The sequence below is a fragment of the Dendrobates tinctorius genome, unplaced genomic scaffold (genome assembly GCF_039654945.1).
Source record: "Dendrobates tinctorius isolate UK_male_01 unplaced genomic scaffold, ASM3965494v1 ptg000304l, whole genome shotgun sequence".
Classification (NCBI taxonomy): domain Eukaryota; kingdom Metazoa; phylum Chordata; class Amphibia; order Anura; family Dendrobatidae; genus Dendrobates; species Dendrobates tinctorius.
This window is the reverse complement of record NW_027361971.1, coordinates 8,093,089-8,165,177: the sequence shown is the minus strand read 5'-3', so window position 1 is coordinate 8,165,177 and position 72,089 is coordinate 8,093,089.

Sequence of the window (72,089 nt, the reverse complement as noted above, 5' to 3'; positions counted from 1 at the left end):
TCATATATATTTCTGTCTCAGTAAGACAGTCCAGACTCTCCGCAAGAGGAAACGAGATGGATGAAAGTACAGACATAAAGTCGAGTAATTGCAGAAATTTAGGAATTACTAATCAGGGGAAAAACTCCTGGTAGAATTCTTAGAGGCGATGCTGACCTTCAATTACTTTGTGTGTGGAGACAGCGAAAACAGTTCTTTGTGAAGAAAGGGTTGCTGTATCGCAGTACCGTTGATCCCATCACCGTTACTCATCTCCATCAAATTTTGATCACAGGGAGAGATGTAGACATGGTCCTCACTGCCTATCATGATCTGTCAGGTAACTTTGGAGTGCAAAAGACTGAAGCTACAGGCTGTAGGCGATTCTATTGGATTGGCATGAGAGGGTACATTTAAAAATGTGGGCAGGAATGTCACACGTCTGTGAGTAGGAAAACTGTGAAAGCTGATGATAAACCACCACTGCATCTCATTGTAAGTCGACGTCCATAAGAAATGGAAGCCGTTGATCATCTGAAGCTAGAGCCCGGCCAGCAGGACTTAACCATCATCTATCAGTTCACCAAATTTGTAGTGGCAGTCCCAGGGAAGGATTTGACAGCCCAGACTACACAGCGGAGGAGCAGGGAGAGGTAAATATTGCAAATGCTGGGGCCCTGCCCAAGCAAGGGGGGCCCACTCGTGGGCGTCGGTACTGGCACTGGGCCCCTCATAGTGCGGCCGTGTGACTGACGGCGGGTGTGCACCCCCACCGTCAGAGACACTTGATTGCACTATGAGGGACCCTGTGCCAGTTCCGGTGCCCAAGAGTCAGCCCACCCACCTGTCCAGGGCAATGGCACTCGCACGGTTGCATGCGCTAGGTGGTGACCCCGGCCATGGGGGGGGAGGCAGTCCAGTTAGGGAGGTTGAAAAAATGGCATATGTTGATGTTGGAGATTCAGCAACTGCAAATGGAGGATTTGTAGAAGTTTGAGGAAGAGGAGGACAAAAGCGAGCCATTTTTCTGGCAACCTATGTGTCATCAGGGGAAGGTGGGACAAAATCCTTTGAAACCCATGCATGGTTCATTTTAATGAAGGTTAGATCATCAACATTTTGGGTCGACAGACGGGTCCTTTTTTCTATCAGGATTGAGCCAGCAGCACTGAAGACTCTTTCCGATAGCACACTAGCAGCATGGCAAGCGAGCTCCTGTAAGCCATAATGCGCCAATTCAAGCCAGGCGTCCAGTTTAGAGGCCCGATAGTCAAAGGGGAATGACCTATGAGGGAGAACATCGATATGGGACGAGAAGTAGTTTGTAGCCATAGTTGACAACTGCTGTCTCCTGTCACTTTCAATCGATGCAGTATTACCAGTCGTGTAAGCAGGACTTGAAAAATCAGTCCACAATATGGTCATGAAACCCCTCTCTCCAACGCCACTTCTGATGTGTGCACCACGAACACCTCTTCCATGTTGCCCCCTGTGGCTCGTTGGAGAACCATCATCGCTGCTGTATGCTGGGAATGCCTCAAACAAACGGTTTACCAGAGTTGCTTGTTTGTTAGCCAATATTAGGTCAAGGTTCTCCTGTGGCATGATGTTTTGGAATTTGCCTTTATAGCGTGGATCCAGGATGCTGGCCAACCAGAAGTCGTCATCGTTCATCATTTTGGCAATGCGGGGGTCACTTTTTAGGATCTGCAAGGCATAATCTGACATGTGGGCCAATGTTCCAGGTGTCAATGATGCACTGCGAGTGCTGGGTGGAGCTTTCTGGCAAATCCACATCCTTCCAGGCATGCACCCCTGTACCAGACCTTGCCACGCCAACATTTTCTCTTGCCCCATGAGAAGCATCCGCTTCCTGTAAATAATTATCCCCATCATCATCCTCCTCCTCCTCTTCCTCTTCTTCCTCCACCTCGTCCAGGAGAGGTCCTGAAACAGACAATGGCTGACTGTCATCAAGGCTTCCCTCCTCCTCTTCCTCATCCTCCTCGGCTGCAGTTGCCTGCTCCTTAATGTGCGTCAAAGTTTCAATGAGAAGACGCATAAGTGGGATGCTCATGCTTAAGATGGCGTCGTCTGCGCTTACCAGTCATGTGCATTCCTCAAAACACTGAAGGACTTTACAGAGGTCTTTCAGCTTCGACAACTGCACACCCGACAACTCCATGTCTGCCCTCAAAGTGCCTGGCCGTGTATCCTCCCACAAATGCTTTACAGCCTGCCTCTGTTCGCACAGCCTCTCAACCATGTGCAGGGTGGAGTTCCACCTTGTTGCAACATCGATAATTAGGCGGTGCTTGGGAAGTTGGAGCAATCGCTGCAGCTTCTGCATATGACTGGAGTGTACGGGCGACTGGCGGATATGTGAACACAGTCTTCGGACCTTCTGGAGCAGGCCTGTTAACTCCAGATAATTATTGAGGAAGCACTGCACCACCAGATTCAAGGTGTGAGCCAGGCAAGGTATGTGTCGGAGTTTTGAAAGGGCTATGGCTGCCACAAAATTCCAGCCGTTATCACTACCTACCTTGCCTGCCTCAAGGTGTAGACTGCCCAGCCATGACTCAGTTTGTCGCTGCAATTAGTCGGCCAGTACCTCCGCGGTGTGTCTTTCGCCCAAACACATCATCTTCAACACAGCCTGCTGACGCTTACCACTAGCTGTTCGATAGTGGGACACCAAGTGTGCAACACTGGCAGCTGCGGATGGAGTGCTTGTGCGACTGCGCTCTGTGGACGACCTTTCGCTTCTGGAGGAGGAGGAGGAGGAGGGTCGAACGCCTACACCCAACTGTTTCTTATACCGTGGGCTAGGCAGCACTGTCCGACCGCCGCTGTCCCCTGTGGACCCTGCATCCACCACATTAACCCAGTGCGCAGTGATGGACACGTAATGGCCCTGGCCATGCCTACTGGACCATGCATCTGTTGTGAGGTGCACCTTTCCACTCACTGATTGCTTGAGTGCATGGACAATGCGGTCTTTCACAAGAAGGTGGAGGGCTGGGATGGCTTTGCGAGTAAAAAAGTGCCAACTGGGTAGGTCATAGCGTGGTACTGCGTAGGCCATGAGTTCGCGGAAAGCTTCGCTTTCAACCAACCGGTAGGGCATCATCTCTAATGAGATTAGTTTGGCAATGTGGGCGTTCAAACCCAGTGTACGCGGATGAGAGGATGAGTACTTTCTTGTCATACTCATAGTCTCTGGTAAGGTGAGCTGGACTTGAGAGGTGCATATGGTGGAACTAGCGGTGGACATGGCGGACTGAGAGGGGGTTGATGATGGTGATGGAGTTGGTGTTCTTTCTGATGGCCTAGATTCATTCTTTCGTAGCAATAACATTGTGATTCCCTGACTGCTTTGGCCTTGTGACAACACCTCAACATTTGCTGCTGCTGGTGTGCTAACCGGTGGGCTTACAGTGGGGGAAATGATGTAGCATTGCTGACTACCTTCATTGGGTGCAGTTGCACATGTGGTACGTGAGGTTTAGTAATCCGTCCACGCTTGCAAGTGCATGGTAGTTAAATGTCTAAGCATGCAACTGGTATTCAAATTTCGAAGATTTTTCCCTCGGCTAAAGGTCTTTGCGTACTTCATACAGATAACCTTTGCCAGATCATTAGGATTTTGTTCAAAAAAGTGCCACACTGCACTCTTCCTACTATGGAAGACATTTTGAGGCCTTGCACGCTGTGCTAATTTGACCGTCTGGCCTAGCTGTCCTGCAACTCTTTTAATTTTTGTAACCCGTTTTTGGACTGCTCCGGGCCTGCCAGATAACAGCTGTTGCGATGTCGATGCCTGCTGCAGATGCTCCTCCTCCTCTTCTGAGCTATTGGCAGCGGCACTCTCTTCCCCCAATGGATGCCAATCTGGGTCAACCACTGGGTCATCCATCACCTCCTCTTCAATGTCATGTGCACCTTCCTCTGTGTCACCATGTAAGGTGGTATAGTATGCGGGAAAGGGCATCTGAGTTTCATCAGGGTCAGATTCTGGCTCAGTACACTGCGAGGACAATGTAGTGCTCTGAGTGAATGTACCAGCAGATAAATCTAGCAGTGGCTGTGCATCAGTGCACTCCATGTCAGATTCTTCTTGGACTGGGTAAGTCACGATTTGACTTGATAACCCAGGCATGGTATGTGAAAAGAGCTCCATGGAGTAATCTGTAGTGTGGCCTGCCGCATCCTTTACTTTTGGTAGGGATGAAGGACACAAAGAAAGGTGTGGTTCCTGACCATGAGCCTCCAGTGACGACTCAGTGCTTTTATTTTTTGAAATTTCAGAAGAGGAGGCGATAGAGCTGGAGGCTGTGTCAGCAATGTAAGCCAAAACTTGTTCCTGAAGCTCCAGCTTTAAAAGCGGTTTACCTACTCCCAGAAAAGGGAGCCTTTGAGGCCTTGTGGAGCCAGACGATGACGCAGGCTCAACACCTCCTGCATTAGGTGCTATTGTGCTTTTGCCACTACCAGCAGATCCACCACCACCACCAACACCATCATTACCAGATGGCAACCCCCGCCCACTTCCATGGCCTCTTCCAACACACTTCCTCATTTTTGGGAAAATGTACCCAAAATACCACCAGCAATATGGTACTGTAAAACAAGGTACAAGGTGTATATAGTGTTGGGGAGAATTTGAATCTCCCTTTAGACTTGAGGACACTGAACTAATATCTCCGGCCCAGTGAAGATTACACCTCAATATAACAGGCTGAAATTGGATGGTGTATAAAATGTCTATATAGGACTGGGGAGAATTTGAATCTCCCTACAGACTTGAGGACACTGAACTATTATCTCAGGCCCAGTGTAGATTAAACCTCAATATAACAGGCTGAAATTGGATGGTGTATAAGATGTCTATGTAGGACTGGGGAAAATTTGAATCTCCCTAGAGATTTTAGCAAGCTGACAATGATGCTCTCAGTCTCATGTATGGCAGCAGGGAGCCTAATAAGCAGGACTGCTGCACACAAAACTGTGGAAAAATGAACGCTTGGTAACTGGGCAAAAAAGAGGATGAAAAGTATTTTTGCTTTTAAAAAAGCAGTTTGCACAGCAGTGTGAAAACAGCAATGCAGCTATCAGGGAGCCTTATAAGGCAGCCTAATAACCAACAGAGCTGATGCACCAAAATATAGCTTCCCCTTGCACTGCACACTAACTGGTGTGTTGCACAGGCAAAATCGCTAGCAGCAGAAGCAGTTTTTTTTGGTTCTTCTTCCCTACAGAATCAGCAGCTCTCCCTATTCTGAGATCAGCAGAAGTAAGAAGGCAGTCGGCGTGCACGCCCTTTTATAGCCCCAGTGACGCCACACAAAGCAAGCCAATCACTTGCATGCCCTTCTCAAAGATGGTGGTGACCGCTGCCTATGTCATCGTGTTGCCCACAGTGTGCGTCCTCCATCATTGGCTCAAAAAGGGCGCTGGAAGCATCTTTTGAAACGCGACTTTGGCGCTCTGGTCGCCTACCTCGTGGCCGACCTCACGCTATGGTCGGGTTTTGTTTCATGAAACTCGCTTTTGCGAAAGTCGGTGACTTTTGAAATTGACCATCAGTACCAGGTGGCCCTCCATGCCCACATCCGTGTCCTCTTCCACCATACTTCCTCATGTTTTTGAAAATGGACCCAAAATACCAGCAGATATATGGTACTGTATCATAAGCATACAGCTCTCTACAGTCTATGGATAACAGTAAATCTCTGTAGATTACACAAGAATATGAAAAGCTGTAAATGGGTTATGTAACATAAGCGTACAGCTGTATACCGTGTTGGGGGAATCTTAAAGTTAATCCACATAGCAAAAAATAGTAGAAAAGAGCGGCACTCACCGGGTAGTTGTCATGATCCAGGTTGGATCTGACAGATTAAATGCACAAAGTAACCTTTTTTTTTTCCTTTGTCTGTGTCAAAGGTGGTTTTGCCCCCAATGGCAATTAGGGTCATTGCACTGTGGTGGTTTCACTTGTAGTTTCCCCCCCGGTGGCCATTAGGGTCATTGCATTCTCGTTACCTTAGTTTGTGCACGTGATTATGTAACAGGTGTGATTGCTCTATAAAAGAGTATCAGGTATGTCAATCACTGTTGGTGATAGTTCCTCATTTGCAAGCAAGCCTGGGTAAAGAATGGAGCTGAAGGAGAGTCACTTGCAGCCCAGTCAGAGTGCTGGAGTAGCAGCTATGGTTTCTGCAAGGAGGACTGGCATGGATTGGTGGAGTGTCAGCTATGGTGTCTGCAAGGAGGGCTGGCATTGCTTGGTGGAGTGACAGCTGTGGTGTACAGCTGCCCTCAGGATGCTGGACTCGGTTGCTGAAAGCTGGACTCAAAATGTTGGACTCTTTGGCAGAAAAGCTGGACTCATTTGCTGGACTCTGTTTCTGGATAGCTGCATGCAGGTGGAGGACTCTGTTTGCTCCAAGGCTGCACTATGGTGCTGAGAAGAGTCCAGGACAACTCAGTCAGAGTCCTGGAGTTGCAGCTATGGTGTCAGCGAGGAGTTCGTGTAAAGCATGGTGGAGTGGCAGCTATTGGTGCCAGTGAAGATTTATTGCAAAGCTTGGTGGAGTGGCAGCTATGGTGTAGAGCTGCACTCAGTTGCTGGACTCTTTTTCTGGAAGCTGCACTCAGATGCTGGACTCCGTGGCTGGACAACTGCACTCAGGTGCTGGACTCCGTTGCTGGACATTGCACCCAGATGTTGGAGACAGTGGAGGAAAAGATGCACGCAGGTGGTGGGCTCTGTTGCTGGGAGCGTAAGCAACAGAGCAAAGCTAAGTGGTGTTCCCCTGTTTTGTCACTTTTCCTTATGTGTGCTTAGTGCAGTGGTGGGATTAGTTTTCACACCGACCAATTCCCTAGTGAGGGTTTAGGTGCAGGGCAAATCAGGGTTTTTAGGTTCCTGATCGGCGCCCGGTGCGGAACCGGCCTAGGGAACGTTAGGAGTGTTGAGACACTGACTCAGGGGAGTGCAGGAGGTCTCCACGTCCCCGGTCCCTATCGCAGGGCCACCATTGTTATTGTTACCCAGGTTTTCCCTATTCCCTTGTCTTATTGTATTAGATACTGGCCTGTGGGCCGCGTCACATAGGACAATTACACGTGCCACGTCCTGTTGTATTAGTTACCAGCCTGCTGGCCGTGTCACTCAGGACAGGGCACGTGACAGTAGTGTAGTCAAGGCTTTATTATAAAAGCATATCAGCGGAAGAATGGGTGCAAAAAGGAGATAGCAACGATGATCGTTTCGCGCTGCAAAGGAGCTTCCACAGGTTACAGGTTATTGCCGGCTGCGTCTCTTTTATACACGTATGATGGATCAGATGTGTGGATTATTTTGATGGTGCTCGCCTTCTATTTCTGGACTTTGTGTTGCTAATCTTAAAGTTCCAAATATATTGCCGGAGTAACAGACAGACGTTTACAGGCGCATTATGAATTACACCAGAATCTAAATAGCTAAAAAGGTTACTGTATCAGAAGCGTTCTGCTGTATACAGTGTTGGCCAAATTGAAAATATCGGTATATATTTCCGTAGTCACCCTCAGACGCTCACTCAGTTTGGTTTTGACCATAATAAAAAATGTTGTAAAAAAGTTCATGGATAACAAGATAGCAAGTATATATTTTTTAGGGGACAATTGAAATCTCCATGTAAATAGTCCCGTAGTCACTCTCAGACTCTTACACAGTATGGATTGGACCGTAATGCTAAATGTCGAACAAAGGTACTGTATAACAAGATACAAGCTGTTTCGAGTATAGTGTAAAAATTTGTTTCTCAGATTCACCTTATATATAGAAGGCGTAACCCACACATGCTCACTCACTATGGATGATGTAGGGAAGGTGGACTGACAGACAAACCAGCCTGTAGTGAGAAGCAGATGTGTAGCGCAGTGTAGGTGTGAAACCTCTAAGATAAAGACAAAGGGTGCAGTGTTTTAGCTTGCCCATTGGAGGGCAGTGGAGAGTGAAGGAGTGGGACTGAATAACTGCCATTGGTCAGAGAAACTGTTAGGTGATGGTGGGCGGAGTTACCAGAACTGGAAGTATAAAAGGCTGAGGGAAGGTTCTGGAAGAGTTAGTCAGTGAAGGGAGCACAGTAAAGAGGAAGTTCTGCTGAGGAAATAGAGACAGTGGAATGGCTCCAGAGAGGACTAACAGTTGAGGCGGTCACGGGGGGGTGGGCCAGAGGACGGTAGCCGCAGACGAAGACGGCCTGGGGCTATCATACGTACGGTGTGCTCAAACTGGTACAGCGCTGTGGTGGTTGGGCCTAGACCAGCCACAGTGGAAGAGCCACAGAGGACGCCACAATTATAGTTACAAAGGAAGCGAAGGTACCGGGGCCTGTGTACAGAGAAATGTGAAACAACTGTGGTGAATTGCTGCTGTTGACAGAAGGATGGGCACTAAAAATGGACCTGTTCAATACAAACTCTGTCTCAGTCTCGTGTTTGTCTGCGGCAAGAAGAGGGTCCCCCCCACAGTTGGTTATCCTACAGATGATAACTTAATACAAATTTTTGAAACAAGGTACTGTATCAGCACATACCAGGTGTGTCCACTCTAGGGTTAAATTTCCGTCTATACTTCCGGAGTCAGACACAGACACTCACAGGCTCACTATGCATTACACCAGATTTAAAAATGTAGAAAAAGGGAAAGGTATTCATAGCGTACATCAGTATACAGTGTTGTGGTACTTTTAAATCTTCATATACATTTCAATCTCAGTAAGCCAGTCAAGAATCTCCGCTACTGGAAAATACATGGATACAAGTATAGACGCAAAGTCGAGTGTTAGCAGAAATTTTGGAATTACTCATCGCGGGGAAACCTCCCGGTATATGTTGTAGAGGCGATGCAGACCCTCAATTACTGTGTCTGTGGAGAAAGCGAAAAAGGTTCTTTGTGAAGAAAGGATTGCTTTATCGCAGTAGCGTGGATCACATCACCGTTACTCATCTCCATCAAATTGTGATCACAGGGAGAGATGTACCCATGGTCCTCACTGCCTATCATGATGTGTCTGGTCATTTTGGAGTGCAAAAGACAGAAGCCACAGGCGGTACGCGATTCTATTGGATTGGCATGAGAGGAAACATTGAAAAATGGTGGCAGGAATGTCTCGTCTGTGACTATCACAACTGTGAAAGGTGATCATAAACCACCACTGAATCCGCTTGTAGGTTGACGTCCATTTCAAATGGTAGCCATTGATCATCTGAAGGTAGAGGCCAGCAGGACAGGCCATAGCTACATCTTAACCATCATTGATCAATACACCAAATTTATAGTGGCCGTCCCTGTGAAGGATTTCACTGCCCAGACTACACAGCGGTGGAGCAGGGAGAGGTAAGTATTGCAACTTGCAAGTGCTGTGGCCATGACCAAGCAGGGCAGGCACAATCGTGGTCGACGGTACTGGCACAGGGACCCTCATAGTACCCTGGTGTGTCTGACGGCGAGTGGGCCCTCCCACCGTCTGAGACACTGTATTGTACTATGAGGGGCCCTGTGCCATTGCCGGTGGCCATCAGTGGGCCCATCCACCTGTTCAGAGCAACGGCACTTGCCGGGGTGCGCCAGGTCTTGACCCCAGCCGTTGGGGGAGGGGTGGGCAGCCCAGTTAGGGAGGTTTAAAAATTGGCATATGTAGATGTGTTGGCTGGACATTCAGCTGCTGCAAAGGGCGTAATTGGGCAAGTCCGAGGAAAAGGAGGAAGAGGAAGAGGAGGTGTGCTTAATGGTGGTGGTGGTCTTACAGTGGGGGTAGCGATGGAGCGTTGTTGGCTACCTTCAGTCGGAGCAGGTGCACATGTGCTGTCTGAGGTTTTGTAGTGCGTCCATGCTTGCAAGTGCATGCTGATTAAATGTCTAAGTATGCAACTGGTATTCAAATTTCTGAGTTGTTTACCTCGGCTAAAGGTCCTTCAGCACTTCTTACAGGTAACCTTTGCCTCATCAGTAGGATTTTGGACAAAGAAGTGCCACACTGCACTCCTCCTACTATAGTAAACATTTTCTGGCCTTGCACGCTGTGTTAAGTTGACCATCTGGTCAAGCTGTACTGCAACTCTTTTAGTTTTGGTTCCACGTTTTAGGAAAGCTACGGGCCTGCTAGATAACCGCTGCTGCAATGTCAGTGCCTGCTGCGGATCCTTCTCCTTATCTGAACTATTGCCAGCGCCACCCTCCTCCCCCAATGGATGCCAATCCGGGTCCAGAAATGGGTCATCCATCACCTCCTCTTCAAAGTCATCTGGACCTTCCTCTGTGTCACCATGTAAGGTTGTGTGGTATGCGGGAAGGGGCACCTGCGTTTCATCAGGATCAGATTTCTGGCTCAATAGACTGCGAGGGCAGTGTAGTGCTGTGGGTCAATGTACCAGCAGAATCATCTAGCAGTGGCTGTGCATCAGTGCAGTCCATGTAAGATTCATCTTGGACTGGGGAATTCAGGATTTGACTGGATAACCCAGGCATGGTATGTGAAAAGAGCTCCATAGAGTAATCTGCAGTGTGGGCTGCCGCATCCTTAACTTTTGGTGGGGGTGAAGGATACAAGGAAAGGGGTTTTTTATGACCAGAACCCTGCACTGATGACTCCGTGCTTGCAGGTTTTGACCGTTCAGAAGAGGAGGCAATAGAGCTGGTGGCTGTTTCAGCAATGTACGCCAAAATCTGTTCCTGATGCTCCGGCTTTAAAAGCGGTTTTCCTACTCCAAGAAAAGGCAACCTTACAGGCCTTCTTGGGCCAGAGGATGACGCAGGCTCAACACCTCCTGCCTTAGCTGCATTGTGCTTTTGCCAGAACCAGCCGATGCACCACCACCATCAGTACCAGCCTCGCCCCACTGCCCTCGTCTGCGGCCTGTTCCTCCATACTTACTCATGTTTGGGAAAATGTAACCAAAATACCAGCAGAGAGATGGTAGTGTATGAGGAGCATCCAGCTGTGTAAGGTGTATTGAACAAATTAAATCAACGTACATATTATGTTAGTCACAGACGCTCTCACAGTATGTATTGGACCATAATCCAACAAGCAGATATACGGAACTGTTTGAAAAACGGACATGACTCTAAGGTGTAGGTGTGGAAAAGCGGACAAACTCCTCGGTTTTTTTTCCAGAGTCACACACAGGTAGCTTCTATTTGTCCATGCTAGAAAGCGGTACATGGTAGTGTGTGAGGAGCTTCCACCGCTGTACGGTGTGTGTATGTAAAATTGTCAAGCTCCGTGTATTTGTATACGGACTGACACATGCTGTCTCTGCCTAGTTTTGACTGTAATCCAACAGCAGATATACGAAACTGTTTGAAAAACGGACACGACTCTAAGGCGTAGGTCTGGAACAAAGGACAAACTCCTTTTTTTTTCTCCAGAGTCACACACAGGTAGCTTCTATTTGTCCATGCTAGAAGGCGGTACATGGTAATGTGTGAGGCGCTTCCACCGCTGTACAGTGTGTGTATGTAAAATTGTCAAGCTCCGTGTATTTGTATACGGACTGACACACGCTGTCTCTGTCTAGTTTTGACTGTAATCAAACAGCAGATATATGAAACTGTTTGATAAACAGACATGACTCTAAGGTGTAGGTCTGGAAAAACGGACAAACTCCTCGGCTTTTTCTTCCAGAGTCACACCCAGATAGCTTCTATTTGTCCGTGATACCAGCCGGAATACACGGTAGTGTGTGAGGAGCGTACACTGCTAGACGATGTGTGAAAAAAAGAACGCTCAGTAACTCACCAGGACAAAATAATAAAATTTGGAGTGCTTCTAAAAAAGCAGTTTGAACAGCAGTGAGCACACAGCAATGCAGCTAGCAGGTAACCTTAAAAGGCAGCCTAATCACCACCAGCGCTGCTGCACACAACAAAAATCCTCCCCTTTCACTGCACACTAACCATATAGTGAAAAGCGCTATCAGCAGAAGCAGTTTTTTTTCTTCTTCCCTGCCTAACGCTCTCCCTGTTCAGAATCAGCAGCAGCACCTCTCCCTATTGTAAGATCGGCAGAAGAAAGATGGCGGTCAGCATTCACAGCCTTTTATAGCCCCTGTGACGCCAATCACTTCAATGCCCTTCTCTAAGATGGTGCTGGCCGCTGCCTATGTCATTCGCGTTGCCCACAGTGTGCGTCCTCCATCATTGGCTGAAAAAAGGCGCTAAAAGCATCATTTGAAACGCGACTTTGGAGCTCGGGTCGCCGACATCATGGCCGACCTCACACCATGGTCGGTTTTCGTTTCATGAAACCAGACTTTGGCAAAAGTCGGCGATTTTTGAAATTTACTGACCTGTTTCACATCATGACACAAAGTCTTCTGTGATGGGCTGTTGAAATCAAATATCCATGGCCATATAAAAAGCGGACATTTTGTTTTGCTGGCGTCATTGTCTCAGTGTCTCAGTGCAGAGAGGTGCTGCTGCAGAAAGTGATCTTGTCAGTAAACTAGATTGGATCCAGTCCTGTGTGAAATTGATCTTCCAGCATCAAACTAAATTGTAGAGAAACTGTGTGGTAGTCCTCGGAGCCCCATTTGCTACTCCAAATTGTTTGTGATAAAACTGTGCTTCTGTGGCAAATCAGAAGGCCAGATTTCCACTAAAATAATTAAGCCTAATATTTGGGTGCAGCCACAAGGACCAATTAGCCAATCCAAATAGTTTGTGATAAAACTGAGTTTCAGTGGCAAATCAAGAGACCAGATTTACACAATAATTAGGCTTAATATTGGGGTGCAGCCTGGAGTAGGCTTGGTGTGCGATGTGTACATGGGTTAGGTGTTAATGTTAATGAAAGATGAACTGAACAAACAACGTCTCCTTCTATCCAAAGACCACTGACAACAACTGTTACTGAACTGGCCTCTCATCTCACTTTGTTTGGCAGCTGCACAGCAGTATGCCTTGCAGGTGAGGGTCAAAAAAACCATGTGCTCCAGTGGATAGCAAACAGTGCATCAAGTGACCTCTCCTCCTCTTTCTCCACCTTAATATCACACATAGTACAATTCTCAGAGGTGGCACTCCAATCACTCTTGTTTACCCCTGCATCACAAATTTCGAAACACTCAACTGACAGTGGGAAACCACAGATGGGCCATTCTGCAAAGCTGTTAACAAATTCTATTCCATGGGCATCAGAGGTCTGCTCCAAAGAATCACAGAAACCAGAAGAGCAAAGCAACTGCAACAATGCCCCCAATTTTTTCTTGTTGGATGCGGGGCATGACGAAGTATGGTCTGAGTGTAAACCACACCCTCCTCACCAGAAGTTAATCACCAAGTGTAGAGGTGATCCTGATGAGACTCAGATACCAGAGGCGCATGCGGACTATACTGTGGTGTCAGGGCAGGTAGAGGAAGAGGGTGACTCTCAGGATAAGGAGTGTGAGAACAGAGAGAATGAAGATGAGGTTATAGATCTTACTTGGTGTGAAACCAGAGGTTCGCAGCTGAGTAGCTCATCAGAGGAGGTTGAGGAGGAGGAAGATGAGAAGGCTACATTGCAGATTCCCACACAGACATGAAGTGATGCAACCACAACAAGTATTGCATCCTCAACCCCAACTGTGGCTGTGGCCAACACCGGTCACAAGTGTGCAGTTCGCAGGGGTGGCAATGATTGCCTAACCTGGTCCTTTATTGAGACCGCAAAGGATGACCAAATACACGTTACCTGCCAAATTTCTAAAAGAAAACTCAGTAGAGGCATACATTGCAGTAATTGCAACTACATGCATGAACCAGCACATACGTGATCAACATTCCTTAGTGTTAGAATTTCACTGTGCTAAAATGTGGACTAGCGAACCTCGCCAATAACCGCCCGACCCATCAACCACATCTGCTGCTGCTTCTTCCTCCTCTGTCACCATGCCAAGTTTTCTTACAAAGGCCTCTGGCCATAGAAACTCCACTTGTTTACCCCCTATAATCGAATCAGAGTGCGTGAGGGCTGGTCAGCTGTTACGGAATTGGACCTGACTGCTGTTTTTGTGTCATTTAGACCAAACACATCTTTCTCAATCCACCAAAACATCTCTGCCTGCACCTCACTCACAGTCCAACAGTTTGTCCTGTTCTCCGTACTCCACCCTCTCTCAGCACAGCAGCCAGTCCTCAGTGGAGCAGTTGTGGATATGTAAAAGAATGTTTCCTCCTACACATGCCAAAGCTAATAGCTTGAACTCCACCATCTCCAATCTGTTGCTACAAAATGCTGCCTTTCCGCCTTGTGTATACAAACGGTTTCAGAAAGTTGATTGCTGTCTCATTCCCCCAGTACCAGTTGCCCAGTTGCCATTACTTCTCTAAGAAAGCTGTGCCTTAGGGATGGGCGAATCCTGAAATATTCGGAATCGCTAGGCTGTAACGAGTCCGACTTGGAAACTCGCTATTCGTTGCAAGTCTAGCGAGTCCAATGTTAATGAATGGGGTTGCGAGTTTTGCAGCGAATCCTGTGCTGGGGGATTCCTGTGCTGGGGAGGAGGAGAATGGGGATGCGAGTTTTGCAGTGATTCCTGTGCTGGGGAGGAGAGAGAGAGAGAGAGAGAGAGAGAGAGAACTCCTAGCTAGTTTTTTCACAGTTTAATACAAGCAATCCTAGTTTCTTAGCGATTTTGTGTCCAGCTGCTGACACAAAATCGCTAAGAAACTCTGCAAAAACTAGGATTGCCATTCATTTGCATTGGACTCGTTACTGTGCGAGTAATCGCTTGGAAACTCGCAGAGTACTGACTCCTGCGAGTCCCCTACTACTCGCAGAGTAACGAGTCCTAACGAGTAGATTCGCCCATCCCTACTGTGCCTGCATTACACCAGCATGTCGCAGACAACATCACCCATTCCCTGAAAAAATCTATGACAGGGTGCATTTAACCACTGACACCTGGACAAGCAAACATGAGCTGAGGCATTACATCTCACTGACTGGGCGCTGGGTGACTCTGGTGGCTGTGGAGGCAGGTGGTGAAGGGGCTGTTCCACAAGTCTTTGAATTCCCAAGGTTTGCGGGACCAACATCTTTATCTTATAATTCTTCCGCTGCATCTGGCTCCTCCACCTCCTCTAGGGCCTAAACCTGTACCCTTAACCTCTTCTTGAGTCCGACATGCATTTCAGCAGTGCAGATGGAATCATTCCCACCTTCGTACTGCACAGACATGGCTCACCACAATCAGGTAGTGTTCAAATTAATATCCTTTGGAGAATGCAGTCACACAGCTCAAGAATTGTGGACAGGTATCCAGACCAAGTAAGAGTAATGGCTGTCTTCACGGCACCTGGAGCCAAGTAAGGCCATGTGCGATAATGGTGCAAACCTGGTGGCGGCTCTATGCCGGGGCAACCTTTCACATTTGGCTTGAATGGCTCACATCCTCAACCTGGTTGTACAGCAATTTCTCTGCCACTGGCCTGGCCTGTCCTGTCCCGGCCTACAGAAAGCACGATCGCTGTGTGCACTATTCCACCAATCGCACACTGCAGGTCATCGATTCGCATCGTTAGAGAGGTTTTTCAGCCAACCGGATAACCATTTGATTGGCACTCTTCTGGCGAGTTGGAATTCCACTCTGCTCATGTTGCAACGACTCTGGCAGCAGCGACGAGAGCTGACACAGTATGTCCTTTTGCATATCCTGAGCCAACGCACTACAAACATGGTGCAAATCGTGCTTGCGGAGTGGGCACAGATAAAGGAGCTCTGCACCCTTCTGCACAGTTTTGAAATGGCTACTAAGATGGTTTGTAATGATGAGCGAGTATACTCGTAGCTCGGGTTTTCCCGAGCATGCTCGGGTGTCCTCCGAGTATTTTAGCGTGCTTGGAGGTTTAGTTTTCTTCGTCTTATCTGCATGACTTGTGACTTACAAACAGGCTGAATACATGTGGAAATTCCCTAACAAACAGGCATTCCACACATGTTTTCAGCCTGTATGCAAGTCTCAAATCAAGCAGATAAGAAGAACGAAAACTGAATCTCCGAAAACTCTAAAATACTCGGACACCCGAGCAATGAGTTATACTCGCTCATCACTAATGGTTAGCGCTGACGATGCCATCATTGGCATCACTATTTCGGTCATCTACATTCTGTAGCACAGTTTTAATAGTCTGCGTGAGGAGTTGGTGGTCCCAGAGGAAGAGGTGGAAGCAGAGTAGGATGCAAAAGGGATAACAATATCTCAAATTTCAAAACTGTCGTCGCATAAGTAGGTGCCATGGGATGGTGTCATCACGTAAACATTAGCAGCAGTGAAAGTGGCATAAGCAATCTCTCTTAGTCATTTCAAACATTTTTTAGACCAGCCCATGCACCAGTTGAACAGAACAGCAGGATTCACTAAATCATCCCAGACAGATGTCTGTCCAGCTTCTGTTTAAAGACTTCACCACCTCTTGTGGAAGCCTGTTCCACTAATTGATCACCCTAATTGTGAAAAAGTTTTTTTCTAATTTCTAATCTGTGTCTCCTCCCATTCAATTTCATCCCATTGCGTCTCGTCTTTCCTTGTGCAAATGAGGATAAAGATGATCTTTGTACAATGTGAAAGCCCATAAGATATTTGTATACAGCTATTAAGTCTCAGTCTTCTTTTTTGCAAGCTAAACATTCCCAAATCCTGTAACCATTCTTCATAGGACATGGTTTGCAGACTGGTCACCATTTTGGTCGCTCTTCTCTGAACTTGCTCCAGTTTGTTGATTTTTTTTAAAATGTTGTGCCCAAAACTGGATGCAGTATTCCAGATGAGGTCTGACAAAAGAGCAGTAGAGGGCAATAATGACTTCACGTGATCTAGACTGTATGCTTCTGTTAATACATCCCAGAATTGTTTTGCCTTTTTTGCTGCTGCATCACACTGTTGACTCATGTTCAGTTTATGATCTTTTAGTATACCCAAGTCTTTTTCACATGTGCTGTTGCTTAGCTTTATTCCTCCCATTCTGTATATGCTTTTTTAATTTTTATGGCCAAGATGTAGTATTTTGCATTTTTCCCTGTTAAAAATCATTCTGTTATTTGCTGCCCACTGTTCCAGTTTATTTATATATTTTTGAATCCTCTCTCTCTTCTCTAGTATTAGCTATCTCTCCTAGCACTGTGCCATCAGCAAAATAATCAGTTTACCCTCAATTTCTTCATCTAATTCATTGCTACATATGTGGATCAATACAGGGTCCAGGACAGTGCCCCTGTGGTACCCCACTTGAAACATTCTTCCAAATGGATGTGCAGCCAATTACGACCACTCTTTGGGTCCGATCACTAAGCCAGATATGAATCCACCTAACAGTTGCCTTGTCAATTCCATACTTAGTCATTTTTTTATAAGGATGGTGTGAGATACTTTGTCAAACGCTTTGCTGAAGTCAAGATATACTATATTTACAGCATTTCCCTGATCCACCCAGTCAGTGATTCTGTCATAGAAGGAAATTAGGTTAGTCTGACATGACTTATTAGTTATAAACCCATGATGGTCAATCACTTCATTCTTATCTAGGTACTTACAATCTTACATACATGTTATTTAATAATTTGCTCAAAGATCTTTCCTAGTAAAGAAGTCAGACTCACCGGCCAACAGAGTACAAATCTGACACGTTGTGAACGAATGGAGAGGATAGAGCAGGAGTATCTGGAGCTCAATATCAATGCCATCAGTGTGGTTTGGACCCTTTTGCATGTTGGTCTTTAAAAATGGAAGAATGGCCTGAGCTTACCTTTCATGCCTTAGAGGTTTTATCATGCCCGGCAGCCAGCGTTCTCTCAGAACTTGTCTTCAGTGCTGCCCTTGGTGTCCTAATGGATAAACGCATGAAAACGTAGACCGCCTAACTTTCATCAAAATTAACAAGTCATGGATCTCCAATGACTTTTGCACCTCAGTCGCAGACTGGGCAGACTAGGCGATCATGTTGTTTTTAGTGTCATGCATTGATGTTGCGTTATTGCAGTCTGTGCCATATTTGTGGTGTCTTCTGTGCCTGCTGTTGCTACTGCTGCTGATGTTACAAACTGCTGTTTGAAATGTGGAGACTCCAAGTTGGGTCTCCATCTGGTGGGTTGCTTGTGATGGAAGGTGTGTCAGAGGCCTATTAAGATATTTTTACTCTGTGGAAATTCATGCCACTTTTGTAGTGTGTGAAATTTTTTTATTTGAAATGTGGAGATTCCGAGTTAAGTCTCGATCTGGAGGGTTGCCTGTGGTGGAAGGTGTGTCAAAGGTCTGTTATAATATTTCTACTCTATGGAAATTGCTGCAACTTTAGTAGCTTATGACAGTATTTTTTTAAATGTGGAGACTCCAAGTTGGGTCTCCATCTGGTGTGCTGTCTGTGTAAGTAGGGCTCCCAGACAGGCAGGCCTGCATTTACTTTCAGTCAACTTCCTGTGTTACTTACCTTAAATTTTTCTACCAATATTACTGTACGAAACTAAAGTTTATGCCCTCTGAGTGTGGCTGGAATAAAAAAAATTGGACATGTTGCATGAGGTATCATGCCTCCCAGCTAAGAAGGCTTACACCGCTCTCTTAACCATCATCTCCTCATTGAAACTTCAATTCCAAGCTGTAAATGCTGGGCCAGACCCTGATACCTTATGCATGGGCCATGGTTGACTGCTTCTGTGCCTTCATAAAAGTTTCTATTGTGGGTCAATTGATCAGTCAACAATCTGTTTTACTTTCCTAACATTTTTCGAACAATAATACTGTATAAAAATGATGTTTGTGCCTTCTGAGAGTGGCTGGAAATAGAAATTGGAGGCATTGCATGAGGTATCAGGGATCCCAGCTAAAAAGGCTTACAATGCTCGCCTAATCACCCGGTCCTCATTGAAACGTCAATTCCAAACTCTAAATGCTGGCTCAGACCCTGTCACATGCATGGCCCATGCCTGACTGCTGTGTCCCTAATTTGTGTTTATTTGAGCTTTTTAGGAAGCTTCCCCCCACCCCCAAAGGTGTTGTCTATGTATTTGGTTTTGCCTCCTATTGAGTTTAATGAGGTTTGGATACGTTCGACAAACCGCTCGGTGATCTGTTCGGCAAATATCGGTTCGTTTGCCGAATCCTAACCGAACCTTGAAAGGTTCACTCATCTCAACTATGGTTTATCCTGTCACCTGACCAATGAAGCCAATGAGGGACTTTAGTGGGACTGTTAGAAAAGAATGACGACATCATCATTTCTGGTAGAGAAGACCACCAGAGCAGCATATACTGAATCCATGGTGGTGACAGCATGTTATTATGACCCAGTTTGTTATTTTCTCTACATTCAATTAAAGTTTTTATTTAGCCCAGACAACCTCTTCAACAATGCTGTATTAAAACAAAAAAATTTGAATTCTATGTCATCTATAGAAGGCAGATGCAGACAATCGTGAGTCTTATGCAGGAACATGATGAAAAAAAATGGATTACACATGTATGTGAAAAACTTAATGAAGTGCAGAGGACAGAGGGAAGATGCTTTTATGGTAGTAGTAGTCCCTTCTACCCACTGGGTTCATCTACAAATGGTTGCACAAATGATTTTCTCCCACAATATCAGATATCTGATAAGAATTTAGATTGTGAGCTCCAATTTTAACAGTGAAGATGATATCTGTAGAGGTCTGTGGAATATGATGGCACTTCATAAGTAATTAAAATAAATACATAAATGATGGTATGTTCCTTAATGCATCTGCTGAATGTTATTACATTTCTATATATTGCACATTAGTAACTTAATAATAATACCAGGAGTTATGTCAATTGATAAACTTAACCTTGTTTCACCTGTATATGGTAATTGCTTGCATAGCCAATATAATATTATCTGATGTTCCATATAAAAAAAATATAACTTTTATTTACTGTACAATATAACCATTGATTGATAGCTAATTGTATTTAAGTTTAGCAATACAATCCTATTAATGAAAAGAAAAAGTAATGCTATTGATTTTTTTTTATCTCTAGAGCCGATAAATAACAACTATTGCTAATCCTGATGTTTTATGCAGGAGGCAGACATATGCTATGCTAATTGATGAGGAAATATTTAATCACAGGCAATTGGATTTTCCAATCGGAATATAGATCAGAAGTAATAAGACAATGTTATTCATAGTCTTTATTACATTAATTTAATAGTCTTTGGTTGCACAGCTAATAATTTGCAATAAAAGCTTAAAGTAAAGGAGATGCATTATCTTGCGGGTTTAATCCACTTAGCAGAATGCACTCTGGGAAATTAATCACACACACAAATAATGTGTATAATGTAAAGCTGGAGCACATCAGCAGCTAAAGCAGCATCGATTCCCAATACTTTCTTCCTCTGTCTTTAATGATATATGGAATCCAATATTAGCAGAGAACTGCAGATGTTAAGCCAAATAATTCTCATCATGGACATTAAGAGAAGGGAGATCAATGAGGTTGAGCAGAAGACGTTCTCGTGACGTCTCATTTGCATCTTCTGTAAAATATCCTTCTCGCAGAAGAAAAGATAACAAAATAAGAATATAGTTCAACAAGGGTGAAACTTTTTTTCTTACCTTGTTATTGGGTGTCATATTGTTTGTCCTTGTGCTCCTCTGTGTTCATGAGATAAATAAGAGCCATTCTTCATCTACCCATAAGAAGGGTAAAGTAAAGTGTATTTTTCAGAAGAAAAATAAACACAAGTGAATCTATGAGTGAAGTGTGTTATGGCCAATTATACCTTCCTAAGGTATAATTGGACCAAGACAACCTGGGATTGATAGAATAAGGTAACTTTTGGCCTTGCTACATCAAAAAGTTTCTGTCCTAAAACTGTCTGAATAGTCTTAAAATGTAATTTCAACTTGTATTTGTGGAACATTTATGACTTTTTGCATTTTTACATCAGTCTGGGCCAGCTACAGCATCTTCTCCAGGGGAGAGCGTAGTCAGTCATGGCTGACAAAATTAATCACTGGAGTAAATTTCTTGTAAGGACGGATGACAAGAGAGCCACGAATCGTGAAGTTGGTGCATGGCACTCTAGCATGCTAATCATTAAAGAAATGCCAGCCATATTTGTTTCCTTTGAATTAATCCTCTTGTCAAAGACAAAAATCCCAGTATCAAAAACTGTGAATTAAATATTAATTTTTATTCTATGCAGAAAACTTGTAGGACCATCTTATATCTAAATTAAAACCACAAACTGCGATTGCTTGTGAAAACCTTAATACGGTGTGCGGCGGTGAGGGGAATCATACACTAAGGTTGTTATGTGTCACCCTGAATGTGCAAAGAAACATACTGAACCAGCTGGAGAGCGCCGTTATTACAGCCACAGCTGTGGTTACAACGCAAAATGAAAGTGAGTGTGGACTGCATCAAGCTATTTGACCAAGTCAACTTTAGGAAAAACTGAAATGGGTTTTTATTTTTGGAGAGATCTGTAGGAAGTTAGTGGAACAGATCTCCCCTTCCAGTCCGAGTCTTGCAATTGACTCATGTTCACAATTCACATTTTACCCCTTCATGACCAAGCCTATTTTGACCTTAATGACCTGGCCATTTTTTGCAATTCTGACCAGTGTCCCTTTGTGAGGTAATAACTCTGGAACGCTTCAATGCATCTTAGCGATTCTGAGATTTTTTTTGTGACATATTGGGCTTCATGTTAGTGGTAAATTTAGGTCGATAATTTTTGGGTTTATTTGTGAAAAAATCAGAAATTTCACAATTTTCAAATTTTGAATTTTTATTCTGTTAAACTAGAGAGTTATGTGACACAAAATAGTTACTAAATAACATTTCCCACATGTCTACTTTACATCAGCACAATTTTGGAAACAAAATATATTTTTGTTAGGAAGTTATAAGGGTTAAAAGTTGACCAACGATTTCTCATTTTTACAACAAAATTTACAAAACCATTTTTTTAGGGACCACCTCACATTTGAAGTCACTTTGAGGGGTCTATATGGCAGAAAATACCCAAAAGTGACATCATTCTAAAAACTGCACCCCTCAAGCTACTCAAAACCACATTCAAGAAGATTATTAATCCTTCAGGTGTTTCACAGCAGCTAAAAGCAATGTGGAAGGAAAAAATGGACATTTTAATTTTTCCAACACAAATTTTCTTTCAGCATCAATTTTTTCATTTTCACATGGGCAACAGGATAAAATGGATCCTTAAATTTGGTGAGCAATTTCTCCTGAGTACACCGATACCTCATATGTGGTCATAAACCACTGTTTGGGCGCATGGCAGGGTCTGGAAGGGAAGGAGCGCCATTTGACTTTTTGAATGGAAAATATGCTGGAATATTTAGCGGTTGCCATGTCACGTTTGGAGAGCCCCTGTGTGCCTAAACACTGGAGCTCCCCCACAAGTGACCCCATTTTGGAAACTAGACCCCCCAAGGAACTTATGTAGATGCATAGTGATCACTTTGAACCCCCAGGTGCTTCTCAAATTGATCCGTAAAAAAAAAAGTACTTTTTTCTCACAAAAATTATCTTTTAGCCTCAGCTTTTTCATTTTCACATGGGCAACAGGATAAAATGGATCCTAAAATTTGTTGGGCAATTTCTCCTGAGCACACCAATACCTCATATGTGGTCATAAACCACTGTTTGGGCGCATGCCAGGGCCCGGAAGGGAAGGAGCACCATTTGACTTTTTGAATGGAAAATTAGCTCCAATCGTTATCGGACACCATGTCGCGTTTGGAGAGCCCCTGTGTGCCTAAACATTGGAGCTCCCCCACAAGTGACACCATTTTGGAAACTAGACCCCTTAAGGAACTTATCTAGATGTGTAGTGAGCACATTGAACCCCCAAGTGCTTCACAAAAGTTTATAGCGTAGAGCAGTGAAAATGAAAAATCTTTTTTTTTCCTCAAAAATGATTTTTTAGCACACTATTTTTTATTTTCACAAGGGTAACAGGAGAAATTGGACCACAAAAGTTGTTACCCAGATTGTCCTGAGTATGCTGGTATCCCATATGTGGGGGAGGCCACTGTTTGGGCGCACGGCAGGGCGCAGAAGGGAAGGAGCGCCATTTGACTTTTTGAAGAGAAAATTAGCTCCAATCGTTAGCGGACACCATGTCGTGCTTGGACCCCATTTTGGAAACTAGACCCCCTAAGGAACTTATCTAGATGCATAGTGAGCACTTTGAACCCCCAGGTGATTCACAGAAGTTTATAACGCAGAGCAGCGAAAATAAAAAATCTTTTTTTCCTAAAAAAATATTTTTTAGTCCGCAATTTTTTATTTTCACAAGGGTACCAGGATAAATTGGGCCCCAAAAGTTGTTGTCCAGTTTGTCCTGAGCACACTGGTACCCCATATGTGGGGGAGAACCACTGTTTGGGCACACGTTGGGGCTCAGCAGGGAAGTAGTGACATTTTGAAATGCTGACTTTGATGGAATGGTCTGCTGGCGTCATGTTACATTTGCAGTGCCCTTGATGTACCTAAACTGTGGAAACCCCCCACAAGTGACCCCATTTTGGAAACTAGACCCCATAAGGAACTTGCCTAGATGTGTGATGAGCACCTTGAACCCCCAAGTGCTTCACAGATGATTGTAACGCAGAGCCATGAAAGTAAAAAATCTTTTTTTCCTCAAAAAATGAATTTTTAGCTCTCAATTTTTTATTTTCACAAGGGTAACAGGAGAAATTGGACCCCAAAAGTTGTTGTCCAGTTTGTCCTGAGTATGCTGATACCCCATATGTGTGGGGAACCATTGTTTGGGCACATGTCAGGGCTCGGAATGGAAGTAGTGACGTTTTGAAATGCAGACTTTGATGGAATAGTCTGCGGTCGTCATTACGTTTGCAGAGCCCCTGATGTGCCTAAACAGTGGAAACCCCCGGCAAGTGACCCCATTTTGGAAACTAGACCTTCCAAGGAACTTATGTAGATGTGTTGTGAGCACTTTCAACCCCCAAGTGTTTCACAGAAGTTTATAATGCAGAGACGTGAGAATGAAAAAAAATCATTTTTTTTCCACAAAAATAATTTTTTAGCCCCCAATTTTTTATTTTCCCAAGGGTAACAGGAGAAATTAGTCCCCAAAAGTTGTTGTGCAATTTTTCCTGAGTGCACTGATACCCCATATGTGGGGGTAAACCACTGTTTGGGCACACGTCGGGGCTTGGAAGGGAGGGAGCACCGTTTGCCTTTTTGAACGCAAAATTGGCTGGAATCAATGGTTGCACCATGTCGCGTTTGGAGACCCCTGATGTGCCTAAACAATGGAAACCCATCAATTCTAACTTCAACCCTAACCCCAACACACCCCTAACCACAGCCCTAACCCCAACACATCCCTAACCCTAATCCCAACCCTAACCATAACCCTAACCCCAACACACCCCTAACCCTAATCCCAACCCTAACCATAACCCTAACCACAAGCCTAACCCTAATTCTAACCCTAACCCTAATTCCAACCCTAACCCTAATTCTAACCCTAATTCCAACCCTAACCCTAATTCCAACCCTAACACTCTTTCCAACCCTAACCCTCTTTCCAACCCTAACCCTAACCCTAATGGAGAAATAAAAATACAAATATTTTCTTTATTTTATTAGTTATGCCTACCTATGGGGGTGATAATCGGGGGGTTCATTTACTTTATATTTCATTTTGATCACTGTGAGAGTGATCAAAATGAAATAATGGAATCTGCAGCCGGCAGATTTGGGCGGGCGCACTGCACATGCGCCCGCCATTATCCAAGATGGCGGCGCCCATGAACCGGACCCGCCGGACACCGGGGGCGACAGGGGGACTCAAAAGGTACCGGGGGGGTGAGGGGGTTATCGGAAGCTGGCGAGGAGTGGAGGGAATGGGAGGGGGGCAGATGATGACAGCGGCGACAGATCACCACTGTCATTCAGTGGCAGGGGGGGAGATCGCCGGTGGGGGGTCGAATCGGTGTCTCCAGCCATGTCCGATGCTACTGCAGCATCGGCCATGGCTGGATTGTAATATTTCATCAATTTTCATTTTAACAGCCAATCAGAGCGATCGTAGCCATGTGGGGCGAAGCCACGCCCCCTGTGGTGAATTACAAAGCCCCCTGTATCTGCAGGTCAGGTGACCTTTCATTGACCCCGGTCACCCGACCCGCAGGGGTGCTTAGTTGCCCGCTGTTTACCTTGGATACCAGGTCCCAGTGCGAGCACGCTGGTATCCAGGGTAAACAGTGGGTAACTAAGCCACGCGCGTGCTTAGTTACCCGCTATTTACCCTGGTTACCAGCGTCCTCGCTGGTCCAGATCGCTGGTGAATCTGCCTGTTTGAGAGCTCACCAGCGATCATGTAGCGATGCACCAGCGATCCTGACCAGGTCGTATCGTTGTCGGGATCGCTGGTGCATCGTTTAGTGTAACGGGACCCTAAGAGTAGCAATTTCTGTGTATGCTTGTCTGTGTGAGACTGAACACAGACGAAAACCAAAGATTAAAGCAAAGTCATTGCTGTATTCACGCATTATATGATGGTGCAATCATCAACGACAACAGACTGATACAGATGTTCCGGCTGTGTACTGGATGGTAAAGTTTGTATTTATTTTGTAAGTTGACAAATAAAGACATTTAAGTTGAACTTCTTGTTTCACTGCCTCATTATCGCACGGACGTGAAAGTCGCAGTCTTACAAGGGGTATATATTCTATATTTTATTAATTATTAACCCTTTAAATAATTCCCAATAAGGGTCATTAGTAATATATCACTTTCACTATGCTATGAACTGTGTGGCTGCAGTTAAATAGCACCATCAATTAGTCACACAATCACATTTGCTGATTAATAGGTTTGCTTAGAGCCTCACCAATACAACTGGCATTATCAGGGGAAGGAAACTATAATGAGCTGCCTCAAGGACAAACAAATCATTAAAAGGTTTGGTTTATGATATAATTTCATGGTAACCAATTGAAAAGTCCATCTCAGAATGAAGTTAAGTTGTCTTTTAACATTCACTATCAACATATTTTACCATCACCAAAAAGTAATGATGGTCACTAGGATTGGCGCAGGTCACAAGAATGAGCTCCAGAGTCAATCACAAAACAGAGATGATCATTGCACCAATAGAAGGTCAGTAAGTTCAGTATTAGATAGTCAATAGGAGGGTGATAAGTCAATGGCTTAGAAGAAATCTGTCACCCGCCTCTGATTAGAAAATACTTCTGGGTCTCAGTGCTAGCATTGTGATGTACTCACGCATGCGTCATGGGAAATGTGTGTGGCGTCCCGGAGGGTCCAGTCACCACAGAGGTACTGCACCTCATCCAGAGGTGTGGTACTCCGCTCTCGGGTATGGAGGGGGACACTCCCCAGTACCCACACACTAGCACACAACACTAGACCTTTTCAGGCCAGGGAGGAACTAGGTAGAGGGTGTGGGTGGAGGAAGTAGATAAGGGTAGGACAGCTGGAGAGAAAGCTGACAGTTGGGAGTGGAGTGTTGTCATGGTAACAAGAGTCAGTTGAAGGAGGAGTCAAGAGAGGAGAAGACAGTTTGTGAAGGGGACTGGACGAGTGAGGAGCTTGTACCAAGACTAGAGAAGAGTGAGAAGAGAAAGAAGGGGTCCTAGGGGCGTGGGAAATGAAGAATCCACCCGTGGCACCCGAATCTATGCCGAATGTAGTCAGGTAGAGGGACCAGGTCGCAGTAGGGGACCAGCCCTAGACTAGTAGAGAAACTGAGGACTCGACTAGCAAACTGGAGGCTGTGATGACTGTATGTGCGACAGCCAAATCTTCACACATTTGCTGAAAAGGCAGCCAGATTGGATCAAGGGGACCAAGAAAATGTCGCCCGACCTGATGCGAGGCTGCTGGCTTGGGACACTGTGTGTGAGGCGCAGGGCAGGAGAGGCGGGAGGCAGCGCAGTGAGACAGCCAGGGAAGGAACATCAGAAGGGGTTTCTGGTACAGTGTACCCCAAATTACCTGACAGCTGGCTGGACCACCAAACCGGAGGACACAGCACCCCAGCTGGGGATTGTAACTGGAAGAACTGTGAGTAAAAGCATGAAGACTGCACTCCACTGTGCCCTCCGATTTATTAACAGCATCACGTGCCTTGCACTATAACCACCACCATCACATTTACACCATAACTGCCCTGGGGCCTAGCTCTACTCATGGAGAGCTGTACCTATTCTACTGCATCACAACCTGCCCCAGTGGATCTGAACTGCAGTGTCTGCTATATTATCATTGCTGAACACCATGGGTGGTGTCACAACTTTATTTCAACTAACTTCCCTATCTTTATTTGATTGGATGCCCAGGGCCACAGACCGGGTCACCGATGCCGTGAAAAAACCCCTGATGAACTGACTAAGGCCCGTACCGAGTACCCCACGGGCCTAGCGGGTGTTGCATTTTGGCGTCACAAACAGGATCTACTGACCCATTAAACCAGGTCTCATGCACCCAGAGACAATACCAAAGGGAATGGTGTAGCTTCCCATCATTGGCTGGCTAACTGAAAGGCGCAAAAATCACGCCTGCCGACTGTGAATGTTTCTATTCGATCAGAACATGGCCATCGGCCAGGGGGATCCGCCTCCTGGCCTGGGATGGAGGGAAAAGAAGGGGAAGAAGGAACTGCCTATGAAGTAGAGAGAAGGAACAGCTTGTGGGTGTGGCAGAGAACCCGGGAAGCAAGACGGAGAGCAATAGTTGTCGGGAGCATGGGGTGGAAGCAGTGGACTCCCCAAGCTAGGATGGGAACCAAGACCAGCTGCCTACCATGGACCCGGAGTTCCTTGGAGCAGAGGTGGAAGAGCTGAGCCACCAGCTCCTGTGGTCGCAGATCACTGCGGTGTCCGCGTGGTAGAGGCCTTGTTGGAAAAAGTGTTCGAGCGGCAGGCGGCCTTGCGTCCAGCATCCCCAACCCCAGCAGAGGAGGAGGAGGAGTCCGGCTCCGCAGAAACAACAGACGCAGGTACTGTGACTAACCCTGTCCCGGTGGCCGAGGAGACCCTAGTAGGCCCATTAAAACCCAGTCACATCAGAAAGGTTTCTCATGCAGCAACTGGTGCCATAAATGAGGTCACCAGGATCCATCAGCTATGAATTCCAGTGACCTTTCTCACAAGAGTCCAGCGCTACATACTACAGGAGCAAGATTACACTCATGTCTCAGTGTGAGTCAGCTGGCGTGGATAGCGGTCATGCTATCAAAATAATCCGAATCTTTGTTAGACAGATATGGATTATCTTCATGTCAATCAGATGTGGGAGATGGTTGTTTATTATTTTTCTCTTTTTCAGGTGACATGAGCATCTATGGATTAGGTGTGAAGTGAGTATAGCTGTGCATTTTTATTTTTATTTCAAATAAAAGAGTCTGAGTCATTATTTCAATTAAAAGATTTTATTGTGACTGTGTTTTTTGGGGGGGCTGGTAATGGGAGCATCTTATAGTCATAGAGGTAGCCTCGGGTCTTGATGTCAGTGGCCATAAAACATAAATGCTTTCAAAAGGGGGTGCTACTAGGTACTAGCCATGCACAAACTTTTGAATCTGACAATTTTCTTTTTTTACGATTTTTAAAATGTAAAAGATTACAATATAATTTTTTGCCTAAAAATACAAAGGATATGTGTCATCTTTGACTTTAGGCCTTTTAGAAATCATTTCATCTTCAACTTACTTAACTGTTCACAATAACAGTATTTTTTTACCAGGGGTGCCCAAACTTTTACATGCTTCTGTATAAAATAGTTTCCAGGCAATTAGAGTCTTTTTAGTTATGAAATTTGCCTCAAAAGAAGTTTAGGAGGAAATTTGTTGAACATATTGAAGATATTCAAAATTCAAAGTATCTGTTCATCTCTATCTTTGATACATTTCAAAGGTACTTACGTATCTTGTTTGAGGTATTACAATATGACTTTGCTTTTCTGATTCAAATAATTTCAAACACAGTTATAAAATTTTATAATTCTGGCTGTGAATACTAGAATATGGAGTTTAGTAAATTACCTAAGACAAGATTAATTTTTTAGCTCATTTGGAGCTGCTGAAACTTTTAGCTCAACTTAGATGTAGCTGCAGGCAGCAAGAATTTCACTAGTTCTGATGTACAGAATCTGTTCTGCTGCAACATTACATTGAATACTTTCATTTATCACAGTGCTCCAAATTATTATGATATTTGGATATGCGTGTCAAGATGATTTTTTTTTTAAATAAACTCATAGATGTATTGTGTCTCAGGGCTCTTGGGATTACTGATATCAATCTAAAATACTTGTGATTAATTTGCTAGGTGAGCCCAATTAAAGGAAAACTGCTTTCCACATTATTAAACAGGTCACAGATTTCAATCAATATGGGAAAGATAAAGGATCTGTCTGCTGCCGAAAATCATCAAATAGTGTAGTGCACTGGACAAGGTATGAAAACATTATATATTTCAGTAAAACTTAAGAATGATCATCTAACTATGAAGAAATGTGTGGCTGATAGTGTTGAGCATTCCGATACCGCAAGTATCGGGTATCGGCCGATATTAGCTGTATCGGAATTCCGATACTTAGTTCTGATACTTTTTTCACATCGAATACCGGAATCGGAAGTTTCCATAATGCTAGGAGCCCGCTCGATTTGATTCAGCCAATGGGGATCCTCAGAAGTGTGGGCACATCCTGTTAGGCATGTAGGCATGTTAACTACTGGCATGGCTGTGATTGGCTGCTGAATTCATGTCATGATGCACTATAAAAACCGCTGCAGCCGCCATATCTGGTCACTCTGCTGTGAATTCAGTTAGGGACAGGCTGCTGTTGAAGACTGTGAGGGACAGTTAGAAATAGCGATCATCCAAAATATCTATTGCTCTACCCAGGCTACATAATCCACCACTGTAGCATTTTTGTAGCCCAGCAGCGCTGTTTTAATAGCTGTCTGCAAGGGCTGTGTGAGTGCAGACCCACGCTGTGTAGTGTGTTCTGCAGGCACGTCTGCTTGTAGGCCGCCCAGCGTGTGTCTCTGCCTCATACACATTTTTCTTTTATTGCTGCTTTTTTTTCTCCTGTATAGTGTGCTTCCATACGTATCCATATACGTTGGTTGCAAACACTAAAGGAGTGTACAGCGGAGGCTTTCAGCAGCCTTTCAGTGCTATAGCCCATTTCTCTGCACTGTTTTTGGCTGTCTGATAGGTCTCTCTGTGTGTGAGTGCAGCTCACGTTGCAGTGTGTTCTACAGCCACCGCTAGCTGTAGTCCGCTCAGCGTGCGTCACTGCCTCATACATAGTCCTTTTTTTGCAGCTAATTTAGCCAGATTTTTGCTCCTATATTAGCGTGCTTCCAACCGCATCCATTGTCATTGGTTGGTTGCAAACACTATATAGGATTAGATAGAGGAGCCTTTTTGCTGGCTTTTGCCCTTCAGGGCCAGCCAGACTAGTATCACCCTATTTTATGGAGCCTCATCAATTGCATTGTAGGTTAACTTCCTGCATTGTAATCGCTCCAAAAAGTTTGTGATACTATAGCTTTCAAACTTTGGTCACATCCTTTTCTTTTCCACCCCCCCCAAAAAAAAGGAAATAAAGTTCACCAAACACTCCACTTTACAGTTGTCTAGGCCACATTAGATCATATTAAAGTGTAGTACACACACTCTTAGCCAAATTAGTGTTTCTTATACTGGTTAGCAGGTGTTCAGGAATAAGAACACTAAGCCACCCCTTTTTTACTTTTCTGCCTATCTTTATCAGTCTACCAAGATGAAGAAGGCAGGGAGTAAGGCACGTGGTCGTGGCCGTGGAGTTTCAGCAGGGAGAGGACGGGGGGATTCAGCAGGGAGAGGACGTGGGGATTCGGTGTCTGCTGCGGCCACCAGTGACTGCGCCACTGCTGCGGCCACCAGTGACCCGGCATCCTCCACTTTTACCAGGCAACAGTCCTTCATGCGCAGCTTTGTAGGACCTCGCTGTACCCCACTGCTGCGTGACGAACAAATTGAAGCCGTTGTCGGATGGATGGCAGCTAACGCATCCACTTCAATGACTTCTGTATCCTCCCAAGGCCAGAGCACTGAAGAGCAACCATCTGTCTCTTCACCACCTGCCAAATTGCCCAGGCAGTCTGAGAGCCCTGGACAGGAGCCATCTCAATCTTTACTTCTGTTCTCAGAATCTGTTGGCTTGGAAAGAGGTGGCCAGCCAAGCAGCATTCTAGAGCGTGAAGAAGAGGGAGTATGCAGTGATGCACAACTGCTTTGTCCCTCTGAATCTGAAGAGGCGGGTGGGCCAGTGCCTATTGTCAGCACACCTCAGTGCTCATCTGATAATGATGAGACTCAGTTGCCAATTTCTGGTGCGTACGGTGCTGGCGAGACAAACCAGGACCAGCCGGTGCTTGAAGAGGGGAGTGGAGATGATGAGGTCCTTGACCCATCATGGTGTCAGCCACAGGAAGGTGGTGGGAGCAGCTCTGAGGAAGAGATTCCCCGAACGGCCAAAAGAGGATGGAGAGGGCGGGGGCAGACTTGGTTGCCTGTAGCCTCCACTTTGGCACCCGTGAGAAGCAATCCTCTTCCAAAACACAAAACGGGCGCTCCCAGGACTTGCAGTGCGTGGTCTTTTTTTGACACAGTTGCAGATGACATTTGCTTTGTCAAATGCAAGCTGTGTCATCAGAAAGTTAAACGAGGGAAAAATGTGAGCAACCTCAATACCACAAATATGTGGAAACATGTGCGTACCAAGCACGAGGTGGAGTTACACAGACACACTGAAGATGTAGGCCAACCTTCAGCAGCACCTACCACCTCTTCAGCTCGTGTTGGAGCCTCTTCCTCCAGCTCACACACAGCTGGTTCAGCTTCCTCACTGGAACGCCATGGAAGAACCACTGCCACTGTTGTCCAGAGACCCAGTGAAATTCCACCCACTGAACCACGTTCGCAGTCATCATCACACTCCCAGGCCACTCACCAGCAATCGGTAGCACAGGCATGGGAGAAAAAGTGGCCATACTCGGCAAACCATCCCCGAGCACTGGCTCTGAATGCCGGCATTGCCAAACTACTGGCCCTTGAGATGCTGTCATTCAGGCTGGTGGAGACTGACACCTTCCGGAACTTTATGTCATTGGCAGTTCCACAATACAATGTGCCCAGCCGCTTTTATTTCAGCAGGCAAGCCGTCCCTGCCCTGCAAAAGCATGTGGAGGGAAAAATTAAAAATGCGCTACTAAATTTCGTCAGTAGCAAGGTCCACCTGACCACCGATGCGTGGACCAGTAGCCATGGACAGGGACGATACCTTTCCCTCACTGCCCATTGGGTCAATGTTGTGGAGCCGGGTACAGATCTGGAGAGTGGCTCTATACGTATTCTGCCAACTCCAAGGATTGCAGGAATGCAGTCTGTACATATTGAGTCCTCCTCCTACTCTAGTTTCTCGGAATCAGCACTGCGTGAGCCTGTTAGGCCAGATATGAGCACAGGTGTGGCCAAACGTCAACAGGCCGTCCTTAAATTAATCTCTTTGGGGAATCAGAGCCACACAGCACAGGAGCTCTGGAATGCCATCAAGCAGGAGAGCGATGTGTGGTTTGTGCCAGCGAATCTCCAGCCAGGTTTTGTAGTGAGTGACAATGGCCGAAAACTAGTGGCAGCTCTGGGCCTAGGCAACCTCACTCACATACCATGTCTGGCACACGTGCTCAATTTGGTCGTGCAGAGCTTTCTGAGGGACTATCCGGATCTTGATGCACTGCTGCACAAGGTTCGCCTAGAGTGTGCTCACTTGCGGCGTTCCAGCATGGCAAGATCGCGCATTGCATCTCTGCAATGCCGATTCCGCCTGCCAGAACATCGCATCATATGTGACCTCCCCACAAGGTGGAATTCAACGTTACATATGTTGGAGCGGTTGTGTGAGCAGCAGGCAGCAGTAATGAAGTACCAGCTGCATCACGCGCAAACAAGTCGCACTGTGCGCCGGACACACTTCACCACCACTGAGTGGGCCACTATGAGGGACATCTGCCAAGTTTTGCGTGCCTTCGATGACTCCACGCGGATGGCCAGTGCAGATGATGCACTAATCAGCATGACTGTCCCCCTCATCTGTCTGCTTCGAAAAACCTTACAAGCACTAAGTGAGGAGTTTTTTGAAGAGGTCGAGGATGAGCAGTCAGACATGCCATCTGCTTCTGGCAAGTCTGCGCAACGTGCTTCCACACAAAGGCCCAGGCAGGGGACACTTAGTGAGGAGGATGACGAGGAGTCAATGGAGGATGAGGAACACATCTCTCCAGAGGAGGGAGGTACACAAGGCTCTAGTAGTCAGTGTGTACAGCGAGGGTGGGGTGATGCTGAGCAGGCAGAGATGCTGCCTCAAGCTGGGGACAGCGTTTCCGGTCCAGTTGGCAGTCTGCAGCACATGGTTGATTTCATGCTGCAGTGCTTGTTAAATGACCGCCGCATCGCCAACATTCTCCACAGGGCTGATTATTGGGTGTACACCCTCCTAGATCCTCGCTACCGGGACAACTTACAAAGCCTCATACCACAGTTGAACCGGGAGCGAAAAATGCGGGAGTACCAAGAAACACTTGTGCAGGCCATCATGTTCTCCATTCCCCCCGCAAGTGTTGCTGGTAGTGCTTTTCAGAGCAGCCATGTGGGTAGAGGCAGTGGAGGAAGCTCTGCACAAAGAGGTAGCAGAGGCAGTGCCGTAGGACAAGGCGAGGCCAGTATGGCCCAAATGTGTAAAAGTTTTGTGGGACCGCCACAAACGGCTACACCATCACAGATGGCTCCAGTCAGCAGGAGGCAACATTTCCGTCAGATGGTGACAGACTACTTGTCTTGCCCTGTTAGTGTTCTCCCAGACGGCTCTTCCCCGTTCAAGTATTGTGTCTCTAAGCTGGATACATGGCCTGAGCTTAGCCAGTATGCATTGGAGGTGCTGGCTTGCCCTGCTGCCAGTGTATTATCGGAACGTGTCTTTAGTGCTGCAGGTGGTGTGGTAACAGACCGTCGCACGCGACTATCCGCCGATAATGTTGACCAGCTTACTTTTGTGAAAATGAACAAGGCCTGGATCTCACCTGAATTTGCCAGTCCTCTTCCAGAATAAATAATTGGCTGGCAACAGGATCCAGGTCTCCTGTTGTGTTCATGTTTCTATGACCTGAACTTTATTTCCTGGGCTACAGCAACGCCCGTAGTTGCTCAGAAGTGCTGTCCACACAGACAAAACACTCGCTCATGTGTAAGTGGGGTTCGGTAACGTCAGCTGATCCCCTGCTGTGTGTATGGCAAAGTGTCCTGCTCCCTCCACAGTCAAACAACCTCAGATTTACACCTGGCTCCAAGTAGGCCTCGGCCTACTACCTGATTTTCCCTGGGCTCCGACACCGCCAGTTGGTGCTCAGAAGTGATGTCCGCACAGACAAACACTCGCTCATGTGTAAGTGGGGTTCGGTAACGTCAGCTGATCCCCTGCTGTGTGTACGGCAAACTCTCCTTCTGCCTACAACTTCTGACTACCTCTGATTTAATATGTTCTCTGATTTGCCCTCTGTCTCCACTCTGTTTTGAGTATTTCCTCCGGCCTACAACACCGCCTGTTTCTGCTCTCAAGTGCCGTCTGCACAATCCACACTTGCTCCTGTGTTACCTGGGTCCTGTAACATCTGCTCATCTCCAGAGGTGAGCACGGCAATGTCTCCTGCTTTGTCTACATTCCCACTACTTGTAGTGGAAATGTGGACAGAGCAGGAGACATTGCCTGACTCACCTCTAGGGAGAAGCTGCTGTTACAGAACCCCAGTAACACAGGAACAAGTGTGGGTTGTGCAGACGGCATTTCAGAGCAGCAACTGGCGTGGTTGGAAGCCAGAGGAAATACTCGAAACAGAGTGAAGATAGAGGCCTAATTGGAGTACGTTGACAGTTAGTAGTAGTCTAGAAACAATCGCAAACTGCCACCAAGTAGGCCTCGGCCTACTACCTGATTTTCCCTGGGCTCCGACACCGCCAGTTGGTGCTCAGAAGTGCTGTCCGCACAGACAAAACACTTGCTCATGTGTAAGTGGGGTTCGGTAACGTCAGCTGATCCCCTGCTGTGTGTATGGCAAAGTGTCCTGCTCCCTCCACAGTCAAACACAACCTCAGCTTTACACCTGGCTCCTAGTAGGCCTCGGCCTGCACCCTGATTGTCCCTGGGCTCCAACAACGCCAGTTGGTGCTCGGAAGTGCTGTCCACACAGAAAAACACACTCGTTCATGTGAAAGTGGGGTTCGGTAACGTCAGCTGATCCCCTGCTGTGTGGAGGGCAAAGTGCTGCTGCCTCCAAATTCAAACAACGTCTTATCTTAAACTGCCTCCAAGTAGGCCTCAGCCTACAAAATGACTATCCCTGGGCTCCAACATCGTCAGTTGTTGCTCGGAAGTGCTGTCCACACAGAAAAAAACACTTTTTCATGTGAAAGTGGGGGTCGGTAATGTCGGCTGATCCCCTGCTGTGTGTACGGCAAACTCTCCTGCTGCCTCCAAAGTCAAAATAACTCCGATTTACACCTGGCTCCTAGTAGGCCTCGGCCTGCACCCTGATTGTCCCTGGGCTCCAACAACGCCAGTTGGTGCTCGGAAGTGCTGTCCACACAGAAAAACACACTCGTTCATGTGAAAGTGGGGTTCGGTAACATCAGCTGATCCCCTGCTGTGTGGAGGGCAAAGTGCTGCTGCCTCCAAATTGTAACTACTTCAGATTTAAACATTCTCTGATTTGGCCTCTGTCTCCACTCTGTCTCTAGTATTTCCCCTGACCTCCAACACCGCCAGTTCCTGCTCACAGTTGCCGTCCACGCATTCCACACGTGTTCCTGTGTTACTGGGGTTCTGTAACGCCAGCAGATCCCCCAATATGTGTCCGCCACTGTCTCCTGCGCTGTCCACCTTCCCACTGCAAGCGGTGGGAATGTGGACAGAGCAAGAGACAGTGGCAGACACACATCAGGGGATCTGCCAACATTACAGAACCCCAGTAACCCAGGAACACGTGTGGATTGGGTAGACGGCAGCTGTACGCAGAAACTGGCGGTGTTGGTGGTCACGTGAAATCCTGGAAACAGAGTGGAGACAAATGCCTAATTGGAGCACGTTGACAGTCTGTTGTAGCCTACAAACAATCAAAAACTGCCACCAAGTAGGCCTCATCCTGCACCATGATTGTCCCTGGGCTCCAACAACGCCAGTTGGTGCTCGGCAGTGTCTTTGGCATGGGTACTCCCTGTTGCCCAGCCTGGTTCCAGCACGCCAGCTGTTTCCGGGTAGTGTCAAGGTCACTATGCCACCAATCCGTTGTCCTGTCGTCTTGCGGCCGGGTTAGCCGACTCTACGGTGCCTGCAGTTTAGGTGACTCCTATGTGGGCTGCGGGAACTGGCACTGAAGGCTGGATCCATAGTGCCAATGGGACATGGACCCCCTGTAGGACTGTGGGTTTCGGTAACTGCGGCCGGCTTGCGGCCTGGCTACTTTGCTTTGAATGGGTACCTTCTGCTACCCACCCGGGTTCCAGCACTGTCTGCTGGTTCTCGCCAGAGCCTTTGGCCTAGGTGCTTCCATCTCGGTTTCCGAAGTCCAGCACCGTCAGCTGGTCCTTGGTAGTGCTTTCTAGCACAGGTACCTCCTGCCTAGTAACCGTGGTCCAGCACCGTCAGCTGTTCCTTGGTAGTGCCATTGGCTCTTGTAGCTTTTGCTACCCATCTGGGTTCCAGCACCGTCAGCTGGTTCTCGGCAGTGTCTTTGACACGGGTACACCCTGTTGCCCAGCCTGTTTTCAGCACGCCTGCTGTTTCCGGGTAGTGTCAAGGTCACTATGCCACCAATCCGTTGTCCTGTCGTCTTGCGGCCGGGTTAGCCGACTCTACGGTGCCTGCAGTTTAGGTGACTCCTATGTGGGCTGCGGGAACTGGCACTGAATGCTGGATCCGTAGTGCCAATGGGACATGGACCCCCTGTAGGACTGTGGGTCTCGGTAACTGCGGCCGGCTTGCGGCCTGGCTACTTTGCTTTGAATGGGTACCTTCTGCTACCCACCCGGGTTCCAGCACTGTCTGCTGGTTCTCGCCAGAGCCTTTGGCCTAGGTGTCTCCATCTCGGTATCCGAAGTCCAGAACAGTCAGCTGGTCCTTGGTAGTGCTTTCTAGCACAGGTACCTCCTGCCTAGTAACCGTGGTCCAGCACCGTCAGCTGTTCCTTGGTAGTGCCATTGGCTCTTGTAGCTTTTGCTACCCATCTGGGTTCCAGCACCGTCAGCTGGTTCTCGGCAGGGTCTTTGGCACGGGTACTCCCTGTTGCCCAGCCTGTTTTCAGCACGCCTGCTGTTTCCGGGTAGTGTCAAGGTCACTATGCCACCAGTCCGTTGTCCTGTCGTCTTGCGGCCGGGTTAGCCGACTCTACGGTGCCTGCAGTTTAGGTGACTCCTATGTGGGCTGTGGGAACTGGCACTGAAGGCTGGATCCGTAGTGCCAATGGGACATGGACCCCCTGTAGGACTGTGGGTTTCGGTAACTGCGGCCGGCTTGCGGCCTGGCTACTTTGCTTTGAATGGGTACCTTCTGCTACCCACTCGGGTTCCAGCACTGTCTGCTGGTTCTCGCCAGAGCCTTTGGCCTAGGTCCCGGATCTCGGTATCCGAGGTCCAGCACCGTAAGCTGGTCCTTGGTAGTGCTTTTTAGCACAGGAACCTTCTGCTTAGTAACCGTGGTCCAGCACCGTCAGCTGTTCCTTGGTAGTGCCATTGGCTCTTGTAGCTTTTGCTACCCATCTGGGTTCCAGCACCGTCAGCTGGTTCTCGGCAGTGTCTTTGACACGGGTACTCCCTGTTGCCCAGCCTGTTTTCAGCACGCCTGCTGTTTCCGGGTAGTGTCAAGGTCACTATGCCACCAATCCGTTGTCCTGTCGTCTTGCGGCCGGGTTAGCCGACTCTACGGTGCCTGCAGTTTAGGTGACTCCTATGTGGGCTGCGGGAACTGGCACTGAATGCTGGATCCGTAGTGCCAATGGGACATGGACCCCCTGTAGGACTGTGGGTCTCGGTAACTGCGGCCAGCTTGCGGCCTGGCTACTTTGCTTTGAATGGGTATCTTCTGCTACCCACCCGGGTTCCAGCACTGTCTGCTGGTTCTCGCCAGAGCCTTTGGCCTAGGTGCCTCCATCTCGGTATCCGAAGTCCAGCACCGTCAGCTGGTCCTTGGTAGTGCTTTCTAGCACAGGTACCTCCTGCCTAGTAACCGTGGTCCAGCACCGTCAGCTGTTCCTCGGTAGTGCCATTGGCTCTTGTAGCTTTTGCTACCCATCTGGGTTCCAGAACCGTCAGCTGGTTCTCGGCAGTGTCTTTGGCACGGGTACTCCCTGTTGCCCAGCCGGTTTTCAGCACGCCTGCTGTTTCCGGGTAGTGTCAAGGTCACTATGCCACCAATCCGTTGTCCTGTCGTCTTGCGGCCGGGTTAGCCGACTCTACGGTGCCTGCAGTTTAGGTGACTCCTATGTGGGCTGCGGGAACTGGCACTGAAGGCTGGATCCGTAGTGCCAATGGGACATGGACCCCCTGTAGGACTGTGGGTTTCGGTAACTGCGGCCGGCTTGCGGCCTGGCTACTTTGCTTTGAATGGGTACCTTCTGCTACCCACCCGGGTTCCAGCACTGTCTGCTGGTTCTCGCCAGAGCCTTTGGCCTAGGTCCCGGATCTCGGTATCCGAGGTCCAGCACCGTAAGCTGGTCCTTGGTAGTGCTTTTTAGCACAGGTACTTTCTGCTTAGTAACCGTGGTCCAGCACCGTCAGTTGGTCCTCGGTAGTGCCATTGGCTCTTGTTCCTTCTGCTACCCATCCGGGTGCCAGCACTGTCTGCTGGTTCTCGCCACAGCCTTTGGCCTAGGTGCCTCCATCTCGGTATCTGAGGTCCAGTACCGTCAGCTGGTCCTTGGTAGTGCTTTTTAGCACAGGTACCTTCTGCTTAGTAACCGTGGTCCAGCACCGTCAGTTGGTCCTCGGTAGTGCCATTGTTTCTTGTTCCTTCTGCTACCCATCCGGGTGCCAGCACTGTCTGCTGGTTCTCGCCACAGCCTTTGGCCTAGGTGCCTCCATCTCGGTATCCGAGGTCCAGCACTGTCAGCTGGTCCTTGGTAGTGCTTTTTAGCACAGGTACCTTCTGCTTAGTAACCGTGGTCCAGCACCGTCAGTTGGTCCTCGGTAGTGCCATTGGCTCTTGTTCCTTCTGCTACCCATCCGGGTGCCAGCACTGTCTGCTGGTTCTCGCCACAGCCTTTGGCCTAGGTGCCTCCATCTCGGTATCCGAGGTCCAGCACCGTCAGCTGGTCCTTGGTAGTGCTTTTTAGCACAGGTACCTTCTGCTTAGTAACCGTGGTCCAGCACCGTCAGTTGGTCCTCGGTAGTGCCATTGGCTCTTGTTCCTTCTACTACGCATCCGGGTGCCAGCACTGTCTGCTGGTTCTCACCACAGCCTTTGGCCTAGGTGCCTCCATCTCGGTATCCGAGGTCCAGCACCGTCAGCTGGTCCTTGGTAGTGCTTTTTAGCACAGGTACCTTCTGCTTAGTAACCGTGGTCCAGCACTATCAGTTGGTCCTCGGTAGTGCCATTGGCTCTTGCTCCTTCTGCTACCCATCCGGGTGCCAGCACTGTCTGCTGGTTCTCGCCACAGCCTTTGGCCTAGGTGCCTCCATCTCGGTATCCGAGGTCCAGCACCGTCAGCTGGTCCTTGGTATTGCTTTTTAGCACAGGTACCTTCTGCTTAGTAACCGTGGTCCAGCACCGTCAGTTGGTCCTCGGTAGTGCCATTGGCTCTTGTTCCTTCTGCTACCCATCCGGGTGCCAGCACTGTCTGCTGGTTCTCGCCACAGCCTTTGGCCTAGGTGCCTCCATCTCGGTATCCGAGGTCCAGCACCGTCAGCTGGTCCTTGGTAGTGCTTTTTAGCACAGGTACCTTCTGCTTAGTAACCGTGGTCCAGCACCATCAGTTGGTCCTCGGTAGTGCCATTGGCTCTTGTCCTTCTGCTACCCATCCGGGTGCCAGCACTGTCTGCTGGTTCTCGCCAGTTTCTCAGCCTTCTTGTATCTTCTGCTACATTTCCAAGATCAAGCTTTTTGAAATTGTCTTTGGTAATCCTTATTGATCTCCATGACGACGACCCTGATGACAACGAACCTGAAGACCACACCAAAGAAGACCAGAAATATGACCCTAAATAATAAGACCAAGAGGACAAAGAACATGAAGACAACCACCAAGATACAGAACAAAAGACAGAAGAACAAGAAGCAGAAGAAGCAAAAGCAGAAGAACAGAAAGCAGAAGAACATTAAGCATAAGACTAAAAATCAGCATAGAAGAAATCAAAATTATAAGCAGAAGAAGACTAAGCAGTAAATGGGGGTGAGTCCGTTCCTCCTCGTGGTGCCCCTGGAAAATGCCTGCTGCTGCAGGCCAAACTGAACGTGGACAAATCCTGATGTAAATCTTTACTGACAGGCAGAACGTAAGGTGTAATCTTATAACTTTTATAGGTAAGTACTACAGGAATGCCTGTCACCATAAGAAAATGAAGACAAAGAAGAATAGGAAGAAGATGAAGAAATAGCATATTAAAATTAATAATAGCTGAATAAGAAGAATATGAAGAATGGAAAAAAAAAATTAATGGGAAGAAGATGAAGAAGAAGAAGATGAATAAGGTGAAGAAAAAGTTGATGAAAAAAATGCTACTGCTGCGGATCATGAAGGAGAAAGTGTGGGAGAAGTACAAAAGAAGGTGAAGAGCATGGAAGTTGTGAAACATACATATCTGACAAAATATAAAAAAGGTTAACATAGTCAATATCTTTTTAACTCCGACCGTCTTGAAAAAAAAAATTGGAATTAATGCTATGCCATGTGATTTGAATAAACCACTATGCCTTTAATGTCTTCTCCACGTCCCACAATACATTCTACATGATTCTTATTTGTTTTCAATTATGTAGAATTAGCCAACAAGGAAATAAAGGGCTTTTTTTAATTCCGATACCGGAAGTCCCATTGACTTGAATGGGACTTCAGGTATCGGAATCGGCGATACCCGATATTTTTTTCGTATCGGGCGATACCATCCGATACGATATTTTTGGGTATCGAACGGTATCGCTCAACACTAGTGGCTGATACAGAGCACAGACAGGCTCATGCAGATAAAAGTGTAATGAGGAAGGTTTCAGCTAAACAAATTTATCTGAAAAAGAGAGTAGATGCTAAACTACCATTGCAAAACAGAAAACAGGATTTCGAAGCTGCTGATGGCTCTGGACTACTGCAAATCTTAAGGTGTAGGATCCTACAGAGGATTGCAGTTGTGCATAAACCTGCTGTAATACCACAGCTGCTGGGGAGTAGCTTCTGCGGCCGCTCCAGTACTCACTGTGCTGGAGGCTGTTTCATCACCCGTATGCTGTTCACTTTGGGGACCCAATTGACTGCATACAGAGGCTGGAAACAACTTTAACAACTCAGCTTTATTCTCTTCAGGGCACAGCATAAACCCAATGGCTACAGGACTCTTCACTCGTTAACAGCAATACATCTTCATCTACTGCAGTACGTCACTTCTTCCTTCACTTCACATGTATGCACCACATAGACAAGCACGATGAACACGAAACACTTCCCTTCTTCCAGAGCCCGACTTCAGCCCACGAAGGTACCTGACTTATCCATTACAGCTCACCCCTTTACGGCACTGTTGCTCCTGTACGTGTCCTAGGTTCACAGCTCACTAGACTCTCCACAAAGCCTCCGTACTCCAGCTACTACTACCACAGGGGCTCTCCCATGGAACTCCCCAGCTTGCAATTCTCCAGACATGGGTTGGACTCAATAGACTGGCTTGGATTGTCACTTCAGCTCTTGCTAGCTGACTTGACCGACGAGACTCCTTCTTCTGTCTCTCTAGCCTTACAGTCCCCAGTCTCTGACTACAAGGCCTCCAGCACCACTACGTGCTGGCTACTGCTGTAGGCACTACGCTGTTCTTTGCTTCTGTCCTGTTTACTTCTGTCTTGTGTCGCTACCCCCAGCTCAACTAACTCTTGGAGGGAAATCTATCTCCTTTCCTCCTATCTAGCCACTCCTCTAAGTTAACCCTTCTAACGGCCTTCTCGCTAGTTGAGCTCAGTGCCCCCATCTAGTGGCCCTTGACCTCCTTACATTGCTATTCACTTAAAAGTGCTCAGAAATGGTTGCAGTGGGCCCAGACATGTATTTTAATTTTAGCATAGTCTTCTGGATGGTCTAGATGGATGGAGTAGTTTATGTATGGCTACCATGTCCCAAGAAGGCTGCAGCATCAGCAGCGAGGTGACAGGGTCATGTTTTGAGCCAGAATAGTGGGGAGAGAACTAATAGACCAGGGTCCCTGAAGGTGTAAGTTTATGACTGACCACTTTCTTCCATTTTACAAAAAAAGATCAGTGTCACCTGTAGAAAAATCTTCTTAATGCATGATAATGCAGCATCTCATGCTGCAAAGAATATGTCTGACTCATTGGTTGCTATGGGCACAAAAAGGAGATAAACTCATGAATGGCCACCTTCCTATCCTGAACTCATCCTTATTGAGAACCTTTGCAGTATCCTAAAGGAAAAGATCTATGAGAGTAGGAGGCAGTCCATATCAAAACAGCAGCTCTGTGAGGTTATTCTGACAGCTTGCACCAAAATTCAAGCAGATACTATCCAAAAACTTACAAGTTCAATGGCTGCAATAGTGAAGGTGATATCAAAGATAGGGTCCTATGCTACATGTAACTAGGCCTGTAAAAATGTTTTTGATTGAAAAAGCTTTTGATTTTGTAAAAGTGAACTCTTAATGTTGCAAATTCAATAAATTACCATTTCAGTTTTTTAAAACTTATAAGATGTTTGGAAACTTTGTTGTGCATAATAATGTCATGTTAGTGCCAGGGATAATGAGCACCTACTCTGTCAGATTATTCCTAATGGTAGAGACGCTGGGGTCTCATACTTTGCTGTGCTCCTATAATAACACTTGTCTGGCCAACCTCCGTAGGTATGAGACAGAAGTGTATAGGCTCAAATCAGACAGACAGAGGTAAACAGACAGGAATAAAAGAAAACTACAGTGATACAAAAACACACAGAAATCTCCTGAAAACAACTGCAATTTCCTTCTACAGGCTCTGAACACACAAATAACTACAAACCAGAAAGTGGTTAAACTACTACTGGCAAGGTAAGAAATAAAGAGGAGAGTTCTTATACTAAAGGGAAGTGAATGAAAAGTGCATTTAACCCCTTAATGACCGCCAATATGCATTAAAATGGTGACCTCTAAGAGGCTTTATTCCCCAAACAGCATCCGGGAATAAGCCTATAGCGCCCCACAGAGTCCAAAAATATCTGGGAGTCTCAGCTACTGGGGGTAGCTGAGATCCTGGCAAACACAATCAGGGCAAGATTTTCCTGATCATGTGATCGCCGTTATTCAATGAATAACTACAGTAGCTTAAAAATAAAAGTGTCCACGCTATTAAAATCATTTCTCTCTCTTCTAACATGATTTACATGTCAAAGGAGAGATAACTTATGTCTCCAAGCCACTCTGGTACCTCCGCCATCCCTTAGCCCTCTGCCTCCTCTTCCTGAAAACATTGGCAGGCGCATGTGCAGTGCACACGCCAAGTTCTGCCAGCCGGCACTCAGCAGTTATTTGTCCTATTGGTTCATTTTGATCATGGTGATTGCCATTATGATGGAGGTTATGGTTAGGCTTATTGTTGGGTTTAGGATAAGGGTTGGGCTTAAAGTTAGAATTAGGCTTGAGGTTGGGGCTAGGGATAGGATTTTTTCAAAAGTAACGAAAAATTGATGACGATATGTGGACTAGTGTTGAGCACAAGTTTGAAATGGCATGCACAGGGTATCGCAGGCGCTCGAATGACATGCTTGACTATCTTCCCTGCATGTTTTGCGGTTGCTACTCAGCCAAAAAATCATTCAATGATTGCCTTCCATAAAAGGGCACTCTCGGCATGTGTTTGTTTTTATTTCTAACAGCTGCAAAATTTTTTTTTGCTTTTTCACAGTTTAATCTTGTAGATTACTTTGAAGCTCCTGAGGGTTCAAAGTGCTCATCACACATCTATATACTTTTCTTTAGGGGTCTAGTTTCTAAAATGTGGTCACTTGTGGGGGGATGGCAACTCTTAGGCACATTAGCGGCTCTCCGAATGCAACATGGAATCCGCTCTTGATTCCAGACATTTTTGAGTTAAAAAAGTCAAACCATGCTGCTTTTCTTCTGAGCCCTGTCGTGTCCCCAAATAGTAGTTTTCCTCCACATATGGGGTATCGTCATACTCATGAGTAATTGCACAACAAAATTTAGGGTTCAATTTCTTCTGTTACCCTTGTGAAAGTAAAAAACTTGAGGCTAAATTAAAATTTTTGTGAAAAAAAGGAAGATGTTCATTTTTTCCTTCCTCATTACATTAATTTCAAAGTCACTTCAAAAGTGATGTGGTCCCTAAGTTAAACCGTTTTGTAAATTTTGTTTGAATAATAAGTAATTGCTGATCAACTTTGCATGCTTATAAGTTCCTAACAAAAAAATATTTGTCAAATATGATGCAGATATAAAGTAGACATGTGGTAAATGTTATTTATTCTTTATATCTGATTTAATGGCATAAAATTGTGAAGTTTGAAAATTTCATAAATATATGACAATCATATAAACCTAAATTTACCTCTAACTTGAAGTGCAGTATGTCATGAAAAAACAATCTGAGAATCATCGAGATCCATTGACATGTTCCAGAATTATTACCACTTAAAGTGAAGCTGGTCAGATTTCAAAAAAATTTACCTGGTCATTTAGTTCAGAATTAAGGTCACTAAGAGCTTAATAATAAAATCTCAATTATCATGAAGAACAGGACAGACAAAGGGGATAACACCCTTTAATTAATAACAAACAAAAAAAACCCTCTGATAGAACACATAAAAGAGAAAAAAGAGAATAAAGGATCAAACTGATTAATTTCAAGGATTTCATTTTTCAACTATGTTCTATCCCTTATTTTTGAGGCAAAACAAAATGTAGTCTGAGGTGTTCCTCTTGCTAAAAATTGAACTCAAAGGACTTGATTAAAATTATGATAAAACCACAATGTTCATTTGAATTCCATCAGAAAAATAAAAATCTGTTACATTGGTAATGGTTTCCTTGTAAAATAAAGTCATAATGCTACTATAAACTAATCAATAACAGGGTGACCAGATTAGCTGATTTTGGTCATTAAGTGGACAGTGTGGAGGTGACAAAATGTTGTCACTAGAGATGAGCGAATATTTCAATGTTTGGTTTGGATTACAATCGCCGAATTTGTAATATTTGCCGATTTATTAATCGAATATTTGCCGAACATAGCCGAACGCCATTCAAGTCAATGGAAAGCAAAAACACACGCATACACAACACCTAGCTGCGCTGCATGCGCAGTGCAAACGCACATAAGAAACGCATCATGCGTTTATGTGTTTTCTTGTTTTTTGTGCATGGTTTTTACAAAAAACACATGCATTTTTTTGCGCTGACGTGCGCATGACCATGGGCACGTCAGCGCACCCATAGACTTTCCAGGGTAATGACTTGTATATTAGGCAAAATAAATAACTAAAAACAAAAATGCTCCTCCACACCTTGGGCTATGTTCACATGTAGCGTTTCTCATGCGTTTGTGAACTTTAGCATTGCTTTCAACCAAGACCAATGCATTCACTGGGAAATTACATTTTAACATTTTACAACCTACTTTGGCCATGTGGTCAAACACATCCTGTTTCATTTCAGAAGAAGGGACTGTTAAAGGAGGAGGGCCATCAGGCAGACTTTAATATTCTTAAATGGACAGCAGTTGGTCCTCACTATTCTTAGAGAGCCATCAGCTGGCTATGCTTCGTTGTTCCCATTATTAAATAGTCTGTCTTTTACAGTATACTGTTATTGCCTATGCATTGAATGCAAGGCCTGCCCCAAATTTGGACGCACCCCAATAACCCAAAAAACAGACGTTCTGGATGGTCACATGAAACCAAAGTTCCCATTATTATGATATTTTTTACTCCCATAAAGTTTGCCCATGAAGTGAATGCAAGACCTGCTCCAAATTTGGAAGCACCCCAATAACTCAAAACACAGATGTCCTGGATGGCCACATAAAACCAAAGCTCCCATTATTATAAATTTGGTAGTACCATACTGTTTGCCTATGTATTTAATGCAAGGCCTGGCTGGCCCCAAAGTTTAGCGCACCCCAAAATCCCTTTGAACACAAGTCCTGGATGGCCACATGAAACCAAAGTTCCCATTATGATTTTTTACTCCCAGAAAGTTTGCCCATGAAGTGAATGAAAGGCATGCTCCAAATTTGGATGCACCCCAAAAGCCCAAAAAAGAGACGCCCTGGATGGCCACATCAAACCAAAGTTCACATTATTATGATATTTTTTACTCACATAAAGTTTGCCCATGAAGTGAATGCAAGGCCTGCTCCAAATTTGGAAGCACCCCAATAACCCAAAAAACAGACGTCCTGGATGCCCACATGAAACCAAAGTTTCCATTATTATAAATTTGGTAGTTCCATATTGTTTGCCAATGCATTTAATGCAAGGCCTGGCCAACCCCAAAGTTTAATGCACCCAAAAACCCTTTGAACACAAGTCCTGGATGGCCACATGAAACCAAAGTTCCTATTATTATGATTTTTGTACTGCCGGAAAGTTTGCCCATGAAGTGAATGTAAGGCCTGCTCCACATTTGGATCCACCCCAATAGCCCAAAAAACAGATGTCATGGATGGCCACATGCAAAACGAAGTTCCCATTATTATGATTGTTTTACTCCTATAAAGTTTGCCAAAGAAGTGAATGCAAGGTCTGCCTCAAATTTGCGCACACCCCAATCGCCCTTGGAAGAAATATGGAGGATGGTCTCCTAAAAATCTGTTCTCAATTTAAAGGAGCGGGTCTCCTATACTTATAATGCCCATACACTAAGTTTATGGGCTGACAAACATTTCCCCCTGAGGGGTACAAATCAACATACTGTGTAAACATTTTTTTTTACGGGCATCAAAAACACCCTTTAACACAATAACATGGCTGTTGCATCACAGAGCACATTCACCCTGGTGATCTAGTGGTGGTGCCTGAAGAGACATGGAGGATGGCCTCCTATAAATTACTTTCCCAATTTAAAGGAGCGGGTCTCCTATACTTGTAATGCCTATACACTAAGTGTATGGGATGACAAAATTTTCACCCGGAGGTGTACACATCAACCTACTGTGTACACATTTTTTTACGGGCATCAAAAACACCCTTTAACACGATAACGTGGCTATTGTATCACAGAACATGTTTACCCTGGTTATCTAGTGTTTGAGTCTGAAGAGACATGGAGGATTGTCTCCTATAAATTATTTTCCCAATTTAAAGGAGCGAGTCTCTTATACTTGTAATGCCCATACACTAAGTGCATGGGCTGACAAACATTTCCCCCTGAGAGGTACACATCAACATACTGTGCAATCATCTTTTTGACGGGCATCACAAACACCTTTGAAAATAATAAAGTGGCTGTTGCATCGCGGAACACGTTCACCCTGGTGATCTAGTGGTGGAGTCTGAAGAGACATGGAGGATAGCTGTGGCACCCCAGGAGTCCGGTTGCCACAGTGGCATTGCCTCCCTCACAGAGAGTAATTTCATGCCGGGAAGCAAAGAGGGGTCCCCTTAACAGGTGTCAGTAGGAGAGAAGTTGAGCAGAACCTGGGGAGTGGAGCTGTGATTAAACTCGCTCCAGAGCTGAGCGCTAGGAACTGGATACCAGAGTCCGTGGTTGCACGGGTACTGAAGTACTGGCAGCTAACTCCAGAGGGCAGGGGACTGCAGGTCTCCTGGCCTGATCTAATACCTGGTGGCACAGCAGCATACCAGAGCCTGGAGCCGACACAAAGGAGTGGCACCTGTGATAGGCTCGAGCTGCCTGCTATGCGGGCAACGGTTTGTTTTTAAAACACAGAGAGACAACAGCAGGAGGGTGAGCTGTTAGGCAGCGAGGAAAAAGGGAGGACAGCACAGAAGGAAGGTCTCCATACCTACATGGCCAGATGTATCGAAAATTGCTTCCAGGCTGCCCGGCTCTCCATTGCGATCAGTTACTAGTGCCCCGGTCTGTACTATCATCCATCAAGTAAAGGAAAACTACAGCCCTTGTGTCCACCAGTGATCTCTTGCACCCTGAGTCCGGCAGCACAAGGAGTACGAAGCCTGACATAAACAGAACTGGTAACCCTGGGGCCTCGCTCCACCTGTGGGGAGCAGAACCATCCCAGCTGTGTCACCATCAGCCCCAGCTTACTCCTTTAGCAGGATTGACCATCCGTTGCCAAACACCACAGGTGGCATCACATTAAATCCCAGATACATATTCCCCATTTTACGGCACAGCAAGGGTCACAGAGTCAGGTCAAGGCCCCATGACTTCCCCAAAGAACTGTCCGACCTGGCTTTGAGTACCCCACGGCCCTGGTGGGCGTGTCATAGCCTCCTAAAAATCTTTTCCCAATTTAAAGGAGCTAGTCTCCTATACTTGTAATGCCCATACACTAAGTGTATGGGCTGACAAATACACTGCTCAAAAAAATAAAGGGAACACTAAGATACCACATCGTAGATATAACTGAATGAAATATTGCAGTGGCAAATCTTTATTCATTACATAGTGGCTTGCGTTGAGAGCAAGAAAACATAAAAATGATCAATGTAAATCAAAATTAATATCCCATAGAGGTCTGGATTTGGAATGATATTCAAAATCAAAATGGAAAATCAAATTACAGGCTGATCAAACTTCAGTGGAAATGACTCAAGACAAGGAAATGATGCTCAGTAGTGTGTGTGGCCTCTACGTGCCTGTTTGACCTCCCTAGGACACCTGGGCATGCTCCTGATGAGTTGGTGGATGTTGTCAAGAGGGATCTCCTCCCAAACCTGGACTAAAGCATCCACCAACTCCTGGACAGTCTGTGGTGTAACATGACGTTGGTGGATGGAGCAAGACATGATGTCCCAGATGTGTTCAATCGGATTCAGGTCTGGGGAATGGGCGGGCCAGTCCATAGCTTCAATGCCTTCATTTTGCAGGAATTGCTGACACACTCCAGCCACATGAGGACTGGCATTGACCTGCATTAGGAGGAACCCTGAGCCAACTGCACCAGCATATGGTCTTATAAGGGGTCTGAGGATCTCATCTTAGTACTTAGTGGCAGTCAGGCTACCTCTGATTAGCACATGGAGGGCTGTGCGGCCCTCCAAAGAAATGCCACCCCACTCCATTACTGACCCACTGCCAAACCGGTCATTCTGAAGGATGTTGCAGGCAGCAGATCGCTCTCCAGGGCGTCTCCAGACTCTGTCACGTCTGTCACATGTGCTCAGTGTGAACCTGCTTTCATCTGTGAAGAGCACAGGACACCAGTTGTGAATTTGCCCATCCTGGTGTTCTGTAGCAAATGCCAAGCTTCCTGCATGGTGTTGGGCTGTGAGCACAACCCCCATCTGTGGAGCTCGGGCAATCAGACCATCCTCATGGAGTCGATTTATAACCGTTTGTGCAGACACATGCACATTTGTGGCCTGCTGGAGGTCATTTTGCAGGGCTCTGGCAGTGCTCCTTGCACAAACGCTAAGGTAGCAGTCCTGCTGCTGGGTTGTTGCCCTCCTACGGTCCCCTCCACATCTCCTAGTGTACTGGCCTGTCTCTTGATAGCGCATCTAGCATCTGGACACTACGCTGACAGACACAGCAAACCTTCTTGCCACATCTCATATTGATGTGCCATCCTGGATGAGCTGCAGTACCTGAGCCACTTGTGTGGGTTGTAGAGTCAGTTTCATGCTACCATGAGTGTGAAAGCAAAACCAACATTCAAAAGTGACCAAAACATCAGCCAGAAAGCATTGGTACTGAGATGTGATCTGTGGTCCCCACCTGCAAAACCACTCCTTTATTGAGGGTGTCTTGATAATTGCCAATAATGTCCATCTGTTGTCTCTTCCATTTACACAACAGCATGTGAAATTGATTGTCAATCAGTGCTGCTTCCTAAGTGGACAGTTTGATTTCACAGAAGTTTGATTTACTTGGAGTTATATTCTGTTGTTTAAGTGTTCCCTTTATTTTTTTGAGCAGTATATTTCTCCTGGGGGGTACACATCAACATATTGTGTAAACATTTTTTTATGGGCTACAAAAACACCCTTTAACACAATAACGTGTGTCACGTCGGCGGCTGTGACCGCCGCCATTCCAGCAGCGGCAACGCCCACCACCGACTGTACTCACCTGCCCTCGGCTCACCACGCTATGCCCAACTCCTCCTCGCTCCCGTCCTATCGGCGCATCACGTGCGCTCTGCAGGTTCCTTAACCCTGCAGCGCCCGCCCAGAAGTCTGGACGCCCAATTAGACTGCAGCACGGGCTATATCAGGCGTCTCCAAGATGGTGGAGACGCCTGATTATTGTGTGCAGTACCTTGCGGTATTCTGGCCAAGTTGTAGGGGTTTTTCCCTACAACTCTCTCTGAATTCCTTCCTGTACTCCGTCCTTGTACTCCTTGTTCAGTTCTGTACCCCGTCCTCCGTCCTGTACTTCCTACTCAGTCCCGCACTTCGCACTCAGTCCCGTACTCCTGTACTCCATACTCAGTCCTGCACTCCGCCCTCAGTCCCGTACTCCTCACTTGGTCCTGTACTCCGCCCCGTGTGCCTGACTCATCCTGTATCTCTGGTTAGTCTTGTGCTCTGGTTTCGCCAGTCCCTCTCTGGTCCTTTGAGCCGCCCCTCTTTATTCTAGCTGTTGCGGTGTCTGTCTTCCGAGGGCCTGCCCCTAACGGTCCCTGTATAGCTGTCAGCTCCACCTGGCGCACTCGCCCCCGGGAGCTCCAGTTCTGCGATCCAGAGGGTCCACTCTCGGACGTTACCTTCCTGGTCGTCACAGCATAATCAGGCCATGGACCCTGCTAGCGCCTCGGCGGCCATGCAGAAAGAATTGCTCTTTTTGCATGAGAACCAGACCAGAATAATGTCCTTTATGAAATCCATGGACACCCGCCTTTCCGCCTTACAAACTGCTGACCCAGGGAACGCCCTGTTGCTAGCTGGACTCCAGCAGGAGCTCACGCAGCAGCGTGACGCCCAGTCCCACATCCTGAGTTACATGGCCTCCGTGGATGACCGACTTCTGTCCCTACAGTCCTCGGCTGCCGCTGCAGCTCTACCTCGGGACCCCGTATTTCACACGCCACCACGCTTGGGGAAACCTCCCAGGTTTAGAGGCGACCCCAAGTTATGTCAGGGGTTTTTAAACCAGTGCCGGTTGCACTTTGAGCTCCTGCCTCAGCAATACCCCTCTGATTGAGCCAAAGTAGCCTTTATTGTGTATTACGAGTATTTGGTTATGCCTTTTGGGCTCTGCAATGCCCTGGCAGTTTTCCAGGAGTTCGTTAATGAGATCTTTCGAGACCTACTGTACTCATGTGTTGTCGTATATCTAGATGACATTCTCGTCTTTTCGCCTGACTTATCCACCCACAGGAGGAGCGTTCGGCTGATTCTGCAATGCCTACGGGAAAACCGACTCTATGCTAAACTAGAGAAATGCCTGTTCGAGCAAACCTCATTGCCCTTCCTGGTGTATATTATCACGGACTCCGGGGTGAAGATGAACCCCGAGAAGTTGTCTGCTGTACTCAAATGGCCACGTCCGGTTGGAGTAAAAGCCATCCAACGGTTCCTGGGTTTCGCAAACTATTATAGGCAGTTCGTTCCCCACTTCTCTTTAGTGACCAAGCCCATCTCCACTCTGACCCGAAAAGGGTCCAAAGCAAAAGTCTGGACTCCAGAGGCTGAAGAGGCCTTTCTTGCCTTGAAACGGTCCTTCGCTACCGCCCCGATTTCACGAGCCTGCCAAAGTTATCACCGTGGTACCCGTGACGCTCTCCCCCTTTCCGCCGGGCAAGACCTTCATCCCACAGAATATTAGGTCGGAAGTCCTAGACTGGGGGCATTCCTCCAAGGTTGCGGGCCACGTCGGGGTCAAGAAAACCCTCTGTCTCCTCTCGCGCTACTATTGGTGGCCTTCTCTTCGCCAAGATGTGACAGATTTCATAGCCTCTTGCACAACTTGTGCTCAGAACAAAGTACCAAGAAGTCTGCGTCCGGCCTGCTTCACCCTCTGCCTCCCCCTGAGGCCCCTTGGCGACAGATTGGTATGGACTTCATTACCGATCTACCTCGCTCTTCCATGTACAACTATTCTAGTAGTGGTCAACTGCTTCTCCAAGATGGCCCATTTTATCCCGCTGCCCGGATTACCCACAGCACCTGAATTGGCCAAGGTCTTCATCCACCAGATCTTCAGGCTTCATGGTCTCCGTCAGCGAATTGTCTCCGATCGAGGGGTCCAGTTTACCTCCCGATTCTGGAGGGTGCTCAGCAAACTCATGGGTATATCTCTGGACTACTCCTCTGCCTATCACCCACAGTCCAATGGGCAAGTGGAACGTATCAACCAGGTATTGGCAGCCTACCTGTGTCACTTTTCTAATGCCCATCAAGGCAGCTGGGTATCCCTCCTGCAATGGGCAGAGTTCACCCATAACAACCATCATAATGAGTCCACCACTAAAACGCCGTTCTTCGTGGTTTCTGGCCAGAATCCTGGTGTTCCGCTACCTCTCTCCAAGCCTTCTGGTATTCCTGCAGCAGATGCGCTCTCTTCCGAGTTTTCTCAAGTCTGGAGGGAGACCAGAGAGGCACTTGAAAAGTCCAGTATCCGGATTAAGAGACATGCGGACAAGAGACGCAGGGACCTTTCGCCTTACCAACCTGGCGACAAAGTCTGGCTGTCAACTAAGCATATCCGCCTAAAGAAGCCCTCTTACAAACTGGGTCCACGGTACATCTGTCCACTTGAAGTTCTTGCACGCATTAACGCCGTGGCCTATAAATTGAGATTGCCGGCTTCACTCCGGGTCCCTAAGGCCTTCCATGTCTCGCTCCTTAAACCTGCTGTTCTTAATCGGTATCGCCCAGTGCCACCTCCTTCCCCCAGCCAGTAGGGGCCGATAACATCTTTGAGGTAAGAGATATTTTAGCCATGAAAAGAGTTCGGGGGCGAACCTTCTTCCTTATCGATTGGAAGGGTTTTGGTCCTGAGGAGAGGTCTTGGGAACCTAGAGAAAATGTTAATGCTCCTCTTCTTTTAAGGAAGTTTTTGTCTGACCTCAGGAGGAGGAGACGTAAAGGGGGTACTGTCACGTCGGCGGCGGTGACCGCCGCCGTTCCAGCAGCGGCAGGGCCCACCGCCGCCTGTACTCACCTGCCCTTGGCTCGCCACGCTGTGCCCGCCTCCGCCTCGCTCCCGTCCTCCCGGCGCGTCATGTGCACTCGCCCTAGGCCACGGGCGTGTGCTCTGCAGGTTCCTTAACCCTGTGGCGCCTGCCCAAAAGTCTGGCCGCCCAATTAGACTGCAGCACGGGCTATATCAGGTGTCTCCAAGATGGTGGAGACGCCTGATTATCGTGTGCAGTATCTTGCGGTATCCTGGCCAAGATGTAGGGGTTCTTCCCCACAACTCTCTCTGAATTCCTTCCTGTACTCCGTCCTTGTACTCCTTGTTCAGTTCTGTACCCCGTCCTCCGTCCTGTACTTCCTACTCAGTCCCGCACTTCGCACTCAGTCCCATACTCCTGTACTCCGTACTCAATCCTGCACTCCGCACTCAGTCCCGTTCTCCTCACTTAGTCCTGTACTCCACCCCGTGTGCCTGACCTGTCCTGTATCTCTGGTTAGTCTTGTGCTCTGGTTTCACCAGTCCCTCTCTGGTCCTTTGAGCCACCCCTCTTGGTTCTGTCGCGGTGTCTGTCTTAGGAGGGCCTGCCCCTAATGGTCCCTGTATAGGGGTCGGCTCCACCTGGCGCACTCGCCCCCGGGAGCTCTAGTTCTGCGATCCAGAGGGTCCACTCTCGGACGTTACCTTCCTGGTCGTCACAACATGGTTGTTGCATCACAGAACACGCTCACCCTGGTGATCTAGTGGTGGTGTCTGAAGAGACGTGGAGGATGGCCTCCTATAAATTATTTTCCAAATTTAAAGGAGCGGGTCTCCTGTACTTGTAATGCCCATACACAGTGTATAGGCTGACAAACATTTCCCCCTGGGGTGTACGCATCAACATACTGTGTAAACACATAAATGCCCTTGAAAACAATAACATGGCTGTTGCTTCACGGAACACGTTCACCCTGGTGATATAGTGTTAGGCGTCAGGTTTATCCCCCTGCACAGGAGGAATCCTGAGCCTTGCCTTCTGTAGTCTCCCATTCAGTCCCAGCTGCAGAGGAGGCTGCTCAGCAAACACGTTGTTCCCGGCGTCTTGTTCAGGCTAGTGCTGTCAGGTTGGTTGCTGCTGCCATTCCTGGTTCAGCAATAGCAGCCTGCATTAGTCATCGGTGAGCAGCTCCTGGGGCTAAGTCCCTTTTTCGTTCCACTGAGCATGCCCGTGGCTCAACCTCCCGTTGGAGTTCAGGGATCACATGCTCAGGTCCCGTGCCTGTTCCGATTGGACCACGGGGAAGGTCCTGGAAGGTCGCCACTATAACGGACGGGACTAATGTGCCTGACAGGCGCTTCTCTTTTACTTTCATTTCTCCCTCCTCACCAGACTGTTATGAAATCCCCTCCCTCCAGGTAGCTTCTGGCTTTAGCTTCTGTGTGAAACCTGATACCACAGTTGGATTGCAGAGCTTCAGGAAGGCAGATATAACTGTGCTGGCTTCTCAGGCTCATTGTTTCTGAACATGTTACACTTTATAAGGTTGGTATTTTATGTTTTTAGTCATCACAATTGTTTATTTAGCTTGTTTTATGAATGGATAGTGCAAAGTGTGTGGATATTTCATAGAAATAAGGCAGATTGCAAATGAAAGTGTGCTTCTCAGGCACATTGTTCCCTAACACATATTCTTTTTCTTGCTTCAGATTATCTGCTGAAATGGAGAGGAAAATTTATAATTTATCAAAATCCCTTCATGTAGAGGAAGTGAGAAACATGTTGATAGATGATGATGATGCAGATCCCACACTGAATGAGGATTTAGGAGAAAAAAGTGAGATTGATTCTCATGATGAGGTGGAAGTATGTGAAATTGATTCTGAAACAAAGCAATATGGTGACAGTGAGGATGAAGAAGATGTAGAATCATATTATATGGGAAAAGATAATAAAAACAAATGGAACAAGAAGCCACCCATGAAAAAACGTAGGGAACCTCAAAACATTATCACTCACCTTCCTGCAGTTATAGGAACAGCAAGTAATGCAAAAACTGCAGCTGAATGCTGGAATAGTTTTTTTACAGATGACATTCAGGACTCTATTGTCACATACACAAACCAATATATAGACATTATAAAGGAAAAGTTAATCTGTAACAGAATCATCCATTTTTTTTTTTGATTGTTATACCTTGCAGGAGCTTAAAAGGCAAATCGACAAAGTGGCGGTGACCCGGTCCATGGCCCCAGGTGGTCATGTAAAAGGGGTAGAATTGGATGGGGATAAAGTTTATGTAGTGATTCGTGATGCCAGTTGGAGTGTTCGACTGTAGTATAGCCGGCACTGCAGATGATCCCTGGGGGAGTAGATGGTAATGGCAGTGAAGATGTTAAACCCTCTCCAACCAGGGCAGACCCCCAGAGATTGTGATGCAAGTAGAAGGCATGGAGTAATAAGGCAGGAGACAAGGAAAGTCACTTTATCATTTACTGTAGTTCAGGTGCAGTTCAGAGGAGATATTACAACTCTCACCAGAATACAGTCTGCTCTGGAGAATGGGAGTTATCTTTCTCTTTGCTGTGACTCAGTGTAACTTCCTGCTATTCTAATCCCTTCTGGGACCAAGGCTTCCCAGAGTCTAAAACTTCCGATATAGCCTCTACTCACTGTGTATTTCTCCATTCGCAACTTGCAGCTTGGATCCTGTGTGTGAGCAGCTCAAGTTCCCACTTGCACTATCCTTCACTGATTGTAGGTTGTTGCAGTCTTTCCCAGGGAAAACACGATGCTGTTGGTTGTATAAATCCACACGGTCTCTCAGCTTACCACCTTGCTCTGAAAGCATGGATGGTCTAGGGGCTGGTCCCTGATGCTTCTTAGCTCTCACTCCTAGATCGAGCACATGTCTAACATGGCCTCCAAGACGTTCTTCCTCCTTCTTTACACTGAGAACAACAACTTTGACTCCTCCCCCTCCCAATTAGGGTGTGTCTGCAAAGCTCTAAGCTTCAGACAAGTGAGGGAGGGAGGTGAATTGTGTGTGTGTGTTGTCTAGCAGAGAAAGCATAACTCTCATTGCTCACAAAACACATACAAAACAGTACATATTTAACCCTTTTGTGGTGATAAAGATGCAGGGCGCCACATATGGGCCAACAAACATTTCTCCCTGGGAGGTACACATCAACATACTGAGTAAACTTTTTTTACGGGCATCAAAACACCCTTTAACACAATAACGTGGCTGTTGCATCAAGGACCACGGCCACCATGGTGATCTAGTGGTGGTGGATGATGAGGATGCGAAGAAGGAGGATAACAGCGAATAGCCAAAATCAGAAAGCGTATGCACATGTGTGGGTGTGAAGAGAGGCATGGGAATATACCTCCCAAAAAAAGACACTGGATTTGAGGTTATGTTTCGCTATTATCTTTCGGTGGTGTAGGGAAGTCTTGTCCAATCCAGCCCATGTTTATTTTTATAAGACTCAGCTTGTCAGCATTTTCATTTGACAGGAGGATGTGCTTTTCTGTTATAATTGCACCAGTGGCACTAAAAACCCACTCTGACAAAATGCTAACAGCAGGGCAGGCCAGGCCAGGACCTCCAAGGCGTAGAGAGCCAGTTCATGCCACGTGTCAAGCTTGGATACCCAATAATTCAAAGGCACAGAGGAATCACGGAGAATGTTGGTACGGTCAGCAAGATATTCCCTCACCATCTTCCAAAACTTTGCACTCCTTGTGACAGTGACCCGCGCCCCTCAGGGTTACTGCGAAGGGAGGGTCTGGGAAAACTTCCCCAGCACTTTGCCAGTGTTCCCCTGCCTCTGCTGGATTAGAGTTGTCTCTCTCTGGTTGTCCAAGGAACTGTGACCTCTGCTGCTAGCATTTTCAGATGAGAATTTTTTAATAATTCTGTAACAAGGGCCCTCTGGTACTGCACCATTTTAGTATACCTGTCTGCCTCTGGAAGAAGAGGATGAAAGTTCTCCTTGAAGTGTGGGTCTAGAAGTGTCACCAACCCGTAATGACTGGCCTGGATTTTTTTAAACAGCAAAAGAGTGTGAATAACTAGGCAAAGACACACCGCAAAAACAGTTCAATGGAACGCAAAAAATGCCCCAATTTTTTGCCCACAGATAGGTAAGGCATGTGACGGAGATACCCCACTTTAAAAAAACATGCAGGCCAGATAACTTAAAGTGGGGTAACTCCGTCACATGCCTTACCTATCTGTGGGCAAAAAATTGGGGCATTTTTTGTGTTCCATTGAACTGTTTTTGCTGTGTCTTTGCCTAGTTATTCCCACTCTTTTGCTGCTTAAAAAAATACAGGCCAGATAACTTAAACAGCAAAAGAGTGGGAATAAGTAGGCTTAGAAACAGTAAAAACTGTTCAATGGAGCACAAAAAATGCCAAAATTTTTTGCTCACAGATAGTTGAGGTGTGTGACAGAGATCCCCCACTTTAAATTATCTGGCCTGTATTTGTTTTGTAAACAGTAAAAGAGTGGGAATAATTAGGCTAAGACACGGCAAAAAAGATCAATGGAGCACAAAAAATGCTCCAATTTTTAGCACACAGATAGGTGAGGCGAGTGATGGAGAAACCAGACTTTAAATTGTCTGGCCTGTTTTTTCTACAGCAAAATTCTGTCAATAAGTAAGATAAGACACAGCAAAAAAATTCAATGGAGCCCTGAAATGGCACAATTTTGAGCACAATGATAGGCGATCCATGTGGTGGACAAAACCCACTGTAAAATATCTGACCTGTAGGTAAATATTTTTTTAAGCAAACTGGTGTCAAGAACTATAAGACACTTCCAAAAATGTATACAGTACCACAAAATGGCAGAATTTTATGCGCACTCAGATTTGATTGCTGTGACAGCCAAACCCTGTTTAAAATAGCTGTATTATGGAAAGGATCTCGCTGTATTCTGCAGTGCCAACAAGAAAATGGAGAAAAAAAGCATGTGCACTGGATTGCTTTTAAATAAAATAATCAGGAGTAAGATGCAAAAACAAATTATTCATGGCAGCTGATACCAGGGGCTATGTATATACTGTAAATATCTGTAATGGGCATCAGCAACAGACAGTAATGGAATGGACCCTTTTGCTGTATGCAATAAAGTATGCCACATATACTGCCTGCCTACCTAGCACTGATATCTATAGACCCACATACACGGCCTGCTGCCTAGAACTGATATATATAGCCACATACACTGCCTGCCTACCTATCACTGATATCTACAGTATATACCCCATAATTAGTACTTAGAAGGGCTGGTAGTTTAGCTGGATTTGTGGATTCAACAATGGTATACCACACTAACTGATACCCCACCTATTCTGTCCCTGTCTCTGCAGCAACTCTCCCTAAACTGGTGATTCCGGAGCTGAGTGTGACAAGCAGGGCGGCACCAGGTCTGGTATAAACCTGATGATGCTCTGCGGTCAGTCAATCACTGTAATGCCACAGCCAACATGGCTGCGGCATTACAGTGCCTGGCAAATAATCCCTGCATGTTGATTGCTGCTCTAAAGAGTGCCAAACATGCAGAGTGGGAACCCGAGCTCCCACTGAGCAAACCCGGAAATGCTCAGCACTCACCGAGCATCGCGAGCACTGTGAGGCTCGGGCGAGTACCGAGCATTACCAAGCATGCTCGTTCATCACTATTTGGAGCGTATCTTCTTTGTTAAACAGGCCTCATTCACACTGAAACAATGATTTCTTCTGTGACTAATGTGATACGGTAGTGGAGATCTCAGCTTGAAATTGTTTAGATCATATCTTATTTGTCATAAAGACCTCATTCACACTGAAACTATTCTTTCTTCTGTGACTAGCGTGATACAATAGGGATGATCTCATTTTTATAATTGTTTGGAGCATATCTTTTTTGTAGCACAGGCCTCTTCCACACTGAAATAATTTGTTCTTCTGTGACTAATGTGATACAGTAGGGGAGATCTCAATTTGAAATTGTTTGGAGCATATCTTCGTCATGCAGGCCTCATCCACACTGAAACAATTCTTTCTTCTGTTACCAACATGATACAGTAGGGGAAATCTCATTTTTATAGTTGTTTGGAGCTTGTCTCCTTTGTTTTACAGACCTCATGCACACTGAAGCAATTATTTCTTCAATGACTCACGTGATACAGTAGGGGAGATCTCAGTTTGAAATTGTTTGGAGCATATCTTTTTTGCCATACAAGCCTCATCCACACTTAAACAATTATATCTTCTTTGAATAACGTGATACAGGAGGGGAGATCTAATTTTTTCTAACTGTTTGGAGCATATCTTCTTTGTCATACTGGCATCATCCACACAATTCTTTCTTCTGTGACTAGCGTAATACAGTAGAGGAGATTTCATTTTTATCATTGTTTGGAGCATATGTTGTGTTACGGGCAGGCAGAATGCACCAAATAATATAATGATAGTAGGTTTGTTCGCAGCCCGGGGTCCACCACGCAGAGGTGGTAAACTGCTGCTTAGTAATGGCGGATGTATATAGCGGTATACAAAGGACATATGTGGGTTAACGTCACCTGGTGTGAACAGGAGCAATATCTGTTACATCACAGAGCCGCAGTACCGCGAAACTTAAATGCTGGAGTCTGTTAGCACTCACAGAGCTCGGCAAGGGGGCGCTCAGAATGTGGTCACGGAACTCTGCCCCAAGGACACGGGGTCAGAGTCCCTCTAGACCCTCTGAGCACGTGGCGTTGCACCTGCGGACACCACTGTAGATGCTGTCCTTGGAGAAGTTTCGAGCACGTGCACCGTGGCGTGTAGAGCCACCGGTGGACACTGATGCCAGTCTCAGACTCAGCCTCTACCTACACCTAGAAAATAGGGGGGGAAGCCAGCACTGCTTAAGGTTAGGACGCATAAATTGGAGTGCATATGCACATAATGTCTAGCTGTATTCAAAAATGAGATATTTAGCAAAAAAATTGATCAATTCAATTGAGCCACCCCGCCGCGCCAAGGCAATCTCATATGGGGGGTCCTACTCTATATATTTTTAATAAATGCTGTGCCATTACGGCCTCCTAAATACATTTAGAGCATGAACACATCAAGTGCAATCTGTACCTGAACATTACTGGATCGCTCCCATGAAGCCAGATGGAGCAAGTGCAGATGAAGGCCAACCAGGTCTGAACACAGACATATCAGGAATGGCCTCCACACATTGCCTGACCAGCAAACATAGATGAAGGGCGATGTTGGTCCAGACACAGGTGCACAATTAAATAAAGCTTGGGGCAGGGTGGGGCTGCCGTGTGTGTGCACAGCAGCCTAATCCATCACAATGAACACAGAAAAATTATGGCGGACATAACCAAGCGTGCACGGCAACAGTGGTGGTGAGCCACAAACCAACAACAAGAAAATAGGGGGGGAAGCCAGCACTGCTTAAGGTTAGGACGCATAAATTGGAGTGCATATGCACATAATGTCTAGCTGTATTCAAAAATGAGATATTTAGCAAAAAAAATTGATCAATTCAATTGAGCCACCCCGCCGCGCCAAGGCAATCTCATATGGGGGGTCCTACTCTATATATTTTTAATAAATGCTGTGCCATTACGGCCTCCTAAATACATTTAGAGCATGACCACATCAAGTGCAATCTGTACCTGAACATTACTGGATCGCTCCCATGAAGCCAGATGGAGCAAGTGCAGATGAAGGCCAACCAGGTCTGAACACAGACATATCAGGAATGGCCTCCACACATTGCCTGACCAGCAAACATAGATGAAGGGCGATGTTGGTCCAGACACAGGTGCACAATTAAATAAAGCTTGGGGCAGGGTGGGGCTGCCGTGTGTGTGCACAGCAGCCTAATCCATCACAATGAACACAGAAAAATTATGGCGGACATAACCAAGCGTGCACGGCAACAGTGGTGGTGAGCCACAAACCAACAACAAGAAAATAGGGGGGGAAGCCAGCACTGCTTAAGGTTAGGACGCATAAATTGGAGTGCATATGCACATAATGTCTAGCTGTATTCAAAAATGAGATATTTAGCAAAAAAATTGATCAATTCAATTGAGCCACCCCACCACGCCAAGGCAATCTCATATGGGGGGTCCTACTCTATATATTTTTAATAAATGCTGTGCCATTACGGCCTCCTAAATACATTTAGAGCATGACCACATCAAGTGCAATCTGTACCTGAACATTACTGGATCGCTCCCATGAAGCCAGATGGAGCAAGTGCAGATGAAGGCCAACCAGGTCTGAACACAGACATATCAGGAATGGCCTCCACACATTGCCTGACCAGCAAACATAGATGAAGGGCGATGTTGGTCCAGACACAGGTGCACAATTAAATAAAGCTTGGGGCAGGGTGGGGCTGCCGTGTGTGTGCACAGCAGCCTAATCCATCACAATGAACACAGAAAAATTATGGCGGACATAACCAAGCGTGCACGGCAACAGTGGTGGTGAGCCACAAACCAACAACAAGAAAATAGGGGGGGAAGCCAGCACTGCTTAAGGTTAGGACGCATAAATTGGAGTGCATATGCACATAATGTCTAGCTGTATTCAAAAATGAGATATTTAGCAAAAAAATTGATCAATTCAATTGAGCCACCCCGCCGCGCCAAGGCAATCTCATATGGGGGGTCCTACTCTATATATTTTTTTTTTTTTTTTTTTCATCTATGTTTGCTGGTCAGGCAATGTGTGGAGGCCATTCCTGATATGTCTGTGTTCAGACCTGGTTGGCCTTCATCTGCACTTGCTCCATCTGGCTTCATGGGAGCGATCCAGTAATGTTCAGGTACAGATTGCACTTGATGTGGTCATGCTCTAGATGTATTTAGGAGGCCGTAATGGCACAGCATTTATTAAAAATATATAGAGTAGGACCCCCCATATGAGACTGCCTTGGCGCGGCGGGGTGGCTCAATTGAATTGATCAATTTTTTTGCTAAATATCTCATTTTTGAATACAGCTAGACATTATGTGCATATGCACTCCAATTTATGCGTCCTAACCTTAAGCAGTGCTGGCTTCCCCCCCTATTTTCTACCTACACCTAGACCTGGGCGCTTGACAGGCTAGGCTGCACAACACATGCGTACCAAGGGTAGGGGTTTCCAATGAGTCATTCCCCAGAGACATTCATACATGCATACAACACTCACTCCACATGGTCTAATCTTTGTCTATACTAGCGCATGGCCGTGCGGCCGTGCGGCCATGCGACTCTTTTATAGCAGCGTCCTTCCGAGACCTTCCTGATGGTTCAATCCGAGCTGGAGAAGGAACTGAGCATGTGACCTCTCATCTCCAATGAGAGATCATCCCACAGGCATGCTCAGTGGACCGAAAGGAGGACTTAGTCCCTGGAGTAGCTCGCTGCTGACCAGCTTGCGTTTCTATAGCTGGACCAGAGGTGGCAGCAACTAAACCTACAGAGCTGGTCTGAGCAGAGCGCCTGGATCGACGAGTCTGCTGAGCAGCCTCCTGTGCGGCTGGACAGGAATGGGAGATTGTTGAATGCAAGGCTTGGAATTCCTGCTGGGCAGTGACCGGAATCCGACGCCTAACATGTTGTTTGTTATACATGCCTCATTCACACTGAAATGTTTTTTTCTTTTTTTGACTAATGTGATACAGTTGGGGAGATCTCATATTTACAATTGTTTGGAGCATAGCTTCTTTGTTAAACAGGCCTTAACCACACTGAAATACTTTGTTCTTCTGTGACTAATGTGATACAGTAGGGGAGATTTCATTTTTATAACTGTTTGGAGCATATCTTCTTTGTTAAACATCCCTCATCCATCATACTGAAACAATTATATCTTTTCTGACTAACGTGATACAATAGGGGAGATTTCAGTTTGAAATTGTTTGGAGCATATCTTTTTTGTCATACTGGCCTCATCCACACCGACTCAATTATTTCTTCTGTGACTAGCATGATACAGTAGTCGAGATCTGATTTTTATAATTGTTTGGAGCATATATTTTTTGTTATACAGACGTCATCCACACTGAAACAATTATTTCTTCTGTGACTAACGTGATACAGTAGTAGAGATCTCAGTTTGAAATTGTTTGGAGCATATCTTCTTGTTTTCTCATGTGCTGCTTGCTGTCTCATGTGCTTCAATACATTCTAATGGTACAACTCCCCACCTCTGGTTGCTGTCTCATGTGCTGCAATATATTCTAATGGTACAACTCCCCACCTCTCCTTGTTGTCTTGTGTGCTGCAATATATTCTAATGGTACAACTCCCAACCTCTGTTTGCTGTCTCATGTTCTGCAATATATTCTAATGGTACAATTCTCCACCCCACCTCTGCTTGATGTCTCATGTGCTGCAATATATTCTAATGGTACAACTCCCCACCTCTGCTTGTTGTCTCATGTGCTGCAATATATTCTAATGGCACAACTCCCTACCTCTGCTTGCTCTCTGTCATCTGCTGCTTTACCATGTTGCAACATATTTTAATGTGCCTGCTAAATCTTTAGTATAATTCATTTGTTGCATTGTATTTAATACTTACTGCTTTATATTCATGCATGGGATCACTCTAGATGTTATCTGGTGGAAGGTGCAATAGCTACTGTCTTTGATTATCTAACCACCCCCTGGTGTGCTGGCTCCAGCTGCCAAAATATCCCAAACCGGCTCCCATATTCCCTTTCTCCTGACCCTGTAGTGTGGCCTATAAATTTAATTGCATTCTAATTGGTGCATGCCGTTTGGGATGCTTGCATGCGCATCCCCTCAGAAAAGCATACCATTAGCTAAGCATCCAGAAGAAGCAGTTATTCCGTTGCAGTTAGTCAGGGCAGGAGTCAGGTAATCAAACTTTGTACTCGTTTTTATCCATGTGCCTTATCTCTATCCTTCTGTGCTCTCTTGCCTTTCACATTCACCGCCCCATCCCCCCTCCATCATGACTCTTACACATTAGCCCATCTTTCCTTCCCTCTCCCATGTACAGCTCCCATGCACTTCTCACCTTCCTGAAAAACTTCAGCCCACCTTGCCCAAACACATGGCACAAAAAAACTTCTTACAATTCCAATAACTACTAGCTATTCATCTTCCTACTCCTATTGAATTCAGGGGACATCTCCCCCAACCCTTGTCCACCATCCCTCAACCCCTACCCTGCCTCACATCGAAACCTTAATAACCTTATTAATATTATTTGCACTCCTTCATCTCCTTCTTTTAATTGTGTCCTCTGGAATCCGCTGTCTGTATGTAACAAGCTTCCTTTCCTGCCAAACTACTTTCTGAACAACTCTCTTAATCTGTTAGCCCTCACTGAAACCTGGATTCAGGATTCTGACACTGTCTCCCCTGCTGCCAACTCCCATGGTGGCTTTCAATTCTACCATTCCCCAAGACTCACAAACAGACTTGGTGGTGGAGTTGGCATACTCCTGTCCCCACAATGCACTTTCCAGGTCATCCCCTCAGTTCCATCACTCTCATTCCCTTCTTTTGAGGTCCACACCATCAGGCTCTTCTGCCCCCTCTCCCTCAGAGTAGCGGCCATATACTGGTCCCCAGGCTCACCCACCCAATTCCTTGACCACTTCTCAGCCTTGCTGCCGCACTTCATGTCCTTACAACTCCCAACCCTTATCCTAGGAGACTTCAACATTACCATTAACAGCCCCACTTCCACATCTGCATCCCAGCTACTGTCACTAACCACTTCTCTCGGCCTCTCACAGCTGTCAACCTATGAGACACACAAAGACGGTAGCACCCTTGACCTGATCTTTGTCCGGTTCTGTTCAATCTTCTACCTAGATAACTCACCACTTACCCTCTCTGACCACAACATTCTCTCCTTCACGCTCACAAATCCTCGCCCACCCCAGCACACTCCTACCTACCACACATTCAGAAATCTACAAGCCATTAACCCTCATACACTTGCAAACTCCCTACACTCATCATTGTCCTCAATCTCCTCTTTTTCCTGTCCTGATCTGGCTGTACATCACTACAACGACACTCTCAGAAGCACCCTTGACCAAGTAGCTCCCCTCACCTGCAAAACTTCCAAGCACAGAGTAAAACAGCCCTGACTCACTTCGCAAACTCGACATCTCCAGCGATGCACTAAGAGTACTTAACGCTTGTGGAGGAAAACTCTCACTCCAGAAGACTTCATCCACTTTAAATTTATGTTAAGAACCTATAATTCTGCCCTTCGACTTGCCAAACAGACCTACTTCACCACCCTAATCTTATCGCTATCTAACAACCCCAAGAAACTTTTTTACACCTTTCACTCACTCCTCAGGCCAAAAGCACAAGCCCCTATCACAGACATTTGTGCTGATGACCTGGCCTCCCACTTTATAGAGAAAATAGATAATATCTGTCCGGAAATCCATTCCCAGCCACCAAGTGCAGTGACTCCCATCCCTCCCTGCATTTCCCCTGGCTCACTCTCCATATTTGATCCCATCACAGAAGAGTAAGTCTCCAGGCTCCTCTCTTCTTCTCGTCCAACTACATGCACTTTTGAAACCATTCCCTCACATCTCCTCCAGTCTCTCTCTCCAGTCATCAAAACTCACCTAACTACAATCTTTAATCTCTCCCGCTCCTTGGGCATTTTCCCCTCCTCCTTCAAATGCTCTACCGTTACTCCATTAAAAAAACCCGCTCTCGACCCATTCTGCACAAGCTACAGACCAGTCTCCAATCTCCCCTTCATCTCTAAACTCTTGGGGCGTCTGGTTTACGCCCGCCTTACCCGTTACCTCTACTGTTATGATTGGGTCACCGAGGAGGAGAGCAAGCCCAAGCTAAGCCACAGAAAACCAGAGAGGTTGGTAACTAAGCGGATTGCAGACCCCTGATCCTATCCACACAACTAGCAGTAGCCGTGGAGCATGCCTACGATGATTCTAGATGCCTCAGCACAGCCGGAGAGCTAACTAAGCCTAAAGCAAGAAAAGGGAAATCTAAACTCCCCCAGAGAAGACCCCAAAGGATTAAATAGCCCCCAAACAAATATTGTCGGTGAGACAAGATGAAAGCACAAACGCAGGTAGGAAAATAGACTGAGCAAACGATGGGGTCCACACTGACTAGACAGGACAGGAAAGGAAGGACACTGTCTGCAATCATGCAAAAAACCCTGCAAAAAAGTCCAACACGTCTGATGCAAAAAATACTGAAGTTGCACGACTTCGCCCACTATATCAGCACACTGGTATATTCTGAAAGCAGAGCAAAAAGAGGCCAATCTAATATGGGACAAAAACAAACAGGCACAAGCAGTAACAAATGGATGGTGATTCAGCACAGCCCCAGCCGGAGCTGGCTGACCCACACAAAGCTAAAATAGACAAAACCAGATCAAATTTAAACAATCAAGACCTTAGGTGGCAGGAAGAAAATCATCAGCAGGGATAGAGGGAGTCAGATGTCTTAAATCCCAGTCTGGAACCCCAGATCTCCAATCATCGTCCTCATTATCAGGTGGCAGGCCTCTGTTAATCAGATCAGCTCCATTACCTCCAGTAACCACCGGAGGGAGCCCAGAAAGAGAATTCGCAACCCCTCTGTCAATTTGACCAGCTCCACTACAGTAGTAACCAGAGGTAGGCCAGAAAGCGAATTCACAACAGTACCTCCCCTTGAGGAGGGGTCACCAAACCCTCATCCACACCACCAGGCCGATCAGGATGGACCTAATGAAAAGCACAAACCAATCTATCAGCATGAATGTCAGAAGTAGAGACCCAAGAATTATCCTCCTGGCCGTAACCCTTCCATTTGACCAAGTACTCGAGTCTCTGTCTAGCCAAACGAGAATCCAATATTTTCTCTACCTCATATTTGACATTGCCTTTAACCAATACAGGGTCAAGAGGCGCCGCCATAGGAGCTACGGGCTCCACAAACCTCTTCAACAGAGATTTATGAAACACGTTATGGATCTTAAAACGTAACTGGAAGAGCCAATCGAAAAGAAACAGGAATAAGGATCTCCAAAATCTTATAAGGTCCAATGAATCTTGGCATGAACTTAGGAATATTCTTTGACGACAACCACACCATATCACCCACTTTAAACCAGGGACCAATGGTCCTATGCCGGTTGGAAAACCGTTGGGCTTTTTCCTGAGAGAGGGACAACTTATCCACCGCTTGTTCCCAAATCTGCTGCATTCTCTCTACCACAGTGTCCACACTTGGGCAGGTCGAAGATTCCACCTGCCCTGAAGAAAATTGAGGATGAAACCCAAAGTTACAGAAAAAGGGCGACATCACAGTGGCAGAACTAGCTCTATTGTTTAGCCCGAATTCGGCCAAGGGCAAAAATGAGACCCAGTCATCCTGATCAGCAGATATAAAACATTTCAAATAGGACTCCAAAGTCTCGTTTGTTCTCTTAGTCTGCCCATTGGTCTGAGGATGAAATGCAGAGGAGAAAGATAACTGAATTCCCAGTTTGGAACAAAAAGCTCTCCAAAATCTGGAAACAAACTGGACTCCTCTGTCCGACACAATGTTCTCAGGAATCCCGTGCAACCGAACTACCTGTTGTAAAAACAAGGGCATCAACTTAGAAGAAGATAGCAACTTTGGGAGTGGTTCAAGATGGATCATCTAAGAAAATCTATCACAAATCACCCAGATAACTGTCATTCTCTGAGAGACAGGAAGATCAGAAATAAAATCCATTGAGATATGGGTCCATGGCCTCCTGGACACCGGCAGGGGCATCAACAACCCACTAGAACGAGAACAGTGTTTGGACCGAGAACAAGTCCCACAGGACTGCACAAAATTCCTGACATCACGAGTTAAGGCAGGCCACCAAAAAGACTGACTCACCAAATCTCTGGTACCAAAAATACCTGGATGACCAGCCAACGCGGAGCAATGAATTTCACACCTTACTCTCCTCCTCCACTGGTCAGGGACATACAATTTTCCCATAGGGCAACATTCAGGTTTGTCATCCTGAAATTCCTCCAGGGCACATCTAAAATCGGGTGAGAAGGCAGAAAGAACTACACCCTCATTTAGAATGGTAGTAGGCTCAGTCACAATAAGAGAATCTGCAAAGAAACTCCTAGAAAGGGCATCCGCCTTAATATTCTTAGTGCCCGGAAGAAAAGAGACCACAAAATTAAAACGCGTGAAAAACAAGGCCCACCTAGCCTGTCTAGGATTCAAGCGTTTGGCTGATTCAAGATAAATCAAATTCTTGTGGTCGGTGACGACCGCAACTTGATGTCTAGCTCACTCCAACCAATGTCTCCACTCTTCAAATGCCCATTTCGTGGCCAACAATTCCCGATTCCCCACGTCATAGTTGCGTTCAGATGGGGAGAATTTTCTAGAAAAGAAGGCACAGGGAATCATTTTAGAAGTCACTGAATCTTTTTGGGACAAAACGGTTCCTGCACCATTCTCAGAAGCATCTACCTCCACCTGAAATGGGATTGAGACATCAGGTTGCCGTAGAACCAGAGCAGAAATGAATCTCCGCTTAAGCTCTTGAAATGCCGAGACAGTCTCTGGAGACCAATTCAGCACATCAGCGCCTTTTTGGTCAGATCAGTCAGTGGTTTGACAATACCAGAAAAATTACTTATAAATTTATGGTAGAAATTAGCAAAACCCAAAAACTTCTGGAGAGCCTTCAAAGAAGTGGGCTGAACCCAATCATAAATGGACTGTACCTTGGCTGGGTCCATTTCCATAGCCGACGGGGACAAAATGAATCCCAAAAATGAAATCCTCTGTACAACAAAGAGGCACATCGATCCCATAACATACAGGGAATTTTCCCTCAAAGTCCAGAACTCAGTCCACATGAGAGTCCCAATCACTGGAAAAGATCAAAATATCATCCAAATAAATGATCAAAAACTTATCCACAAAGTCCCAGAAAATATCGTTCATAAAAGATTGGAAGACAGAAGGGGCATTAGTGAGCCCAAATGGCATCACCAGGTACTCAAAATGTCCCTCCAAGGTATTAAACGCCATCTTCCATTCATCCCCGTGCTTGATTTGAATAAGATTATACGCCCCCCCCGAGGTCAAGCTTGGTAAACCAACAGGCACTTTTATCTCTGGAAAATAAATCAGAAATCAGGGGTAATGGGTGCTGATATTTAACAGTGAATTTATTAAGGGAACAATAGTCAATACAAGGCCTTAATGAATCATCTTTCTTGGCCACAAAAAAAACCGAGCACCTAAAGGTGAAGAGGATTGTCTAATATGACCCTTCTCCAACGACTCCTTGATATAAGATCGCATAGCATCATGTTCGGGTACCGATAAGTTGAAAAGCAGACCCTTGGGAAATTTACACCCGGGCATTAACTCAATTGCACAGTCATAACTCCTATGAGGAGGCAAAGATGCAGACTTACTCTCACTAAATACATCAGAAAAATCAGCCAAATAATCAGGAATATCATGAGACTGGGGAGAGGTGGAGAAAACAGGAGAGTAACTAAGAACACACTGACAACCCCAACTCACCACAGACACAGATTTCCAATCCAAAACAGGATTATGAGTAAGCAACCAGGGAACACCCAGAACAATAGTATCATACAAATTGTGCAACACCAAAAATTTACAATTTTCTTCGTGGTCCGGGGCGACCCACATTATCACCTGGGTCCAAAACTGGGGTTTATTCTCCACCAAAGGAGTAGCATCAATACCCCTCAAAGGGATAGGAATCTGCAGGGGTATCATGGGAAAACCACAACGTTTAGCAAAGTCTAAATCCATCAGATTCAAAGCTGCTCCTGAATCTACAAAAGCCTTAGTGGAAAATGTAGACAAGGAGCAGATCAGAGTAATTGCAAAAAGGAACTTAGGCTGTACACTGCCCACGGCAAATGTGTGAGCAAAACGTTTTTCTCATTTAGTGCAGACAGAAATAGTATGAGAGGCATCTCCACAGAAAAACACAGCTTAGGCTACTTTCACACTTGCGTTTTTTTGCTGCGCGTTTTTTGCTGCGCGTTTTTTGCGCACACAAACACATGAAAAAAATACATCATGCCTTTGTGTGCTTTTTTGCGGGTTTTTGTGCATTTTTTACAAAAAACATGCTTTTTTTGCGCATACGTGCGCATTACAATGCGCACGTATGTGCACCCATAGACTTTAATGGGTGTTTTGTTTTAAAAAAAACACATTGCGTGCGCATGCGTTTTTTTGGGGCAAGTCGGACGCACAAAAAATGCAACAGGATGCATTTTGTGCGCCCGAGCACACACTGCAAAAAAACGCATGCGCATACAAACGCGTACGTGCACATATGTATGCGCACATATGTGCACCCATGTTAAAGTATAGGGGGAAAAGCGCATGCGTTTTTTTGCGCTAAAAAGCAGCCCAAAAAAACGCAAGTGTGAAACCAGCCTTATTACGCCTTCTAAACTCCTGATGTTGCGCCCTAGACAAAACCCTATCACATTGCATGGGTTCAGACGTTCGTTCAAAAGGCGGCAATGCCTCTTGTGAAGTTTTACGTTCACGTAAACGCCGATCAACTTGAATGGCCAATGACATAGAATCGTCAAGACCAGAGGGAACAGGAAATTCCACCATAACATCTTTTATGGTTTCTGCCAAACCCTTCCGAAAGAGAGCTGCTAGGGTATCGTCATTCCATTTCGTAAGGACCGCCCACTTTCGGAATTTTTGACAATATAACTCTGCAGAATCCTGACCCTGGTTCAATACCAATAAGGTTTTCTCAGCTTCATCAATAGCATTAGGTTCATCATACAACTCCAAGGCTTGAAAAAATGCGTCCACATTAGTCAGAATAGGATCTCCAGGTGTCAGAGAAAAGCCCAATCCTGGGGATCGCCGTGCAGCAGGGAGATGACAATTTTAACCTGCTGCACAGAGCTCCCCGATGAGTTAGGCTTCAAGGCAAGAAATAGTTTACAATTATTCTTAAAATTCAAAAATTTAGACCGATCCCCAGAAAACACATCAGGAGTAGGAATTTTTGGTTCAACAGTAGATGAGATTGAGCGAGAAAGGCAGAAATTACCCGCACTGCAGCAGCGAGCCGCTCAACCCAATTGGACAATTGCTTAATCTCCATTAAAGAAATAATTCTCCTATGGCCCCAGAGAAAAAGGGGAAAAAAATATATAAAAAAATTCTGACACTTTTTTTTTTTTACAATTTTTTCCCTCTTTTGAGTACCCTAGATCTGCGTTTAGGCTGGTGATTCTGTTATGATTGGGTCACCGAGGAGGAGAGCAAGCCCAAGCTAAGCCACAGGAAACTAGAGAGGTTGCTAACTAAGCGGATTGCAGACCCCTGATCCTATCCACACAACTAGCAGTAGCCGTGGAGCGTGCCTATGATGATCCTAGATGCCTCGGCACAGCCGAGAGCTAACTGAGCCTAAAGCAAGAAAGGGGAAATCTAAACTGCCCCAGAGCAGACCCCGAAGGAATAGATAGCCCCCAAACATATATTGTCGGTGAGACAAGATGAAAA